This window comes from Podarcis cretensis (genome assembly GCF_951804945.1).
Source record: "Podarcis cretensis genome assembly, chromosome: 11".
Taxonomy (NCBI): Eukaryota; Metazoa; Chordata; class Lepidosauria; order Squamata; family Lacertidae; genus Podarcis; species Podarcis cretensis.
This window is the reverse complement of record NC_137180.1, coordinates 11,486,170-11,557,318: the sequence shown is the minus strand read 5'-3', so window position 1 is coordinate 11,557,318 and position 71,149 is coordinate 11,486,170.

The following is a 71,149-nucleotide window of genomic DNA, read 5'->3' as shown; positions in this document are numbered from 1 at the left end:
GGCACCATTTCTGAGTGAATTGGAGAACGTCAGATTTTTGATGAAATTGTGACCCCCGGGGCTTAGGGATTTTTTCAAAAAATTCGTTCTCGGCCGGTTAAGTTGTCGAGGCCTGATTTCTTTTCCTGAGATAAAAAGCCTTCTGTTTCGACTGCCAAACCTCTCAGGGGAGCATTTGCAACCGTATGGCAGCATTTTTGAGTGAATGGCCGAAAGTCAGATTTTTCATCAAATTTTGACCCCGGGGCTGAGGGATTTTTTCAAAAAAAATAATAATCTGCAGGTTTAGTTGTCGAGGGCTCATTTCTTTTCCTGAGATAAAAAGCCTTCTGTTTCGACCGCCAAACCTCTCAGGGGAGCATTTGCAACCGTTTGGAACCATTTTTGAGTGAATGGCCGAAAGTCAGGTTTTTGATGAAATTGTGACCCCGGGGCTTAGGGATTTTTTCAAAAAAATCTTTTTCTCCCGTTTAAGTTGTCGAGGGCTGATTTCTTTTCCAGAGATAAGAAGCCTTCTCTTTCGACCGCCAAACCTCTCAGGGGAGCATTTGCAACCGTTTGGCACCATTTTTGAGTGAATGGCCGAAAGTCAGATTTTTCATCAAATTGTGACCCCGGGGCTTAGGGATTTTTTCAGAAAAATATTTTTCTGCCGGTTAAGTTGTCGAGGGATGATTTCTTTTCCTGTGATAAAAGGCCTTCTGTTTCGACTGCCACCATGGCTTTAACTATACGGACCTTTGTTGGAAAGGTGACGTCTCTACTTCTCAAGATGCTGTCTAGGCCTGTCATTGCCCTTCTCCCAAGAAGCAGACGTCTTTTAATTTCGTGGCTGCTGTCACCATCTGCAGTGATCATGGAGCCCAAGAAAGTAAAATCTCTCACTGCCTCCATTTCTTCCCCTTCTATTTGCCAGGAGGTGATGGGACCAGTGGCCATGATCTTCGTTTTTTTGATGTTGAGCTTCAGACCATATTTTGCGCTCTCCTCTTTCACCCTCATTAAAAGGTTCTTTAATTCCTCCTCACTTTCTGCCATCAAGGTTGTGTCATCTGCATATCTGAGGTTGTTGATATTTCTTCCGGCAATCTTAATTCCAGCTTGGGATTCATCCAGCCCAGCCTCGATCAGATCAGATGTTTGATCGTTTTGTGACTGAGGGGCTTAGGGTTTTTTTTAAAAAACCCGGGGCTTAGGGATTTTTTCAAAAAAATCTTTTTCAGCCGCTTATGTTGTCGAGGGCTGATTTCTTTTCCTGAGATAAAAACCCTTCTGTTTCGACCGCCAAACCTCTCAGGGGAGCGTTTGCAACCGTTTGGCAAGTTTTTTGAGTGAATGGCCGAAATTCACATTTTTGATGAAATTGTGACTCCGGGGCTTAGGGATTTTTTTTTTAATTTTTTTTTCTGCCGGTTAAGTTGTCGAGGGCTGATTTCTTTTCCTGTGATAAAAAGCCTTCGGTTTCGACCGCCAAACCTCTCAGGGGAGCATTTGCAACCGTTTGGCAACATTTTTGAGTGAATGGCCGAAAGTCAGATTTTTGATGAAATTGTGACTCCGGGGTTTAGGGATTTTTTTTTTTAAAAAAAAATTCTTCAGGTTAAGTTGTCGAGGGCTCATTTCTTTTCCTGTGATAAAAAGCCTTCTGTTTCGACCGCCAAACCTCTCAGGGGAGCATTTGCAACCGTTTGGCAATATTTTTGAGTGAATGGCCGAAAGTCAGATTTTTGATGAAATTGTGACCCCGGGGCTTAGGGATTTTTTCAAAAAAATCATTTTATGCAGGTTAAGTTGTCGAGGGCTGATTTCTTTTCCAGAGATAAGAAGCCTTCTGTTTCGACCGCCAAACCTCTCAGGGGAGCATTTGCAACCGTATGGCAGCATTTTTGAGTGAATGGCCGAAAGTCAGATTTTTCATCAAATTGTGAACCCGGGGCTTAGGGATTTTTTCAAAACAATCTTTTTCTGCCGGTTAAGTTGTCGAGGGCTGATTTCTTTTCCTGAAATAAAAAGCCTTCTGTTTCGACCGCCACCATGGCTTTAACTATACGGACCTTTGTTGGCAAGGTGACGTCTCTACTTCTCAAGATGCTGTCTAGGCCTGTCATTGCCCTTCTCCCAAGAAGCAGACGTCTTTTAATTTCGTGGCTGCTGTCACCATCTGCAGTGATCATGGAGCCCAAGAAAGTAAAATCTCTCACTGCCTCCATTTCTTCCCCTTCTATTTGCCAGGAGGTGATGGGACCAGTGGCCATGATCTTCGTTTTTTTGATGTTGAGCTTCAGACCATATTTTGCGCTCTCCTCTTTCACCCTCATTAAAAGGTTCTTTAATTCCTCCTCACTTTCTGCCATCAAGGTTGTATCATCTGCATATCTGAGGTTGTTGATATTTCTTCCGGCAATCTTAATTCCAGCTTGGGATTCATCCAGCCCAGCCTTTCGCATGATGCATTCTGCATATAAGTTAAATAAGCAGGGAGACAAAATGCAGCCTTGTCGTACTCCTTTCCCAATTTTGAACCAGTCAGTTGTTCCATATCCAGTTCTAACTGTAGCTTCTTGTCCCACATAGAGATTTCTCTGGAGACAGATGAGGTGATCAGGCACTCCCATTTCTTTAAGAACTTGCCATAGTTTGCTGTGGTCGACACAGTCAAAGGCTTTTGCATAGTCAATGAAGCAGAAGTAGATGCGTTTTTGGAACTCTCTAGCTTTCTCCATAATTCAGCACATGTTTGCAATTTGGTCTCTGGTTCCTCTGCCTCTTCTAAATCCAGCTTGCACTTCTGGGAGTTCTCGATCCACATACTGCTTGAGCCTTCCCTGTAGAATTTTAAGCATAACCTTGCTAGCGTGTGAAATGAGTGCAATTGTGCGGTAGTTGGAGCATTCTTTGGCACTGCCCTTCTTTGGGATTGGGATGTAGACTGATCTTCTCCAATCTTCTGGCCACTGCTGAGTTTTCCAAATTTGCTGGCATATTGATTGTAGCACCTTAACAGCATCATCTTTTAAAATTTTAAATAGTTCAGCTGGAATACCATCACTTCCACTGGCCTTGTTATTTGCAGTGCTTTCTAAGGCCCATTTGACTTCACTTTCCAGGATGTCTGGCTCAAGGTCAGCAACCACACTACCTGGGGTGTACGAGACATCCATATCTTTCTGGTATAATTCCTCTGTGTATTCTTGCCACCTCTTCTTGATGTCTTCTGCTTCTGTTAGGTCCTTACCACTTTTGTCCTTTATTATGGTAATCTTTGTATGAAATGTTCCTTTCATATCTCCAATTTTCTTGAACAGATCTCTGGTTCTTCCCATTCTGTTGTTTTCCTCTATTGTTTGCATTGCTCGTTTAAGAAGGCTTTCTTGTCTCTCCTTGCTATTCTTTGGAAATCTGCATTCAATTTCCTGTATCTTTCACGATCTCCCTCACATTTTGCTTGCCTTCTCTCCTCCGCTATTTGTAAGGCCTCGTTGGACAGCCACTTTGCTTTCTTGCATTTTCTTTTCATTGGGATGGTTTTTGTTGTTGCCTCCTGTACAATGTTACGAGCCTCCATCCATAGTTCTTCAGGCACTCTGTCCACCAAATCTAAATCCTTAAACCTGTTCCTCACTTCCACTGTGTATTCATAAGGGATTTGACTTAGATTATATCTTACCGGCCCAGTGGTTTTTCCTACTTTCTTCAGTTTAAGCTTGAATTTTACTATAAGAAGCTGATGATCTGAGCCACAGTCAGCTCCAGGTCTTGTTTTTGCTGACTGTATAGAGCTTCTCCATCTTTGGCTGCAGAGAATATAATCAATCTGATTTCGATGCTGCCCATCTGGTGATGTCCATGTGTAGAGTCGTCTCTTGTGTTGTTGGAAAAGCGTGTTTGTGATGACCAGCTTGTTCTCTTGACAGAACTCTATTAGCCTTTGCCCTGCTTCGTTTTGATCTCCAAGGCCAAACTTGCCAGTTGTTCCTTTTATCTCTTGACTCCCTGCTTTAGCATTCCAATCCCCTATAATGAGAAGAACATCCTTCTTTGGTGTCACTTCTATAAGGTGTTGTAAGTCTTCATAGAATTGGTCAATTTCAGTTTCTTCAGCACCAGTAGTTGGTGCATAAACTTGGATTACTGTGACGTTAAAAGGTCTGCCTTGGATTCGTATCGAGATCATGCTATCATTCTATTCTATGTATAACTCCATACCATCCAACATTTCTCCCATGAACATAGGGACGTCCTAAGGAAAAGCAGGATAACATCAGAAACCAGGACAGCTTCAATAAATATGGGACTGTCCCGGGAAAATTAGGGACAACTGGAAGGTTTGCAAAAGTGGGGAAGTTAAGATCAAGGAACCAGAGAGAAGTCATGAGTGAAGGACAAGCCAAAGGAGAGGTTGAGGGAGGAGGCTTATTGGTTTGTTCTGGTTCTTGTTTTTATTGTCTATTGTGTGTTTTTTACCTTGCATTTTTAAGTTGTAAACCAACCTTAAATGTACGGATGAAGGGCAGTATATACAATTAATAAAATAGTAAGTATACTATTTCTTACTATAGACAGGCATGCCATTGTTCAGGAAAGTCTACTGTATAAATAGTAAAGGAGGATAAGTAATAAAGTAGCAGTAGTAAAGTGGAAGTAAAGTGGTAGTAAAGCAATAGTAAACCAGTAGTGAAGTAGCAGTTAAGCAATGGTAAAACAATAGTAAAGAAGTAGTAGTAATGCAGTAGTAAAATAGTAGTAAAATGGTAGTAAGGCAGTGGTGAAACAGCAGTAAGATAGTAGTAAAGTAGTAGTAAAGCGGTAGTAAAATGGTCCAATAGTAAAGCGGTGGAATAGTAGTAAAATAGCTTTAAAGTAGTAGTAAAGTTGTAGTAAAAGGATCGCAAGGTAGTAGTAAAATGATACCAAAGCAGTAGTAAGGTAGTAGTAAAATGGTAGTAAATTAGTAGTAAGTCGGTAGTAAAGTAGTAGCAAAGTAGTGGTGAAAGGGTAGTAAAGTAGTAGTAAAAGGATAGCAAGGCAGTAGTAAAATGATAGATAGCAAAACAGTAGTAAGGTAGTAGTAAATCGGTAGTTGTAAAACGGTAGTAAGTGAAGCGGTAGCAGCAAAGCAGTAGCAAAGCAGTAGTAAAGTAGTAGTAAAGTAGTAGTAAAGTGGTAGTAAAGTGGTTGTAAATCGGTAGTAAAGTAGTAGTAAAGTGGTTGTAAATCGGTAGTAAAGTATTAGTAAAGTGGTTGTAAATCGGTAGTAAAGTAGTAGTAAAGTGGTTGTAAATCGGTAGTAAAGTAGTAGTAAAGTGGTAGTAAAGCAGTAGTAAAGTAGTAGTAAAGTGGTAGTAAAGCAGTAGTAAAGTGGTAGTAAAGTAGTAGTAAGAATGACCTCCGAAGTGTTTGTTGTACAAAAAGGCGTCATGTTGGTAGCCTCAATCACAGAGGTTTTCCCAGTTGTTTCCATATAAAGTAGTGGGGCGGGGGGAATGGCTTCTCAGTGTTTGTATGTTGATCCCACTATTATGTTAAAAAGTACACCAGAATTTAGTGGCGTTGCATATTTTGGGTCCCAAAATGTCCCCGCCAGCAGTGGCTGCATAAAATCCTTTAGTCAGAACTGAGCGATGGGCCACACACTGTCGTGAGTCAGGAGCTGTGTGAGGAGCCAGTAGTCAAAATAAGGGATGTGACTTAGATTATATCTTACCGGCCCAGTGGTTTTTCCTACGTTCTTCAGTAGGCACCATTTCTGAGTGAATTGGAGAACATCAGATTTTTGATGAAATTGTGACCCCCGGGGCTTAGCGATGTTTTCAAAAAAATCGTTCTCGGCTGGTTAAGTTGTCGAGGGCTGATTTCTTTTCCTGAGATAAAAAGCCTTCTGTTTCGACCGCCAAACCTCTCAGCGGAGTATTTGCAACCGTTTGGCACCATTTTTGAGTGAATGGCCGAAAGTCAGATTTTTCATCGAATTGTGACTCCGGGGCTGAGGGATTTTTTCAAAGAAATCTTTTTCTTCCTGTTAAGTTGTCAAGGGCTAATTTCTTGTCCTGTGATAAAAGGCCTTCTGTTTCGACCACCAAACCTCTCAGCGGAGCATTTGCTACCGTTTGGCACCATTTCTGAGTGAATTGGAGAACGTCAGATTTTTGATGAAATTGTGACCCCCGGGGCTTAGCGATGTTTTCAAAAAAATCGTTCTCGGCTGGTTAAGTTGTCGAGGGCTGATTTCTTTTCCTGAGATAAAAAGCCTTCTGTTTCGACCGCCAAACCTCTCAGCGGAGTATTTGCAACCGTTTGGCAACATTTTTCAGTGAATGTCCGAAAGTCAGGTTTTTGATGAAATTGTGACTCCGGGGCTTAGGGATTTTTTCAAAAAAATCGTTCTCGGCCGGTTAAGTTGTTCGAGGGCTGATTTCTTTTCCTGAAATAAAAAGCCTTCTGTGCTGGTCCTGGGGGAAAGGTACCCTTACCGTAGTCCGAGTTCACAAGATGAGAGGCGAGGTCCGAAACTGGGAGCCGGGCGGGAACAGGAACGCTGGAAGGACAGAAGCAGGAGGCCGGGCAGGGAACAGGAACGCTGGAAGGACAGAAGCAGGAGGCCGGGCAGGGAACAGGAACACTGGAAGATCTGAAGCCAACAACGACGTTGCTCCCGCAACCTGGGACCGGGCTGACAGACCTTTATCTTCTTCTAAGGCCAGGGGCCGTCCCGGCCCCCAGGAGCCCCGCCTCCTCTGGCCTTAAGGCGAGCACTCCTCCTGGGAGCAACCAGTTCCCTTCGCCTCTCTGCCCTAAACCTCTGCAGTTCAGGAGAGGCCGAAGGGTTACTGGGCCCTGGAGGAGGCTCACCTGTAGCCACTGAATCCTCAAGCACCTCTGGGGCCAGAAGGGTTTCACCTGGTGCCTGCTCTTGAGGAACTGACACAGGTGCAGGCTCCTCAGAATCTAGGCCCTGCCCCAGTTCAGCCGGCCCTGGAGGCAGGGACTCCTGTGCAGGCTGGGATTCCTCTGGTTCAGCCTCTGAATCGGAATCCCAGGCCATCACACCTTCTGTTTCAACCGCCAAACCTCTCAGGGGAGCATTTGCAACCGTTTGCAACATTTTTGAGTGAATGGCCGAAAGTCAGATTTTTGATAAAATTGTGACCCCGGGGCTTAGGGATTTTTTGAAAAAAATCTTTTTCAGCCGGTTAAGTTGTCGAGCGCTGACTCCTTTTTCCTGAGATAAAAAGCCTTCTGTTTCGACCGCCAAACCTCTCAGGGGAGCATTTGCAACCGTTTGGCACCATTTTTGAGTGAATGGCCGAAAGTCAGATTTTTCATCAAATTGTGACCCCGGGGCTTAGGGATTTTTTCAGAAAAATATTTTTCTGCCGGTTAAGTTGTCGAGGGATGATTTCTTTTCCTGTGATAAAAAGCCTTCTGTTTCGACTGCCACCATGGCTTTAACTATACGGACCTTTGTTGGAAAGGTGACGTCTCTACTTCTCAAGATGCTGTCTAGGCCTGTCATTGCCCTTCTCCCAAGAAGCAGACGTCTTTTAATTTCGTGGCTGCTGTCACCATCTGCAGTGATCATGGAGCCCAAGAAAGTAAAATCTCTCACTGCCTCCATTTCTTCCCCTTCTATTTGCCAGGAGGTGATGGGACCAGCGGCCATGATCTTCGTTTTTTTGATGTTGAGCTTCAGACCATATTTTGCGCTCTCCTCTTTCACCCTCATTAAAAGGTTCTTTAATTCCTCCTCACTTTCTGCCATCAAGGTTGTGTCATCTGCATATCTGAGGTTGTTGATATTTCTTCCGGCAATCTTAATTCCGGCTAGGGATTCATCCAGCCCATCCTTTCGCATGATGCATTCTGCATATAAGTTAAATAAGCAGGGGGACAAAATGCAGCCTTGTCGTACTCCTTTCCCAATTTTGAACCAGTCAGTTGTTCCATATCCAGTTCTAAATGTAGCTTCTTGTCCCACATAGAGATTTCTCTGGAGACAGATGAGGTGATCAGGCACTCCCATTTCTTTAAGAACTTGCCATAGTTTGCTGTGGTCGACACAGTCAAAGGCTTTTGCATAGTCAATGAAGGTAGTAAGGCAGTGGTGAAACAGCAGTAAGATAGTAGTAAAGTAGTAGTAAAGCGGTAGTAAAATGGTCCAATAGTAAAGCGGTGGAATAGTAGTAAAATAGCTTTAAAGTAGTAGTAAAGTTGTAGTAAAAGGATCGCAAGGTAGTAGTAAAATGATACCAAAGCAGTAGTAAGGTTGTAGTAAAATGGTAGTAAATTAGTAGTAAGTCGGTAGTAAAGTAGTAGCAAAGTAGTGGTGAAAGGGTAGTAAAGTAGTAGTAAAAGGATAGCAAGGCAGTAGTAAAATGATAGCAAAGCAGTAGTAAGGTAAATCGGTAGTTGTAAAACGGTAGTAAGTGAAGCGGTAGCAGCAAAGCAGTAGCAAAGCAGTAGTAAAGTAGTAGCAAACTAGCAATGAAGCGGTAGTAAAGTAGTAGTAAAGTAGTAGTAAAGTGGTTGTAAAATGGTAGTAAAGTAGTAATAAAGTGGTTGTAAATCAGTAGTACAGTAGTAGTAAAGTGGTAGTAAAGCAGTAGTAAAGTGGTAGTAAAGTAGTAGTAAGAATGACCTCAGACGTGTTCGTTGTACAAAAAGGCGCTATGTTGGTAGCCTCAATCACAGAGGTTTTCCCAGTTGTTTCCATATAAAGTAGTGGGGCGGGGGGAATGGCTTCTCAGTGTTTGTATGTTGATCCCACTATTATGTTAAAAAGTACACCAGAATTTAGTGGCGTTGCATATTTTGGGTCCCAAAATGTCCCCGCCAGCAGTGGCTGCATAAAATCCTTTAGTCAGAACTGAGCGATGGGCAACACACTGTCGTGAGTCAGGAGCTGTGTGAGGAGCCAGTAGTCAAAATAAGGATTATATCTTAGATTATATCTTACCGGCCCAGTGGTTTTTCCTATGTTCTTCAGTAGGCACCATTTCTGAGTGAATTGGAGAACATCAGATTTTTGATGAAATTGTGACCCCCGGGGCTTAGCGATGTTTTCAAAAAAATCGTTCTCGGCTGGTTAAGTTGTCGAGGGCTGATTTCTTTTCCTGAGATAAAAAGCCTTCTGTTTCGACCGCCAAACCTCTCAGCGGAGTATTTGCAACCGTTTGGCAGCATTTTTGAGTGAATGGCCGAAAGTCAGATTTCTGATGAAATTGTGACCCCGGGGCTTAGGGATTTTTTCAGAAAAATCTTTTTCTCCCGGTTAAGTTGTCGAGGGCTGATTTCTTTTCCTGTGATAAAAGGCCTTCTGTTTCGACCGCCACCATGGCTTTAACTATACGGACCTTTGTTGGAAAGGTGACGTCTCTACTTCTCAAGATGCTGTCTAGGCCTGTCATTGCCCTTCTCCCAAGAAGCAGGCGTCTTTTAATTTCGTGGCTGCTGTCACCATCTGCAGTGATCATGGAGCCCAAGAAAGTAAAATCTCTCACTGCCTCCATTTCTTCCCCTTCTATTTGCCAGGAGGTGATGGGACCAGTGGCCATGATCTTCGTTTTTTTGATGTTGAGCTTCAGACCATATTTTGCGCTCTCCTCTTTCACCCTCATCAAAAGGTTCTTTAATTTCTCCTCACTTTCTGCCATTAAGGTTGTATCATCTGCATATCTGAGGTTGTTGATATTTCTTCCGGCAATCTTAATTCCAGCTTGGGATTCATCCAGCCCAGCCTTTCGCATGATGCATTCTGCATATAAGTTAAATAAGCAGGGGGACAAAATGCAGCCTTGTCGTACTCCTTTCCCAATTTTGAACCAGTCAGTTGTTCCATATCCAGTTCTAACTGTAGCTTCTTGTCCCACATAGAGATTTCTCTGGAGACAGATGAGGTGATCAGGCACTCCCATTTCTTTAAGAACTTGCCATAGTTTGCTGTGGTCGACACAGTCAAAGGCTTTTGCATAGTCAATGAAGCAGAAGTAGATGCGTTTTTGGAACTCTCTAGCTTTCTCCATAATTCAGCATATGTTTGCAATTTGGTCTCTGGTTCCTCTGCCTCTTCTAAATCCAGCTTGCACTTCTGGGAGTTCTCGATCCACATACTGCTTGAGCCTTCCCTGTAGAATTTTAAGCATAACCTTGCTAGCGTGTGAAATGAGTGCAATTGTGCGATAGTTGGAGCATTCTTTGGCACTGCTCTTCTTTGGGATTGGGATGTAGACTGATCTTCTCCAATCTTCTGGCCACTGCTGAGTTTTCCAAATTTGCTGGCATATTGAGTGTAGCACCTTAACAGCATCATCTTTTAAAATTTTAAATAGTTCAGCTGGAATACCATCACTTCCACTGGCCTTGTTATTTGCAGTGCTTTCTAAGGCCCATTTGACTTCACTTTCCAGGATGTCTGTCTCAAGGTCAGCAACCACACTACCTGGGGTGTCTCTCCTTGCTATTCTTTGGAAATCTGCATTCAATTTCCTGTATCTTTCACTATCTCCCTCGCATTTTGCTTACCTTCTCTCCTCCGCTATTTGTAAGGCCTCGTTGGACAGCCACTTTGCTTTCTTGCATTTCCTTTTCATTGGGATGGTTTTTGTTGTTGCCTCCTGTACAATGTTACGAGCCTCCATCCATAGTTCTTCAGGCACTCTGTCCACCAAATCTAAATCCTTAAACCTGTTCCTCACTTCCACTGTGTATTCATAAGGGATTTGACTTAGATTGTATCTTACCGGCCCAGTGGTTTTTCCTACTTTCTTCAGTTTAAGCTTGAATTTTGCTATAAGAAGCTGATGATCTGAGCCACAGTCAGCTCCAGGTCTTGTTTTTGCTGACTGTATAGAGCTTCTCCATCTTTGGCTGCAGAGAATATAATCAATCTGATTTCGATGCTGCCCATCTGGTGATGTCCATGTGTAGAGTCGTCTCTTGTGTTGTTGGAAAAGCGTGTTTGTGATGACCAGCTTGTTCTCTTGACAGAACTCTATTAGCCTTTGCCCTGCTTCGTTTTGATCTCCAAGGCCAAACTTGCCAGTTGTTCCTTTTATCTCTTGCCTCCCTACTTTAGCATTCCAATCCCCTATAATGAGAAGAACATCCTTCTTTGGTGTCACTTCTATAAGGTGTTGTAAGTCTTCATAGAATTGGTCAATTTCAGTCAATTTCAGTTTCTTCAGCACCAGTAGTTGGTGCATAAACTTGGATTACTGTGACGTTAAAAGGTCTGCCTTGGATTCGTATCGAGATCATTCTATCATTCTATTCTATGTATAACTCCATACCATCCAACATTTCTCCCATGAACATAGGGACGTCCTAAGGAAAAGCAGGATAACATCAGAAACCAGGACAGCTTCAATAAATATGGGACTGTCCCGGGAAAATTAGGGACAACTGGAAGGTTTGCAAAAGTGGGGAAGTTAAGATCAAGGAACAAGAGAGAAGTCATGAGTGAAGGACAAGCCAAAGGAGAGGTTGAGGGAGGAGGCTTATTGGTTTGTTCTGGTTCTTGTTTTTATTGTCTATTGTGTGTTTTTTACCTTGCATTTTTAAGTTGTAAACCAACCTTAAATCTACGGATGAAGGGCAGTATATACAATTAATAAAATAGTAAGAATACTATTTGTTACTATAGACAGGCATGCCATTGTTCAGGAAAGTCTACTGTATAAATAGTAAAGGAGGATAAGTAATAAAGTAGCAGTAGTAAAGTGGAAGTAAATCTACGGATGAAGGGCAGTATATACAATTAATAAAATAGTAAGAATACTATTTGTTACTATAGACAGGCATGCCATTGTTCAGGAAAGTCTACTGTATAAATAGTAAAGGAGGATAAGTAATAAAGTAGCAGTAGTAAAGTGGAAGTGAAGTGGTAGTAAAGCAATAGTAAACCAGTAGTGAAGTAGCAGTTAAGCAATGGTAAAACAATAGTAAAGTGGTGGAATAGTAGTAAAATAGCAGTAAAGTAGTAGTAGTAATGCAGTAGTAAAATAGTAGTAAAATGGTAGTAAGGCAGTGGTGAAACAGCAGTAAGATAGTAGTAAAGTAGTAGTAAAGCGGTAGTAAAATGGTCCAATAGTAAAGCGGTGGAATAGTAGTAAAATAGCTTTAAAGTAGTAGTAAAGTTGTAGTAAAAGGATAGCAAGGTAGTAGTAAAATGAAAGCAAAGCAGTAGTAAGGTAGTAGTAAAATGGTAGTAAATTAGTAGTAAGTCGGTAGTAAAGTAGTAGTAAAATGATAGCAAAGCAGTAGTAAGGTAGTAGTAAATCTGTAGTTGTAAAACGGTAGTAAGTGAAGCGGTAGCAGCGAAGCAGTAGCAAAGCAGTAGCAAAGCAGTAGTAAAGTAGTAAAGTAGTAGTAAAGTAGTAGTAAAGTAGTATTAAAGCGATAGTAAAGTAGTAGTAAAGTAGTAGTAAAGCGGTAGTAAAGCAGTAGTAAAGTGGTAGTAAAGTGGTAGTAAAGCAGTAGTAAAGTGGTATTAAGGTAGTAGTAAGAATGACCTCAGAAGTGTTCATTGTACAATAAGGCGCCATTTTTGTGTTTTTTTTAATAAATATTTATTGAGATTTTTTAAAATACAAAATGCAAAAATAATAAACAATATAACATGGATCATAACACATTTTTCAGAACTTCTTTGGACTCCCTCGCGTCTCCCACTCCCACTTACATCGTTATAATTTTTTTCCAGCAATTTATCATCTTGTTTATATTCTTAAATTTTGTTCAGTTGATTTAATCTATTCTCCACAAATTTTATGTTTCCCTCAATCTCACTTATCGTCAAGTTCAGATCTTATTCAATGGTAGGCAATTATTTATGATCTAGCATCCTTCTTAGCATTCAACCAAATTACAATACTTTTGTAGATAAATCTTGAATTTCTTCCATTCTTCTTCAACCCTCTCTTCTCCCAGGTCTCGAATTCTGCCAGTCATCTCGGCCAGTTGCATATAGTCCATCAGCTGCATCTGCCACTCTTCCAGTGTGGGTAGATCTTGAGTTTTCCAGCTCCTAGCGATAAGTATCCTTGCTGCCGTTGTTGCATACATAAAAAATGTTCGGTCCTTCTTTAACACCTTCTGGCCGACAATGCCCAGAAGGAAGGCCTCTGGTTTCTTAGTGAAGGTATACTTAAATACCTTTTTCAACTCATTATATATCATTTCCCAGAAGGCCTTCACTCTAGGGCAAGTCCACCAGAGGTGAAAGAATGTTCCTTCGTGTTCTTTACATTTCCAACATTTATTATCAGACAAATGGTATATTTTGGCAAGTTTAACTGGGGTCATGTACCATCTATATATCATTTTCATTACGTTTTCCTTCAAAGCGTTACATGCAGTGAAGTTCAGCCCAGTGGTCCACAACCTTTCCCAGTCCTCAAACATAATATTATGCCCAATATCCTGAGCCCACTTTATCATAACCGATTTAACCATTTCGTCTTGTGTATTCCATTTCAGCAGCAAGTTATACATTCTTGATAATACCTTAGTTTTTGGTTCTAACAATTCTGTTTCCAACTTCGATTTCTCCACCTGGAACCCTACCTTTTTGTCATTTTTAAAAACTTCTTTAATCTGAGCGTAATGTAACCAGTCTCGCACTTTATCCTTCATTTTCTCCAAACTCTGCAATTTCCAATTATCTTCATCTTTTTCTAAAATTTCCCAATATTTTGGCCATTTGGCCTCCATATTGGGTCTTTTTCGGGCCTTAGCTTCCAGAGGTGAAAGCCACCTCGGAGTTTTGTTTTCCAGTAAGTCTTTGTATTTTGTCCAGACATTAAAAACTGCTTTCCTGACAATATGGTTCTTGAAGACCTTATTGATCTTAACCTTATCGTACCATAGATATGCATGCCATCCAAAGGCGTTGTTAAACCCTTCCAAATCCAATACGTCAGTGTCTTCGAGAAGTAGCCAGTCTTTTAGCCAGCAAAAGGCTGCGGCTTCATAATACAACTTTAAGTCCGGCAGGGCAAAGCCCCCTCTTTCTTTCGCATCAGTTAGTATCTTAAACTTAATTCTGGGCTTTTTGCCCTGCCAGACAAATTTAGATATATCTCTCTGCCACTTCCGGAAGCACTCTGTTTTATCCACAATCTGCAATGTTTGAAACAAAAACAACATCCTTGGCAATACATTCATCTTAACAGCAGCAATTCGGCCTAACAAAGAAAGCTTCAATTTTGTCCAACTATCCAAATCTCTCTTAATTTCAAACCAACATTTTTCATAATTATCCTTAAATAGACTCAGATTTTTTGCTGTTATGTTTACCCCTAGGTACTTTACTTTTTTGACCACAGTTAGTTCTGTTTCTCTCTGAAACTGTTCCAACTCTACATCTGTCAGATTTTTCTCCAACACCTTAGTTTTCTGTTTATTTAGTTTAAATCCCGCCACCCGACCAAAATCTTGGATCAGTTGTAATACTCTTTTTGTACTAGATTCTGGCTCCTGCAGGGTCAGAACTAGGTCATCTGCAAAGGCTTTAAGTTTATATTGTTTCGCTCCGACCTGAATCCCTTCCACCAACCGGTCCCCTCTAATCATATTCAAGAGCACCTCCAGAACTGATATAAACAACAAAGGGGAAATCGGGCAGCCTTGTCGTGTTCCTTTTTCAATTTTAAACTCTTCAGTGACCACATTGTTTACTATCAATTTAGCCTTTTGTTCTGAATATATTGCATCAATCCCATTCTCAAAACCCCGACCCACTCCCATTTCTTTTAAATTTCCCTTCATGAATTTCCAAGAGATATTATCAAAGGCCTTCTCCGCATCTATAAAGATTAGCACTGCTTTTGTATTTATGTCAGTTTGCAAAAGCTCCAAAATGTCAATAATGTTCCTTGTATTGGCAAACATGTGTCTACCTGGGAGAAAGCCTGCCTGGTCTTTATGAATTACTTCGTTTAAAACTTTTTTAAGTCTACTTGCCAAAACGTCTGCAAATATTTTATAATCCACATTTAAAAGGGAGATGGGACGGTAGTTCTTAAGTTGTGTCTTTTCAGCTTCCGATTTTGGTATCAATGTGATGAAAGCTTCCTTCCACGATTCCGGCGCCCTCCTCCCCTCCATAATTTCATTGCTAACCTCCATCAATGGTTGTATCAAATGGTCTTTTAATATCTTATAGTACTTGGAGGTTAGCCCATCTGGCCCTGGAGATTTGCCCAGTTTCATGTTTTGAATGGCTTGTTCAATTTCTTGGCATGTTATTTTACTGTTCAGGAGAGATCTATTTTCTTGTGACAACTTTTTAAGTCCATTTTTCTCCAAAAATTGTTTAATCTCAACCTCATTCTGTGGCCCTTGGGTGTATAATTTTTTGAAGTATTTCCAAAAACACTTTCTAATCTCCATGGGGTTCTGAATATTTCTTCCTTCAATTTCCAAATTTGTAACTGTATTCAATTTTTGTCTCTTCTTCAACTGCCAAGCTAGCAGTTTCCCACATTTATTTGCCGATTCAAAAGTTTTTTGTTTCATTAATTTAATCTTCCACTCTATTTCCTGATTTATCAGTTTAGAATACTGTGCTTGATAGAGTTTGATTTCTCTCAAGATCGGCAGGGACTTCGGGTTTGATCTTAACTTCTTCTCTAATTCTTTTATTTTCTCCAAAATCTTATCTTTTCTGTCATTTTGTGTCCTCTTCCTTGCAGCATTCTGTTGTATCAAGAACCCCCTCATCACAGCTTTACTTGCATCCCAAATAATTCTTTTTTCCACCGTAGTGTTCATATTTATCTCAAAGTAATCCTTCAATGCTTTCTGGGCCTTCTTAATAATCTCCTGATCTCTGAACAAATTGTCATTCATCTTCCATCTAAAGGAGCCAGTTGGTAATAGTATCATATCCATTTTCAGTGCATTATGGTCGGAGCAGGTTTTTGGGCAGATTTCCACCTTTCTGACCTTCGGTGCCAGACCTCTAGTTATCCATATTTGGTCGATTCTTGTCCAAGTTAGCTGAGCTTCAGAGAAGAATGTTCCTTCTTTTCCCAAGGGGTTCTTCGTTCTCCAAATGTCAATCCAGTCCATATTGTCAGTCAGTTCAAAAAAGGTCTTTGGTAGTCTGCCATCTTTAGTGACATTCTGGCTTTGTGACTTATCCATGTTAGTTGATACGACCCCGTTCATATCTCCCATCATGATGATGTTGTCATAATCCAGATATTCCAGCATAGTCTCATGCAACTTCTTGAAAAATTCCGACTTCCCTTCATTTGGTGCATAAATTCCTAATATCAGAATCTTTTCTCCTTGATGTTGTATTTCGATTGCCAAAATTCTTCATTTTTGAATGAATTGCAGAACGTCAGATTTTTGCTGAAATTGTGACCGCTTAGGGATTTTTCCAAAAACAGTTGTTCAGAGGTTGAGGGCTAATTCTGTTTCCGATGATAAAAACGCATCTGTTTCCACCGAAAAACCTTTCAGGGGATCGTTTGCAATAGTTTGGCACCATTTTTGAGTGAATTGCAGAAAGTCAGAAATTTTGAAGAAATTTTGACCGCGTGGCTTAGGGATTTTTTAAAAAAAAAGTTGTTCAGACGTCGAGGCTGAATTCTGTTTCAAATGATAAAAACCCACCTGTTTCCACCGAAAAACCTTTCAGGGGATCGTTTACAACAGTTCAGAACCATTTTTGAATGAATTGCAGAAGGTCAGATTTTTGCTGAAATTGTGACCGCGCGGCTTAGCGATTTTTTCAAAAAAAAGTTGTTTGGACGTCGAGGCCTAATTCTGTTTCCGATGATAAAAACCTATCTGTTTCCACCGCAAAACCTTTCAGGGGATCGTTTGCAACAGTTCAGCACCATTTTTGATTGAATTGCATTTGATGTTGAGCTTCAGACCATATTTTGCGCTCTCCTCTTTCACCCTCATTAAAAGGTTTTTTTAATTCTTCCTCACTTTCTGCCATCAAGGTTGTATCATCTGCATATCTGAGGTTGTTGATATTTCTTCCGGCAATCTTAATTCCAGCTTGGGATTCATCCAGCCCAGCCTTTCGCATGATGCATTCTGCATATCAATTAAATAAGCAGGGAGACAAAATGCAGCCTTGTCGTACTCCTTTCCCAATTTTGAACCAGTCAGTTGTTCCATATCCAGTTCTAACTGTAGCTTCTTGTCCCACATAGAGATTTCTCAGGAGACAGATGAGGTGATCAGTCACTCCCATTTCTTTAAGAACTTGCCATAGTTTGCCATGGTCGACACAGTCAAAGGCTTTTGTATAGTCAATGAAGCAGAAGTAGATGTCTTTCTGGAACTCTCTAGCTTTCTCCATAATTCAGCACATGTTTGCAATTTGGTCTCTGGTTCCTCTGCCTCTTCTAAATCCAGCTTGCACTTCTGGGAGTTCTCGGTCCACATACTGCTTGAGCCTTCCCTGTAGAATTTTAAGCATAACCTTGCTAGCGTGTGAAATGAGTGCAATTGTGCGATAGTTGGAGCATTCTTTGGCACTGCCCTTCTTTGGGATTGGGATGTAGACTGATCTTCTCCAATCTTCTGGCCACTGCTGAGTTTTCCAAATTTGCTGGCATATTGAGTGTAGCACCTTAACAGCATCATCTTTTAAAATTTTAAATAGTTCAACTGGAATACCATCACTTCCACTGGCCTTGTTATTTGCAGTGCTTTCTAAGGCCCATTTGACTTCACTTTCCAGGATGTCTGGCTCAAGGTCAGCAACCACACTACCTGGGGTGTACGAGACATCCATATCTTTCTGGTATAATTCCTCTGTGTATTCTTGCCACCTCTTCTTGATGTCTTCTGCTTCTGTTAGGTCCTTACCACTTTTGTCCTTTATTATGGTAATCTTTGTATGAAATGTTCCTTTCATATCTCCAATTTTCTTGAACAGATCTCTGGTTCTTCCCATTCTGTTGTTTTCCTCTATTGTTTGCATTGCTCGTTTAAGAAGGCTTTCTTGTCTCTCCTTGCTATTCTTTGGAAATCTGCATTCAATTTCCTGTATCTTTCACGATCTCCCTCACATTTTGCTTGCCTTCTCTCCTCCGCTATTTGTAAGGCCTCGTTGGACAGCCACTTTGCTTTCTTGCATTTCCTTTTCATTGGGATGGTTTTCGTTGTTGCCTCCTGTACAATGTTACGAGCCTCCATCCATAGTTCTTCAGGCACTCTGTCCACCAAATCTAAATCCTTAAACCTGTTCCTCACTTCCACTGTGTATTCATAAGGGATTTGACTTAGATTGTATCTTACCGGCCCAGTGGTTTTTCCTACTTTCTTCAGTTTAAGCTTGAATTTTGCTCTAAGAAGCTGATGATCTGAGCCACAGTCAGCTCCAGGTCTTGTTTTTGCTGACTGTATAGAGCTTCTCCATCTTTGGCTGCAGAGAATATAATCAATCTGATTTCGATGCTGCCCATCTGGTGATGTCCATGTGTAGAGTCGTCTCTTGTGTTGTTGGAAAAGCGTGTTTGTGATGACCAGCTTGTTCTCTTGACAGAACTCTATTAGCCTTTGCCCTGCTTCGTTTTGATCTCCAAGGCCAAACTTGCCAGTTGTTCCTTTTATCTCTTGACTCCCTACTTTAGCATTCCAATCCCCTATAATGAGAAGAACATCCTTCTTTGGTGTCACTTCTATAAGGTGTTGTAAGTCTTCATAGAATTGGTCAATTTCAGTTTCTTCAGCACCAGTAGTTGGTGCATAAACTTGGATTACTGTGATGTTAAAAGGTCTGCCTTGGATTCGTATCGAGATCATTCTATCATTCTATTCTATGTATAACTCCATACCATCCAACATTTCTCCCATGAACATAGGGACGTCCTAAGGAAAAGCAGGATAACATCAGAAACCAGGACAGCTTCAATAAATATGGGACTGTCACGGGAAAATTAGGGACAACTGGAAGGTTTGCAAAAGTGGGGAAGTTAAGATCAAGGAACAAGAGAGAAGTCATGAGTGAAGGACAAGCCAAAGGAGAGGTTGAGGGAGGAGGCTTATTGGTTTGTTCTGGTTCTTTTTTTTATTGTCTATTGTGTGTTTTTTACCTTGCATTTTTAAGTTGTAAACCAACCTTAAATCTACGGATGAAGGGCAGTATATACAATTAATAAAATAGTAACAATACTATTTGTTACTATAGACAGGCATGCCATTGTTCAGGAAAGTCTACTGTATAAATAGTAAAGGAGGATAAGTAATAAAGTAGCAGTAGTACAGTGGAAGTAAAGTGGTAGTAAAGCAATAGTAAACCAGTAGTGAAGTAGCAGTTAAGCAATGGTAAAACAATAGTAAAGTGGTGGAATAGTAGTAAAATAGCAGTAAAGTAGTAGTAAAATAGCAGTAAAGTAGTAGTAATGCAGTAGTAAAATAGTAGTAAAATGGTAGTAAGGCAGTGGTGAAACAGCAGTAAGATAGTAGTAAAGTAGTAGTAAAGCGGTAGTAAAATGGTCCAATAGTAAAGCGGTGGAATAGTAGTAAAATAGCTTTAAAGTAGTAGTAAAGTTGTAGTAAAAGGACCGCAAGGTAGTAGTAAAATGATACCAAAGCAGTAGTAAGGTAGTAGTAAAATGGTAGTAAAGCAGTAGTAAGGTAGTAGTAAATCGGTAGTTGTAAAATGGTAGTAAGTGAAGCGGTAGCAGCAAAGCAGTAGCAAAGCAGTAGTAAAGTAGTAGTAAAGTAGCAATGAAGCGGTAGTAAAGTAGTAGTAAAGTGGTTGTAAATCGGTAGTAAAGTAGTAGTAAAGTGGTAGTAAAGCAGTAGTAAAGTGGTAGTAAAGTAGTAGTAAGAATGACTTCAGAAGTGTTCGTTGTACAAAAAGGCGCCATGTTGGTAGCCTCAATCACAGAGGTTTTCCCAGTTGTTTCCATATAAAGTAGTGGGGCGGGGGGAATGGCTTCTCAGTGTTTGTATGTTGATCCCACTATTATGTTAAAAAGGACACCAGAATTTAGTGGCGTTGCATATTTTGGGTCCCAAAATGTCCCCGCCAGCAGTGGCTGCATAAAAATCTTTAGTCAGAACTGAGCGATGGGCAACACACTGTCGTGAGTCAGGAGCTGTGTGAGGAGCCAGTAGTCAAAATAAGGGATGTGACTTAGATTATATCTTACCGGCCCAGTGGTTTTTCCTACGTTCTTCAGTAGGCACCATTTCTGAGTGAATTGGAGAACATCAGATTTTTGATGAAATTGTGACCCCCGGGGCTTAGCGATGTTTTCAAAAAAATCGTTCTCGGCTGGTTAAGTTGTCGAGGGCTGATTTCTTTTCCTGAGTGAATGGCCGAAAGTCAGATTTTTCATCGCATTGTGACTCCGGGGCTTAGGGATTTTTTCAAAAAAATCTTTTTCTGCCGGTTAAGTTGTCAAGGGCTAACTTCTTGTCCTGTGATAAAAGGCCTTCTGTTTCGACCACCAAACCTCTCAGGGGAGCATTTGCTACCGTTTGGCACCATTTCTGAGTGAATTGGAGAACGTCAGATTTTTGATGAAATTGTGACCCCGGGGCTTAGGGATTTTTTCAAAAAAATCGTTCTCGGCCGGTTAAGTTGTCGAGGCCTGATTTCTTTTCCTGAGATAAAAAGCCTTCGGTTTCAACCGCCAAACCTCTCAGGGGAGCATTTGCAACCGTTTGGCACCATTTTTGAGTGAATTGCCGAAAGTCAGATTTTTCATCAAATTGTGACCCCAGGGCTGAGGGATTTTTTCAAAAAAATCTTTTTCTGCCGGTTAAGTTGTCGAGGGCTGATTTCTTTTCCTGAGATAAAAAGCCTTTTGTTTCGACTGCCAAACCTCTCAGGGGAGCATTTGCAACCGTATGGCAGCATTTTTGAGTGAATGGCCGAAAGTCAGATTTTTCATCAAATTTTGACCAGCTTGTTCTCTTGACAGAACTCTATTAGCCTTTGCCCTGCTTCGTTTTGATCTCCAAGGCCAAACTTGCCAGTTGTTCCTTTTATCTCTTGACTCCCTGCTTTAGCATTCCAATCCCCTATAATGAGAAGAACATCCTTCTTTGGTGTCACTTCTATAAGGTGTTGTAAGTCTTCATAGAATTGGTCAATTTCAGTTTCTTCAGCACTAGTAGTTGGTGCATAAACTTGGATTACTGTGATGTTAAAAGGTCTGCCTTGGATTCGTATCGAGATCATTCTATCATTCTATTCTATGTATAACTCCATACCATCCAACATTTCTCCCATGAACATAGGGACGTCCTAAGGAAAAGCAGGATAACATCAGAAACCAGGACAGCTTCAATAAATCTGGGACTGTCCCGGGAAAATTAGGGACAACTGGAAGGTTTGCAAAAGTGGGGAAGTTAAGATCAAGGAACAAGAGAGAAGTCATGAGTGAAGGAGAAGCCAAAGGAGAGGTTGAGGGAGGAGGCTTATTGGTTTGTTCTGGTTCTTGTTTTTATTGTGTATTGTGTGTTTTTTACCTTGCATTTTTAAGTTGTAAACCATCCTTAAATCTACGGATGAAGGGCAGTATATACAATTAATAAAATAGTAAGAATACTATTTGTTACTATAGACAGGCATGCCATTGTTCAGGAAAGTCTACTGTATAAATAGTAAAGGAGGATAAGTAATAAAGTAGCAGTAGTAAAGTGGAAGTAAAGTGGTAGTAAAGCAATAGTAAACCAGTAGTGAAGTAGCAGTTAAGCAATGGTAAAACAATAGTAAAGTGGTGGAATAGTAGTAAAATAGCAGTAAAGTAGTAGTAGTAATGCAGTAGTAAAATAGTAGTAAAATGGTAGTAAGGCAGTGGTGAAACAGCAGTAAGATAGTAGTAAAGTAGTAGTAAAGCGGTAGTAAAATGGTCCAATAGTAAAGCGGTGGAATAGTAGTAAAATAGCTTTAAAGTAGTAGTAAAGTTGTAGTAAAAGGATAGCAAGGTAGTAGTAAAATGAAAGCAAAGCAGTAGTAAGGTAGTAGTAAAATGGTAGTAAATTAGTAGTACGTCGGTAGTAAAGTAGTAGCAAAGTAGTGGTGAAAGGGTAGTAAAGTAGTAGTAAAAGGATAGCAAGGCAGTAGTAAAATGATAGCAAAGCAGTAATAAGGTAGTAGTAAATCGGTAGTTGTAAAACGGTAGTAAGTGAAGCGGTAGCAGCAAAGCAGTAGCAAAGCAGTAGTAAAGTAGTAGTAAAGTAGCAATGAAGCGGTAGTAAAGTAGTAGTAAAGTGGTTGTAAATCGGTAGTAAAGTAGTAGTAAAGTGGTAGTAAAGCAATAGTAAAGTGGTAGTAAAGTAGTAGTAAGAATGACCTCAGAAGTGTGCGTTGTACAAAAAGGCGCCATGCTGGTAGCCTCAATCACAGAGGTTTTCCCAGTTGTTTCCATATAAAGTAGTGGAATGGCTTCTCAGTGTTTTATGTTGATCTCACTATTATGTTAAAAAGTACACCAGAATTTAGTGGCATTGCATATTTTGGGTCCCAAAATGTCCCCGCCAGCAGTGGCTGCATAAAATCCTTTAGTCAGAACTGAGCGATGGGCAACACACTGTCGTGAGTCAGGAGCTGTGTGAGGAGCCAGTAGTCAAAATAAGGGATGTGACTTAGATTATATCTTACCGGCCCAGTGGTTTTTCCTACGTTCTTCAGTAGGCACCATTTCTGAGTGAATTGGAGAACATCAGATTTTTGATGAAATTGTGACCCCCGGGGCTTAGCGATGTTTTCAAAAAAATCGTTCTCGGCTGGTTAAGTTGTCGAGGGCTGATTTCTTTTCCTGAGATAAAAAGCCTTCTGTTTCGACCCCCAAAACTCTCAGGGGAGCATTTGCAACCGTTTGGCACCATTTTTAAGTGAATTGCCGAAAGTCAGATTTTTGATGAAATTGTGACCCCGGGGCTTAGGGATTTTTTCAAAAAAATATTCTTTTGCCGGTTAAGTTGTCGAGGGCTATTTTCTTTTCCTGAGATAAAAAGCCTTCTGTTTCGACCGCCAAACCTCTCTGGGGAGCATTGGGAATAGTTTGGCACCATTTTTGAGTGAATGACCGAAAGTCAGGTTTTTGATGAAATTGTGACCCCGGGGCTTAGGGATTTTTTCAAAAAAATCTTTTTCTGCCGGTTAAGTTGTCGAGGGTTGATTTCTTTTCCTGAGATAAAAAGCCTTCTGTTTCGACCGCCAAACCTCTCAGCGGAGTATTTGCAACCGTTTGGCAACATTTTTCAGTGAATGTCCGAAAGTCAGATTTTTGATGAAATTGTGACTCCGGGGCTTAGGGATTTTTTCAAAAAAATCGTTCTCGGCCGGTTAAGTTGTTCGAGGGCTGATTTCTTTTCCTGAAATAAAAAGCCTTCTGTGCTGGTCCCGGGGGAAAGGTACCGTTACCGTAGTCCGAGTTCACAAGATGAGAGGCGAGGTCCGAAACAGGGAGCCGGGCGGGAACAGGAACACTGGAAGGACTGAAGCAGGAGGCCGGGCAGGGAACAGGAACACTGGAAGATCTGAAGCCAACAACGACGTTGCTCCCGCAACCTGGCACCGGGCTGACTGACCTTTATCTTCTTCTAAGGCCAGGGGCCGTCCCGGCCCCCTGGAGCCCTGCCTCCTCTGGCCTTAAGGTGAGCACTCCTCCTGGGAGCAACCAGTTCCCTTCGCCTCTCTGCCCTAAGCCTCTGCAGTTCAGGAGAGGCCGAAGGGTTACTGGGCCCCGGAGGAGGCTCACCTGTAGACACCTCTGGGGTCAGAATGGTTTCACCTGGTGCCTGCTCCTGAGGATCTGAGACAGGTGCAGGCTCCTCAGAATCTAGGCCTTGCCCCAGTTCAGCCGGCCCTGGAGGCGGGGACTCCTGTGCAGGCTGGGATTCCTCTGTTTCAGCCTCTGAATCGGAATCCCAGGCCATCACACCTTCTGTTTCGACCGCCAAACCTCTCAGGGGAGCATTTGCAACCGTTTGGCACCATTTTTGAGTGAATGGCCGAAAGTCAGATTTTTGATGAAACTGTGACCCCGGGGCTTAGGGATTTTTTCAAAAAAATCTTTTTCTCCCGGTTAAGTTGTCGAGCGGTGACTCCTTTTTCCTGAGATAAAAAGCCTTCTGTTTCGACCGCCAAACCTCTCAGGGGAGCATTTGCAACCGTTTGGCACCATTTTTGAGTGAATGACCGAAAGTCAGATTTTTGATGAAACTGTGACCCCGGGGCTTAGGGATTTTTTCAGAAAAATATTTTTCTGCCGGTTAAGTTGTCGAGGGATGATTTCTTTTCCTGTGATAAAAAGCCTTCTGTTTCGACCGCCACCATGGCTTTAACTATACGGACCTTTGTTGGAAAGGTGACGTCTCTACTTCTCAAGATGCTGTCTAGGCCTGTCATTGCCCTTCTCCCAAGAAGCAGACGTCTTTTAATTTCGTGGCTGCTGTCACCATCTGCAGTGATCATGGAGCCCAAGAAAGTAAAATCTCTCACTGCCTCCATTTTCTTCCCCTTCTATTTGCCAGGAGGTGATGGGACCAGTAGCCATGATCTTTGTTTTTTTGATGTTGAGCTTCAGACCATATTTTGCGCTCTCCTCTTTCACCCTCATTAAAAGGTTCTTTAATTCCTCCTCACTTTCTGCCATCAAGGTTGTGTCATCTGCATATCTGAGGTTGTTGATATTTCTTCCGGCAATCTTAATTCCAGCTTGGGATTCATCCAGCCCAGCCTCGATCAGATCAGATGTTTGATCGTTTTGTGACTGAGGGGCTTAGGGTTGTTTTTTTTAAAACCCGGGGCTTAGGGATTTTTTCAAAAAAATCTTTTTCAGCCGCTTATGTTGTCGAGGGCTGATTTCTTTTCCTGAGATAAAAACCCTTCTGTTTCGACCGCCAAACCTCTCAGGGGAGCGTTTGCAACCGTTTGGCAAGTTTTTTGAGTGAATGGCCGAAATTCACATTTTTGATGAAATTGTGACTCCGGGGCTTAGGGATTTTTTTAAAAAAATTTTTTTCTGCCGGTTAAGTTGTCGAGGGCTGATTTCTTTTCCTGTGATAAAAAGCCTACTGTTTCGACCGCCAAACCTCTCAGGGGAGCATTTGCAACCGTTTGGCAACATTTTTGAGTGAATGGCCGAAAGTCAGATTTTTGATGAAATTGTGACTCCGGGGTTTAGGGATTTTTTTTTTTTTAAAAAAATTCTTCAGGTTAACTTGTTGAGGGCTCATTTCTTTTCCTGTGATAAAAAGCCTTCTGTTTCGACCGCCAAACCTCTCAGGGGAGCATTTGCAACCGTTTGGCAATATTTTTGAGTGAATGGCCGAAAGTCAGATTTTTGATGAAATTGTGACCCCGGGGCTTAGGGATTTTTTCAAAAAAATCATTTTATGCAGGTTAAGTTGTCGAGGGCTGATTTCTTTTCCAGAGATAAGAAGCCTTCTGTTTCGACCGCCAAACCTCTCAGGGGAGCATTTGCAACCGTATGGCAGCATTTTTGAGTGAATGGCCGAAAGTCAGATTTTTCATCAAATTGTGAACCCGGGGCTTAGGGATTTTTTCAAAACAATCTTTTTCTGCCGGTTAAGTTGTCGAGGGCTGATTTCTTTTCCTGAAATAAAAAGCCTTCTGTTTCGACCGCCACCATGGCTTTAACTATACGGACCTTTGTTGGCAAGGTGACGTCTCTACTTCTCAAGATGCTGTCTAGGCCTGTCATTGCCCTTCTCCCAAGAAGCAGACGTCTTTTAATTTCGTGGCTGCTGTCACCATCTGCAGTGATCATGGAGCCCAAGAAAGTAAAATCTCTCACTGCCTCCATTTCTTCCCCTTCTATTTGCCAGGAGGTGATGGGACCAGTGGCCATGATCTTCGTTTTTTTGATGTTGAGCTTCAGACCATATTTTGCGCTCTCCTCTTTCACCCTCATTAAAAGGTTCTTTAATTCCTCCTCACTTTCTGCCATCAAGGTTGTATCATCTGCATATCTGAGGTTGTTGATATTTCTTCCGGCAATCTTAATTCCAGCTTGGGATTCATCCAGCCCAGCCTTTCGCATGATGCATTCTGCATATAAGTTAAATAAGCAGGGAGACAAAATGCAGCCTTGTCGTACTCCTTTCCCAATTTTGAACCAGTCAGTTGTTCCATATCCAGTTCTAACTGTAGCTTCTTGTCCCACATAGAGATTTCTCTGGAGACAGATGAGGTGATCAGGCACTCCCATTTCTTTAAGAACTTGCCATAGTTTGCTGTGGTCGACACAGTCAAAGGCTTTTGCATAGTCAATGAAGCAGAAGTAGATGCGTTTTTGGAACTCTCTAGCTTTCTCCATAATTCAGCACATGTTTGCAATTTGGTCTCTGGTTCCTCTGCCTCTTCTAAATCCAGCTTGCACTTCTGGGAGTTCTCGGTCCACATACTGCTTGAGCCTTCCCTGTAGAATTTTAAGCATAACCTTGCTAGCGTGTGAAATGAGTGCAATTGTGCGGTAGTTGGAGCATTCTTTGGCACTGCCCTTCTTTGGGATTGGGATGTAGACTGATCTTCTCCAATCTTCTGGCCACTGCTGAGTTTTCCAAATTTGCTGGCATATTGAGTGTAGCACCTTAACAGCATCATCTTTTAAAATTTTAAATAGTTCAGCTGGAATACCATCACTTCCACTGGCCTTGTTATTTGCAGTGCTTTCTAAGGCCCATTTGACTTCACTTTCCAGGATGTCTGGCTCAAGGTCAGCAACCACACTACCTGGGGTGTACGAGACATCCATATCTTTCTGGTATAATTCCTCTGTGTATTCTTGCCACCTCTTCTTGATGTCTTCTGCTTCTGTTAGGTCCTTACCACTTTTGTCCTTTATTATGGTAATCTTTGTATGAAATGTTCCTTTCATATCTTCAATTTTCTTGAACAGATCTCTGGTTCTTCCCATTCTGTTGTTTTCCTCTATTGTTTGCATTGCTCGTTTAAGAAGGCTTTCTTGTCTCTCCTTGCTATTCTTTGGAAATCTGCATTCAATTTCCTGTATCTTTCACGATCTCCCTCACATTTTGCTTGCCTTCTCTCCTCCGCTATTTGTAAGGCCTCGTTGGACAGCCACTTTGCTTTCTTGCATTTCCTTTTCATTGGGATGGTTTTCGTTGTTGCCTCCTGTACAATGTTACGAGCCTCCATCCATAGTTCTTCAGGCACTCTGTCCACCAAATCTAAATCCTTAAACCTGTTCCTCACTTCCACTGTGTATTCATAAGGGATTTGACTTAGATTGTATCTTACCGGCCCAGTGGTTTTTCCTACTTTCTTCAGTTTAAGCTTGAATTTTGCTCTAAGAAGCTGATGATCTGAGCCACAGTCAGCTCCAGGTCTTGTTTTTGCTGACTGTATAGAGCTTCTCCATCTTTGGCTGCAGAGAATATAATCAATCTGATTTCGATGCTGCCCATCTGGTGATGTCCATGTGTAGAGTCATCTCTTGTGTTGTTGGAAAAGCGTGTTTGTGATGACCAGCTTGTTCTCTTGACAGAACTCTATTAGCCTTTGCCCTGCTTCGTTTTGAACTCCAAGGCCAAACTTGCCAGTTGTTCCTTTTATCTCTTGACTCCCTACTTTAGCATTCCAATCCCCTATAATGAGAAGAACATCCTTCTTTGGTGTCACTTCTATAAGGTGTTGTAAGTCTTCATAGAATTGGTCAATTTCAGTTTCTTCAGCACCAGTAGTTGGTGCATAAACTTGGATTACTGTGATGTTAAAAGGTCTGCCTTGGATTCGTATCGAGATCATTCTATCATTCTATTCTATGTATAACTCCATACCATCCAACATTTCTCCCATGAACATAGGGACGTCCTAAGGAAAAGCAGGATAACATCAGAAACCAGGACAGCTTCAATAAATATGGGACTGTCACGGGAAAATTAGGGACAACTGGAAGGTTTGCAAAAGTGGGGAAGTTAAGATCAAGGAACAAGAGAGAAGTCATGAGTGAAGGACAAGCCAAAGGAGAGGTTGAGGGAGGAGGCTTATTGGTTTGTTCTGGTTCTTGTTTTTATTGTCTATTGTGTGTTTTTTACCTTGCATTTTTAAGTTGTAAACCAACCTTAAATCTACGGATGAAGGGCAGTATATACAATTAATAAAATAGTAAGAATACTATTTGTTACTATAGACAGGCATGCCATTGTTCAGGAAAGTCTACTGTATAAATAGTAAAGGAGGATAAGTAATAAAGTAGCAGTAGTAAAGTGGAAGTAAAGTGGTAGTAAAGCAATAGTAAACCAGTAGTGAAGTAGCAGTTAAGCAATGGTAAAACAATAGTAAAGTGGTGGAATAGTAGTAAAATATCAGTAAAGTAGTAGTAAAATAGCAGTAAAGTAGTAGTAGTAATGCAGTAGTAAAATAGTAGTAAAATGGTAGTAAGGCAGTGGTGAAACAGCAGTAAGATAGTAGTAAAGTAGTAGTAAAGCGGTAGTAAAATGGTCCAATAGTAAAGCGGTGGAATAGTAGTAAAATAGCTTTAAAGTAGTAGTAAAGTTGTAGTAAAAGGATCGCAAGGTAGTAGTAAAATGATACCAAAGCAGTAGTAAGGTAGTAGTAAAATGGTAGTAAATTAGTAGTAAGTCGGTAGTAAAGTAGTAGCAAAGAAGTGGTGAAAGGGTAGTAAAGTAGTAGTAAAAGGATAGCAAGGCAGTAGTAAAATGATAGATAGCAAAGCAGTAGTAAGGTAGTAGTAAACAGGTAGTTGTAAAACGGTAGTAAAGTAGTAGTAAAGTAGTAGTAAAATGGTTGTAAATCGGTAGTAAAGTAGTAGTAAAGTGGTAGTAAATCAGTAGTAAAGTGGTAGTAAAGTAGTAGTAAGAATGACCTCAGAAGTGTTCGTTGTACAAAAAGGCGCCATGTTGGTAGCCTCAATCACAGAGGTTTTCCCAGTTGTTTCCATATAAAGTAGTGGGGCGGAGGGAATGGCTTCTCAGTGCTTGTATGTTGATCCCTGTTTACACTATTATGTTAAAAAGTACACCAGAATTTAGTGGCGTTGGATATTCTGGGTCCCAAAATGTCCCCGCCAGCAGTGGCTGCATAAAATTCTTTAGTCAGAACTGAGCGATGGGCAACACACTGTCGTGAGTCAGGAGTTGTGTGAGGAGCCAGTAGTCAAAATAAGGGATGTGACTTAGATTATATCTTACCGGCCCAGTGGTTTTTCCTACGTTCTTCAGTAGGCACCATTTCTGAGTGAATTGGAGAACGTCAGATTTTTCATGAAATTGTGACTCAGGGGCTTAGGGATTTAAAAAAAAAAAAAAAAATCGGCAGGTTAAGTTGTCGAGGGCTGATTTCTTTTCCTGAGATAAAAAGCCTTCTGTTTCGACCGCCAAACCTCTCAGGGGAGCTTCTGCAACCGTTTGGCACCATTTTTGAGTGAATGGCCGAAAGTCAGATATTTCATCAAATTGTGACCCCGGGTCTTAGGGATTTTATAAAAAAAAAAAAATTCTGCCGGTTAAGTTGCTGAGAGCTGATTTCCTTTCCTGTGATCAAAACCCTTCTGTTTCTACCGCCAAACCTCTCAGGGGAGCATTTGCAACAGTTTGGCATCATTTTTGAGTGAATGGCCTAAAGTCAGATTTTTCATCGAATTGTGACCCCGGGGCTGAGCGTTTTTTTCAAAACAATCGTTCTTTTCCAGTTAAGTGCTGATTTCTTTTCCAGAGAATAATTGTTGAATAATTGGCGTGGCTAATTGGATTGGACCCCAATTAGGTGCAGCTACTTGAATGGAAGCGCGGCACACTTCCGTCTGGCGCCTCTCTCCCGGTCCTCCTCCGGCAGCCACAAATGCAGAGCGTTTCACGCAGCGTGTTGCTGCTCCCCGGTGTTAAGCAGATCAAACACACCTAGGCGTCAGTGTGTTTATAATTCAGTCTTTATTCAAGCAGTTAAACAATTACGGAGCTTTCCTGGACTCAGCTCACACATTTTGCTTCCGTCTCTTTTGGACGCAGAGACAAACAGGCAGTGAGTTAAAGCCACTCCCTCCTTCTGGTCACGCCTCAGGAATGGAGAGACGTCACTCAGAACTCCTTAACCCTGTGAGTTCTGAAACTAGTAACAGCCTTCTGTTTTGACCGCCAAACCTCTCAGGGGAGCAATCGCAACCGTTTGGCACCATTTTTGAGTGAATGGCAGAAAGTCAGATTTTTCATCAAATTGTGAACCCGGGGCTTAGGGTTTTTTTCAAAACAATCTTTTTCTGCCGCTTATGTTGTTGAGGGCTGATTTCTTTTCCTGAGATAAAAGTCGGTAGTAAAGTAGTAGCTAAGTAGTGGTGAAAGGGTAGTAAAGTAGTAGTAAAAGGATAGCAAGGCAGTAGTAAAATGATAGATAGCAAAGCAGTAGTAAGGTAGTAGTAAATAGGTAGTTGTAAAACGGTAGTAAGTGAAGCGGTAGCAGCAAAGCAGTAGCAAAGCAGTAGTAAAGTAGTAGCAAAGTAGCAATGAAGCGGTAGTAAAGTAGTACTAAAGTAGTAGTAAAGTAGTAGTAAATCGGTAGTAAAGTAGTAGTAAAGTGGTAGTAAAGCAGTAGTAAAGTAGTAGTAAAGCAGTAGTAAATCGGTAGTAAAGTAGTAGTAAAGTAGTAGTAAATCGGTAGTAAAGTAGTAGTAAAGTGGTAGTAAAGCAGTAGTAAAGTGGTAGTAAAGTAGTAGTAAGAATGACCTCAGAAGTGTTCGTTGTACAAAAAGGCGCCATGTTGGTAGCCTCAATCACAGAGGTTTTCCCAGTTGTTTCCATATAAAGTAGTGGGGCGGGGGGAATGGCTTCTCAGTGTTTGTATGTTGATCCCACTATTATGTTAAAAAGTACACCAGAATTTAGTGGCGTTGCATATTTTGGGTCCCAAAATGTCCCCGCCAGCAGTGGCTGCATAAAATCCTTTAGTCAGAACTGAGCGATGGGCAACACACTGTCGTGAGTCAGGAGTTGTGTGAGGAGCCAGTAGTCAAAATAAGGGATGTGATTTAGATTATATCTTACCGGCCCAGTGGTTTTTCCTACGTTCTTCAGTAGGCACCATTTCTGAGTGAATTGGAGAACATCAGATTTTTGATGAAATTGTGACCCCCGGGGCTTAGCGATGTTTTCAAAAAAATCGTTCTCGGCTGGTTAAGTTGTCGAGGGCTGATTTCTTTTCCTGAGATAAAAAGCCTTCTGTTTCGACCGCCAAACCTCTCAGCGGAGTATTTGCAACCGTTTGGCAACATTTTTGAGTGAATGTCCGAAAGTCAGATTTTTGATCGATTTGTGACTCCGGGGCTTAGGGATTTTTTCAAAAAAAAATTTTCTGCCGGTTAAGTTGTCAAGGGCTGATTTCTTTTCCTGAGATAAAAAGCCTTCTGTTTCAACCGCCAAACCTCTCAGGGGAGCATTTGCAAAAGTTTGGCACCATTTTTGAGTAAATGGCCGAAAGTCAGATTTTTCATCGAATTGTGACTCCGGGGCTTAGGGATTTTTTCAAAAAAATCTTTTTCTGCCGGTTAAGTTGTCGAGGGCTGATTTCTTTTCCTATGATAAAAAGCTTTCTGTTTCGACCGCCAAACCTCCCAGGGGAGCTTTTGCAACCGTATGGCAGCATTTTTGAGTGAATGGCCGAAGGTCAGATTTTTCATCAAATTGTGACCCCGGGGCTGAGGGATTTTTTCAAAAAAATCTTTTTCTTCCTGTTAAGTTGTCAAGGGCTAATTTCTTGTCCTGTGATAAAAGGCCTTCTGTTTCGACCACCAAACCTCTCAGGGGAGCATTTGCTACCGTTTGGCACCATTTCTGAGTGAATTGGAGAACGTCAGATTTTTGATGAAATTGTGACCCCCCGGGGCTTAGGGATTTTTTCAGAAAAATCGTTCTCGGCCGGTTAAGTTGTTGAGGCCTGATTTCTTTTCCTGAGATAAAAAGCCTTCTGTTTCGACTGCCAAACCTCTCAGGGGAGCATTTGCAACCGTATGGCAGCATTTTTGAGTGAATGGCCGAAAGTCAGATTTTTCATCAAATTTTGACCCCGGGGCTGAGGGATTTTTTCAAAAAAAATAATAATCTGCAGGTTTAGTTGTCGAGGGATGATTTCTTTTCCTGAGATAAAAAGCCTTCTGTTTCGACCGCCAAACCTCTCAGGGGAGCATTTGCAACCGTTTGGCACCATTTTTGAGTGAATGGCCGAAAGTCAGGTTTTTGATGAAATTGTGACCCCGGGGCTTAGGGATTTTTTCAAAAAAATCTTTTTCTGCCGGTTAAGTTGTCGAGGGCGATTTCTTTTCCTGAGATAAAAAGCCTTCTGTGCTGGTCCCGGGGGAAAGGTACCGTTACCGTAGTCCGAGTTCACAAGATGAGAGGCGAGGTCCGAAACTGGGAGCCGGGCGGGAACAGGAACGCTGGGAGGTCAGAAGCAGGAGGCCAGGCAGGGGACAGGAACGCTGGAAGATCTGAAGCCAACAATGACGTTGCTCCCGCAACCTGGGACCGGGCTGACTGACCTTTATCTTCTTCTAAGGCCAGGGGCCGTCCCGGCCCCCAGGAGCCCCGCCTCCTCTGGCCTTAAGGCGAGCACTCCTCCTGGGAGCAACCAGTTCCCTTCGCCTCTCTGCCCTAAGCCTCTGCAGTTCAGGAGAGGCCGAAGGGTTACTGGGCCCTGGAGGAGGCTCACCTGTAGACACCTCTGGGGCCAGAATGGTTTCACCTGGTGCCTGCTCCTGAGGATCTGACACAGGTGCAGGCTCCTCAGAATCTAGGCCTTGCCCCAGTTCAGCCGGCCCTGGAGGCGGGGACTCCTGTGCAGGCTGGGATTCCTCTGGTTCAGCCTCTGAATCGGAATCCCAGGCCATCACACCTTCTGTTTCGACCGCCAAACCTCTCAGGGGAGCATTTGCAACCGTTTGGCACCATTTTTGAGTGAATGACCGAAAGTCAGATTTTTGATGAAACTGTGACCCCGGGGCTTAGGGATTTTTTCAAAAAAATCTTTTTCTCACGGTTAAGTTGTCGAGCGCCGACTCCTTTTTCCTGAGATAAAAAGCCTTCTGTTTCGACCGCCAAACCTCTCAGGGGAGCATTTGCAACCGTTTGGCACCATTTTTGAGTGAATGACCGAAAGTCAGATTTTTGATGAAACTGTGACCCCGGGGCTTAGGGATTTTTTCAAAAAAATCTTTTTCTCCCGGTTAAGTTGTTGAGGGCTGATTTCTTTTCCAGAGATAAGAAGCCTTCTGTTTCGACCGTCAAACCTCTCAGGGGAGCATTTGCAACCGTTTGGCACCATTTTTGAGTGAATGGCCGAAAGTCAGATTTTTCATCAAATTGTGACCCCGGGGCTTAGGGATTTTTTCAGAAAAATATTTTTCAGCCGGTTAAGTTGTCGAGGGATGATTTCTTTTCCTGTGATAAAAAGCCTTCTGTTTCGACCGCCACCATGGCTTTAACTATACGGACCTTTGTTGGCAAGGTGACGTCTCTACTTCTCAAGATGCTGTCTAGGCCTGTCATTGCCCTTCTCCCAAGAAGCAGGCGTCTTTTAATTTCGTGGCTGCTGTCACCATCTGCAGTGATCATGGAGCCCAAGAAAGTAAAATCTCTCACTGCCTCCATTTCTTCCCCTTCTATTTGCCAGGAGGTGATGGGACCAGTGGCCATGATCTTCGTTTTTTTGATGTTGAGCTTCAGACCATATTTTGCGCTCTCCTCTTTCACCCTCATTAAAAGGTTCTTTAATTCCTCCTAACTTTCTGCCATCAAGGTTGTGTCATCTGCATATCTGAGGTTGTTGATATTTCTTCCGGCAATCTTAATTCCAGCTTGGGATTCATCCAGCCCAGCCTCGATCAGATCAGATGTTTGATCGTTTTGTGACTGAGGGGCTTAGGGTTTTTTTTTTAAAACCCGGGGCTTAGGGATTTTTTCAAAAAAATCTTTTTCAGCCGCTTATGTTGTCGAGGGCTGATTTCTTTTCCTGAGATAAAAACCCTTCTGTTTCGACCGCCAAACCTCTCAGGGGAGTGTTTGCAACCGTTAGGCAAGTTTTTTGAGTGAATGGCCGAAATTCACATTTTTGATGAAATTGTGACTCCGGGGCTTAGGGATTTTTTTAAAAAAATATTTTTCTGCCGGTTAAGTTGTCGAGGGCTGATTTCTTTTCCAGTGATAAAAAGCCTACTGTTTCGACCGCCAAACCTCTCAGGGGAGCATTTGCAACCGTTTGGCAACATTTTTGAGTGAATGGCCGAAAGTCAGATTTTTGATGAAATTGTGTCTCCGGGGTTTAGGGATTTTTTTATTTATTTTTTTAAATTCTTCCGGTTAAGTTGTCGAGGGCTCATTTCTTTTCGTGTGATAAAAAGCCTTCTGTTTCGACCGCCAAACCTCTCAGGGGAGCGTTTGGAACCGTTTGGCAATATTTTTGAGTGAATGGCCGAAAGTCAGATTTTTGATGAAATTGTGACCCCGGGGCTTAGGGATTTTTTCAAAAAAATCATATTATGCAGGTTAAGTTGTCGAGGGCTGATTTCTTTTCCAGAGATAAGAAGCCTTCTGTTTCGACCGCCAAACCTCTCAGGGGAGCATTTGCAACCGTATGGCAGCATTTTTGAGTGAATGGCCGAAAGTCAGATTTTTCATCAAATTGTGAAAGAGGGTAAAAAGCTTTGATGAGAAATATATAGCCAACCTCTATGAACTATCTGGTACCTCTCATTGTCTGTTTCTAGCTAGCTATTGAAATCCCTCAAAGAATAAAAAAGAACAAATAAAACACTTATAGGGATTTTTTCAAAACAATCTTTTTCTCCCGGTTAAGTTGTTGAGGGCTGATTTCTTTTCCAGAGATAAGAAGCCTTCTGTTTCGACCGTCAAACCTCTCAGGGGAGCATTTGCAACCGTTTGGCACCATTTTTGAGTGAATGGCCGAAAGTCAGATTTTTCATCAAATTGTGACCCCGGGGCTTAGGGATTTTTTCAGAAAAATATTTTTCAGCCGGTTAAGTTGTCGAGGGATGATTTCTTTTCCTGTGATAAAAAGCCTTCTGTTTCGACCGCCACCATGGCAGTAGTAAAATGATAGATAGCAAAGCAGTACTAAGGTAGTAGTAAATAGGTAGTTGTAAAACGGTAGTAAGTGAAGCGGTAGCAGCAAAGCAGTAGCAAAGCAGTAGTAAAGTAGTAGCAAAGTAGCAATGAAGCGGTAGTAAAGTAGTACTAAAGTAGTAGTAAAGTAGTAGTAAATCGGTAGTAAAGTAGTAGTAAAGTAGTAGTAAATCGGTAGTAAAGTGGTAGTAAAGCAGTAGTAAAGTGGTAGTATAGTAGTAGTAAGAATGACCTCAGAAGTGTTCGTTGTACAAAAAGGCGCCATGTTGGTAGCCTCAATCACAGAGGTTTTCCCAGTTGTTTCCATATAAAGTAGTGGGGCGGAGGGAATGGCTTCTCAGTGCTTGTATGTTGATCCCTGTTTACACTATTATGTTAAAAAGTACACCAGAATTTAGTGGCGTTGGATATTCTGGGTCCCAAAATGTCCCCGCCAGCAGTGGCTGCATAAAATTCTTTAGTCAGAACTGAGCGATGGGCAACACACTGTCGTGAGTCAGGAGTTGTGTGAGGAGCCAGTAGTCAAAATAAGGGATGTGACTTAGATTATATCTTACCGGCCCAGTGGTTTTTCCTACGTTCTTCAGTAGGCACCATTTCTGAGTGAATTGGAGAACGTCAGATTTTTCATGAAATTGTGACTCAGGGGCTTAGGGATTTAAAAAAAAAAAAAAAAATCGGCAGGTTAAGTTGTCGAGGGCTGATTTCTTTTCCTGAGATAAAAAGCCTTCTGTTTCGACCGCCAAACCTCTCAGGGGAGCTTCTGCAACCGTTTGGCACCATTTTTGAGTGAATGGCCGAAAGTCAGATATTTCATCAAATTGTGACCCCGGGTCTTAGGGATTTTATAAAAAAAAAAAAATTCTGCCGGTTAAGTTGCTGAGAGCTGATTTCCTTTCCTGTGATCAAAACCCTTCTGTTTCTACCGCCAAACCTCTCAGGGGAGCATTTGCAACAGTTTGGCATCATTTTTGAGTGAATGGCCTAAAGTCAGATTTTTCATCGAATTGTGACCCCGGGGCTGAGCGTTTTTTTCAAAACAATCGTTCTTTTCCAGTTAAAGCAGTAGTAAATCGGTAGTAAAGTAGTAGTAAAGCAGTAGTAAAGTGGTAGTAAAGTAGTAGTAAAGTGGTAGTAAAGCAGTAGTAAAGTGGTAGTATAGTAGTAGTAAGAATGACCTCAGAAGTGTTCGTTGTACAAAAAGGCGCCATGTTGGTAGCCTCAATCACAGAGGTTTTCCCAGTTGTTTCCATATAAAGTAGTGGGGCGGGGGGAATGGCTTCTCAGTGTTTGTATGTTGATCCCACTATTATGTTAAAAAGTACACCAGAATTTAGTGGCGTTGCATATTTTGGGTAGCAGTAAAGTAGTAGTAGTAATGCAGTAGTAAAATAGTAGTAAAATGGTAGTAAGGCAGTGGTGAAACAGCAGTAAGATAGTAGTAAAGTAGTAGTAAAGCGGTAGAAAAATGGTCCAATAGTAAAGCGGTGGAATAGTAGTAAAATAGCTTTAAAGTAGTAGTAAAGTTGTAGTAAAAGGATTGCAAGGTAGTAGTAAAATGATACCAAAGCAGTAGTAAGGTAGTAGTAAAATGGTAGTAAATTAGTAGTAAGTCTGTAGTAAAGTAGTAGCTAAGTAGTGGTGAAAGGGTAGTAAAATAGTAGTAAAAGGATAGCAAGGCAGTAGTAAAATGATAGATAACAAAGCAGTAGTAAGGTAGTAGTAAACAGGTAGTTGTAAAACGGTAGTAAAGTAGTAGTAAAGTAGTAGTAAAATGGTTGTAAATCGGTAGTAAAGTGGTAGTAAAGTGGTAGTAAATCAGTAGTAAAGTGGTAGTAAAGTAGTAGTAAGAATGACCTCAGAAGTGTTCGTTGTACAAAAAGGCGCCATGTTGGTAGCCTCAATCACAGAGGTTTTCCCAGTTGTTTCCATATAAAGTAGTGGGGCGGAGGGAATGGCTTCTCAGTGCTTGTATGTTGATCCCTGTTTACACTATTATGTTAAAAAGTACACCAGAATTTAGTGGCGTTGGATATTCTGGGTCCCAAAATGTCCCCGCCAGCAGTGGCTGCATAAAATTCTTTAGTCAGAACTGAGCGATGGGCAACACACTGTCGTGAGTCAGGAGTTGTGTGAGGAGCCAGTAGTCAAAATAAGGGATGTGACTTAGATTATATCTTACCGGCCCAGTGGTTTTTCCTACGTTCTTCAGTAGGCACCATTTCTGAGTGAATTGGAGAACGTCAGATTTTTCATGAAATTGTGACTCAGGGGCTTAGGGATTTAAAAAAAAAAAAAAAATCGGCAGGTTAAGTTGTCGAGGGCTGATTTCTTTTCCTGAGATAAAAAGCCTTCTGTTTCGACCGCCAAACCTCTCAGGGGAGCTTCTGCAACCGTTTGGCACCATTTTTGAGTGAATGGCCGAAAGTCAGATATTTCATCAAATTGTGACCCCGGGTCTTAGGGATTTTATCAAAAAAAAAAAATTCTGCCGGTTAAGTTGCTGAGAGCTGATTTCCTTTCCTGTGATCAAAACCCTTCTGTTTCTACCGCCAAACCTCTCAGGGGAGCATTTGCAACAGTTTGGCATCATTTTTGAGTGAATGGCCGAAAGTCAGATTTTTGATGAAATTGTGACCCCGGGGCTGAGCATTTTTTTCAAAACAATCGTTCTTTTCCAGTTAAGTGCTGATTTCTTTTCCAGAGAATAATTGTTGAATAATTGGCGTGGCTAATTGGATTGGACCCCAATTAGGTGCAGCTACTTGAATGGAAGCGCGGCACACTTCCGTCTGGCGCCTCTCTCCCGGTCCTCCTCCGGCAGCCACAAATGCAGAGCGTTTCACGCAGCGTGCTGTTGCTCCCTGGTGTTAAGCAGATCAAACACACCTAGGCGTCAGTGTGTTTATAATTCAGTCTTTATTCAAGCAGTTAAACAATTACGGAGCTTTCCTGGACTCAGCTCACACATTTTGCTTTCGTCTCTTTCGGACGCAGAGACAAACAGGCAGTGAGTTAAAGCCACTCCCTCCTTCTGGTCACGCCTCAGGAATGGAGAGACGTCACTCAGAACTCCTTAACCCTGTGAGTTCTGAAACTAGTAACAGCCTTCTGTTTTGACCGCCAAACCTCTCAGGGGAGCATTCGCAACCGTTTGGCACCATTTTTGAGTGAATGGCAGAAAGTCAGATTTTTCATCAAATTGTGAACCCGGGGCTTAGGGATTTTTTCAAAACAATCTTTTTCTGCCGCTTATGTTGTTGAGGGCTGATTTCTTTTCCTGAGATAAAAGTCGGTAGTAAAGTAGTAGCTAAGTAGTGGTGAAAGGGTAGTAAAGTAGTAGTAAAAGGATAGCAAGGCAGTAGTAAAATGATAGATAGCAAAGCAGTACTAAGGTAGTAGTAAATAGGTAGTTGTAAAACGGTAGTAAGTGAAGCGGTAGCAGCAAAGCAGTAGCAAAGCAGTAGTAAAGTAGTAGCAAAGTAGCAATGAAGCGGTAGTAAAGTAGTACTAAAGTAGTAGTAAAGTAGTAGTAAATCGGTAGTAAAGTAGTAGTAAAGTAGTAGTAAATCGGTAGTAAAGTGGTAGTAAAGCAGTAGTAAAGTGGTAGTATAGTAGTAGTAAGAATGACCTCAGAAGTGTTCGTTGTACAAAAAGGCGCCATGTTGGTAGCCTCAATCACAGAGGTTTTCCCAGTTGTTTCCATATAAAGTAGTGGGGCGGAGGGAATGGCTTCTCAGTGCTTGTATGTTGATCCCTGTTTACACTATTATGTTAAAAAGTACACCAGAATTTAGTGGCGTTGGATATTTTGGGTCCCAAAATGTCCCCGCCAGCAGTGGCTGCATAAAATCCTTTAGTCAGAACTGAGCGATGGGCAACACACTGTCGTGAGTCAGGAGTTGTGTGAGGAGCCAGTAGTCAAAATAAGGGATGTGACTTAGATTATATCTTACCGGCCCAGTGGTTTTTCCTACGTTCTTCAGTAGGCACCATTTCTGAGTGAATTGGAGAACATCAGATTTTTGATGAAATTGTGACCCCCGGGGCTTAGCGATGTTTTCAAAAAAATCGTTCTCGGCTGGTTAAGTTGTCGAGGGCTGATTTCTTTTCCTGAGATAAAAAGCCTTATGTTTTGACCGCCAAACCTCTCAGCGGAGTATTTGCAACCGTTTGGCAAAATTTTTGAGTGAATGTCCGAAAGTCAGATTTTTGATCGATTTGTGACTCCGGGGCTTAGGGATTTTTTCAAAAAAATCTTTTTCTGCCGGTTAAGTTGTCAAGGGCTGATTTCTTTTCCTGAGATAAAAAGCCTTCTGTTTCAACCGCCAAACCTCTCAGGGGAGCATTTGCAAAAGTTTGGCACCATTTTTGAGTGAATGGCCGAAAGTCAGATTTTTCATCGAATTGTGACTCCGGGGCTTAGGGATTTTTTCAAAAAAATCTTTTTCTGCCGGTTAAGTTGTCGAGGGCTGATTTCTTTTCCTATGATAAAAAGCTTTCTGTTTCGACCGCCAAACCTCCCAGGGGAGCTTTTGCAACCGTATGGCAGCATTTTTGAGTGAATGGCCGAAGGTCAGATTTTTCATCAAATTATGACCCCGGGGCTGAGGGATTTTTTCAAAAAAATCGTTCTCGGCCGGTTAAGTTGTCGAGGCCTGATTTCTTGTCCTGTGATAAAAGGCCTTCTGTTTCGACCACCAAACCTCTCAGGGGAGCATTTGCTACCGTTTGGCACCATTTCTGAGTGAATTGGAGAACGTCAGATTTTTGATGAAATTGTGACCCCGGGGCTGAGGGATTTTTTCAAAAAAAATAATAATCTGCAGGTTTAGTTGTCGAGGGCTGATTTCTTTTCCTGAGATAAAAAGCCTTCTGTTTCGACCGCCAAACCTCTCAGGGGAGCATTTGCAACCGTTTGGCACCATTTTTGAGTGAATGACCGAAAGTCAGGTTTTTGATGAAATTGTGACCCCGGGGCTTAGGGATTTTTTGAAAAAAATCTTTTTCTGCCGGTTAAGTTGTCGAGGGCTGATTTCTTTTCCTGAGATAAAAAGCCTTCTGTGCTGGTCCCGGGGGAAAGGTACCGTTACCGTAGTCCGAGTTCACAAGATGAGAGGCGAGGTCCGAAACTGGGAGCCGGGCGGGAACAGGAACGCTGGAAGATCTGAAGCCAACAATGACGTTGCTCCCGCAACCTGGGACCGGGCTGACTGACCTTTATCTTCTTCTAAGGCCAGGGGCCGTCCCGGCCCCCAGGAGCCCCGCCTCCTCTGGCCTTAAGGCGAGCACTCCTCCTGGGAGCAACCAGTTCCCTTCGCCTCTCTGCCCTAAGCCTCTGCAGTTCAGGAGAGGCCGAAGGGTTACTGGGCCCTGGAGGAGGCTCACCTGTAGACACCTCTGGGGCCAGAATGGTTTCACCTGGTGCCTGCTCCTGAGGATCTGACACAGGTGCAGGCTCCTCAGAATCTAGGCCTTGCCCCAGTTCAGCCGGCCCTGGAGGCGGGGACTCCTGTGCAGGCTGGGATTCCTCTGGTTCAGCCTCTGAATCGGAATCCCAGGGAAATCACACCTTCTGTTTTGACCGCCAAACCTCTCAGGGGAGCATTTGCAACCGTTTGGCACCATTTTTGAGTGAATGACCGAAAGTCAGATTTTTGATGAAACTGTGACCCCGGGGCTTAGGGATTTTTTCAAAAAAATCTTTTTCTCCCGGTTAAGTTGTCGAGGGCTGATTTCTTTTCCAGAGATAAGAAGCCTTCTGTTTCGACCGCCAAACCTCTCAGGGGAGCATTTGCAACCGTTTGGCACCATTTTTGAGTGAATGGCCGAAAGTCAGATTTTTCATCAAATTGTGACCCCGGGGCTTAGGGATTTTTTCAGAAAAATCTTTTTCTGCCGGTTAAGTTGTCGAGGGATGATTTCTTTTCCTGTGATAAAAAGCCTTCTGTTTCGACCGCCACCATGGCTTTAACTATACGGACCTTTGTTGGAAAGGTGACGTCTCTACTTCTCAAGATGCTGTCTAGGCCTGTCATTGCCCTTCTCCCAAGAAGCAGACGTCTTTTAATTTCGTGGCTGCTGTCACCATCTGCAGTGATCATGGAGCCCAAGAAAGTAAAATCTCTCACTGCCTCCATTTCTTCCCCTTCTATTTGCCAGGAGGTGATGGGACCAGTGGCCATGATCTTCGTTTTTTTGATGTTGAGCTTCAGACCATATTTTGCGCTCTCCTCTTTCACCCTCATTAAAAGGTTCTTTAATTCCTCCTAACTTTCTGCCATCAAGGTTGTGTCATCTGCATATCTGAGGTTGTTGATATTTCTTCCGGCAATCTTAATTCCAGCTTGGGATTCATCCAGCCCAGCCTCGATCAGATCAGATGTTTGATCGTTTTGTGACTGAGGGGCTTAGGGTTTTTTTTTTAAAACCCGGGGCTTAGGGATTTTTTCAAAAAAATCTTTTTCAGCCGCTTATGTTGTCGAGGGCTGATTTCTTTTCCTGAGATAAAAACCCTTCTGTTTCGACCGCCAAACCTCTCAGGGGAGTGTTTGCAACCGTTAGGCAAGTTTTTTGAGTGAATGGCCGAAATTCACATTTTTGATGAAATTGTGACTCCGGGGCTTAGGGATTTTTTTAAAAAAATATTTTTCTGCCGGTTAAGTTGTCGAGGGCTGATTTCTTTTCCAGTGATAAAAAGCCTACTGTTTCGATCGCCAAACCTCTCAGGGGAGCATTTGCAACCGTTTGGCAACATTTTTGAGTGAATGGCCGAAAGTCAGATTTTTGATGAAATTGTGACTCCGGGGTTTAGGGATTTTTTTTTTTAAAAAAAAATTCTTCAGGTTAAGTTGTCGAGGGCTCATTTCTTTTCCTGTGATAAAAAGCCTTCTGTTTCGACCGCCAAACCTCTCAGGGGAGCGTTTGGAACCGTTTGGCAATATTTTTGAGTGAATGGCCGAAAGTCAGATTTTTGATGAAATTGTGACCCCGGGGCTTAGGGATTTTTTCAAAAAAATCATATTATGCAGGTTAAGTTGTCGAGGGCTGATTTCTTTTCCAGAGATAAGAAGCCTTCTGTTTCGACCGCCAAACCTCTCAGGGGAGCATTTGCAACCGTATGGCAGCATTTTTGAGTGAATGGCCGAAAGTCAGATTTTTCATCAAATTGTGAAAGAGGGTAAAAAGCTTTGATGAGAAATATATAGCCAACCTCTATGAACTATCTGGTACCTCTCATTGTCTGTTTCTAGCTAGCTATTGAAATCCCTCAAAGAATAAAAAAGAACAAATAAAACACTTATAGGGATTTTTTCAAAACAATCTTTTTCTGCCGGTTAAGTTGTCGAGGGCTGATTTCTTTTCCTGAAATAAAAAGCCTTCTGTTTCGACCCCCACCATGGCTTTAACTATACGGACCTTTGTTGGAAAGGTGACGTCTCTACTTCTCAAGATGCTGTCTAGGCCTGTCATTGCCCTTCTCCCAAGAAGCAGGCGTCTTTTAATTTCGTGGCTGCTGTCACCATCTGCAGTGATCATGGAGCCCAAGAAAGTAAAATCTCTCACTGCCTCCATTTCTTCCCCTTCTATTTGCCAGGAGGTGATGGGACCAGTGGCCATGATCTTCATTTTTTTGATGTTGAGCTTCAGACCATATTTTGCGCTCTCCTCTTTCACCCTCATTAAAAGGTTCTTTAATTCCTCCTCACTTTCTGCCATCAAGGTTGTATCATCTGCATATCTGAGGTTGTTGATATTTCTTCCGGCAATCTTAATTCCAGCTTGGGATTCATCCAGCCCAGCCTTTCGCATGATGCATTCTGCATATAAGTTAAATAAGCAGGGAGACAAAATGCAGCCTTGTCGTACTCCTTTCCCAATTTTGAACCAGTCAGTTGTTCCATATCCAGTTCTAACTGTAGCTTCTTGTCCCACATAGAGATTTCTCTGGAGACAGATGAGGTGATCAGGCACTCCCATTTCTTTAAGAACTTGCCATAGTTTGCTGTGGTCGACACAGTCAAAGGCTTTTGCATAGTCAATGAAGCAGAAGCAGATGCGTTTTTGGAACTCTCTAGCTTTCTCCATAATTCAGCACATGTTTGCAATTTGGTCTCTGGTTCCTCTGCCTCTTCTAAATCCAGCTTGCACTTCTGGGAGTTCTCGGTCCACATACTGCTTGAGCCTTCCCTGTAGAATTTTAAGCATAACCTTGCTAGCGTGTGAAATGAGTGCAATTGTGCGGTAGTTGGAGCATTCTTTGGCACTGCCCTTCTTTGGGATTGGGATGTAGACTGATCTTCTCCAATCTTCTGGCCACTGCTGAGTTTTCCAAATTTGCTGGCATATTGAGTGTAGCACCTTAACAGCATCATCTTTTAAAATTTTAAATAGTTCAGCTGGAATACCATCACTTCCACTGGCCTTGTTATTTGCAGTGCTTTCTAAGGCCCATTTGACTTCACTTTCCAGGATGTCTGGCTCAAGGTCAGCAACCACACTACCTGGGGTGTACGAGACATCCATATCTTTCTGGTATAATTCCTCTGTGTATTCTTGCCACCTCTTCTTGATGTCTTCTGCTTCTGTTAGGTCCTTACCACTTTTGTCCTTTATTATGGTAATCTTTGTATGAAATGTTCCTTTCATATCTTCAATTTTCTTGAACAGATCTCTGGTTCTTCCCATTCTGTTGTTTTCCTCTATTGTTTGCATTGCTCGTTTAAGAAGGCTTTCTTGTCTCTCCTTGCTATTCTTTGGAAATCTGCATTCAATTTCCTGTATCTTTCACGATCTCCCTCACATTTTGCTTGCCTTCTCTCCTCCGCTATTTGTAAGGCCTCGTTGGACAGCCACTTTGCTTTCTTGCATTTCCTTTTCATTGGGATGGTTTTCGTTGTTGCCTCCTGTACAATGTTACGAGCCTCCATCCATAGTTCTTCAGGCACTCTGTCCACCAAATCTAAATCCTTAAACCTGTTCCTCACTTCCACTGTGTATTCATAAGGGATTTGACTTAGATTGTATCTTACCGGCCCAGTGGTTTTTCCTACTTTCTTCAGTTTAAGCTTGAATTTTGCTATAAGAAGCTGATGATCTGAGCCACAGTCAGCTCCAGGTCTTGTTTTTGCTGACTGTATAGAGCTTCTCCATCTTTGGCTGCAGAGAATATAATCAATCTGATTTCGATGCTGCCCATCTGGTGATGTCCATGTGTAGAGTCGTCTCTTGTGTTGTTGGAAAAGCTTGTTTGTGATGACCAGCTTGTTCTCTTGACAGAACTCTATTAGCCTTTGCCCTGCTTCGTTTTGAACTCCAAGGCCAAACTTGCCAGTTGTTCCTTTTATCTCTTGACTCCCTACTTTAGCATTCCAATCCCCTATAATGAGAAGAACATCCTTCTTTGGTGTCACTTCTATAAGGTGTTGTAAGTCTTCATAGAATTGGTCAATTTCAGTTTCTTCAGCACCAGTAGTTGGTGCATAAACTTGGATTACTGTGATGTTAAAAGGTCTGCCTTGGATTCGTATCGAGATCATTCTATCATTCTATTCTATGTATAACTCCATACCATCCAACATTTCTCCCATGAACATAGGGACGTCCTAAGGAAAAGCAGGATAACATCAGAAACCAGGACAGCTTCAATAAATCTGGGACTGTCCCGGGAAAATTAGGGACAACTGGAAGGTTTGCAAAAGTGGGGAAGTTAAGATCAAGGAACAAGAGAGAAGTCATGAGTGAAGGACAAGCCAAAGGAGAGGTTGAGGGAGGAGGCTTATTGGTTTGTCCTGGTTCTTGTTTTTATTGTGTATTGTGTGTTTTTTACCTTGCATTTTTAAGTTGTAAACCAACCTTAAATCTACGGATGAAGGGCAGTATATGCAATTAATAAAATAGTAAGAATACTATTTGTTACTATAGACAGGCATGCCATTGTTCAGAAAAGTCTACTGTATAAATAGTAAAGGAGGATAAGTAATAAAGTAGCAGTAGTACAGTGGAAGTAAAGTGGTAGTAAAGCAATAGTAAACCAGTAGTGAAGTAGCAGTTAAGCAATGGTAAAACAATAGTAAAGTGGTGGAATAGTAGTAAAATAGCAGTAAAGTAGTAGTAAAATAGCAGTAAAGTAGTAGTAGTAATGCAGTAGTAAAATAGTAGTAAAATGGTAGTAAGGCAGTGGTGAAACAGCAGTAAGATAGTAGTAAAGTAGTAGTAAAGCGGTAGTAAAATGGTCCAATAGTAAAGCGGTGGAATAGTAGTAAAATAGCTTTAAAGTAGTAGTAAAGTTGTAGTAAAAGGATTGCAAGGTAGTAGTAAAATGATACCAAAGCAGTAGTAAGGTAGTAGTAAAATGGTAGTAAATTAGTAGTAAGTCTGTAGTAAAGTAGTAGCTAAGTAGTGGTGAAAGGGTAGTAAAATAGTAGTAAAAGGATAGCAAAGCAGTAGTAAAATGATAGATAGCAAAGCAGTAGTTAGGTAGTAGTAAACAGGTAGTTGTAAAACGGTAGTAAAGTAGTAGTAAAGTAGTAAAATGGTTGTAAATCGGTAGTAAAGTAGTAGTAAAGTGGTAGTAAATCAGTAGTAAAGTGGTAGTAAAGTAGTAGTAAGAATGACCTCAGAAGTGTTCGTTGTACAAAAAGGCGCCATGTTGGTAGCCTCAATCACAGAGGTTTTCCCAGTTGTTTCCATATAAAGTAGTGGGGCGGAGGGAATGGCTTCTCAGTGCTTGTATGTTGATCCCTGTTTACACTATTATGTTAAAAAGTACACCAGAATTTAGTGGCGTTGGATATTCTGGGTCCCAAAATGTCCCCGCCAGCAGTGGCTGCATAAAATTCTTTAGTCAGAACTGAGCGATGGGCAACACACTGTCGTGAGTCAGGAGTTGTGTGAGGAGCCAGTAGTCAAAATAAGGGATGTGACTTAGATTATATCTTACCGGCCCAGTGGTTTTTCCTACGTTCTTCAGTAGGCACCATTTCTGAGTGAATTGGAGAACGTCAGATTTTTCATGAAATTGTGACTCAGGGGCTTAGGGATTTAAAAAAAAATAAAAAAATCGGCAGGTTAAGTTGTCGAGGGCTGATTTCTTTTCCTGAGATAAAAAGCCTTCTGTTTCGACCGCCAAACCTCTCAGGGGAGCTTCTGCAACCGTTTGACACCATTTTTGAGTGAATGGCCGAAAGTCAGATATTTCATCAAATTGTGACCCCGGGTCTTAGGGATTTTATCAAAAAAAAAAAAAAAATTCTGCCGGTTAAGTTGCTGAGAGCTGATTTCCTTTCCTGTGATCAAAACCCTTCTGTTTCTACCGCCAAACCTCTCAGGGGAGCATTTGCAACAGTTTGGCATCATTTTTGAGTGAATGGCCGAAAGTCAGATTTTTCATCGAATTGTGACCCCGGGGCTGAGCGTTTTTTTTCAAAACAATCGTTCTTTTCCAGTTAAGTGCTGATTTCTTTTCCAGAGAATAATTGTTGAATAATTGGCGTGGCTAATTGGATTGGACCCCAATTAGGTGCAGCTACTTGAATGGAAGCGCGGCACACTTCCGTCTGGCGCCTCTCTCCCGGTCCTCCTCCGGCAGCCACAAATGCAGAGCGTTTCACGCAGCGTGTTGCTGCTCCCCGGTGTTAAGCAGATCAAACACACCTAGGCGTCAGTGTGTTTATAATTCAGTCTTTATTCAAGCAGTTAAACAATTACGGAGCTTTCCTGGACTCAGCTCACACATTTTGCTTTCGTCTCTTTCGGACGCAGAGACAAACAGGCAGTGAGTTAAAGCCACTCCCTCCTTCTGGTCACGCCTCAGGAATGGAGAGACGTCACTCAGAACTCCTTAACCCTGTGAGTTCTGAAACTAGTAACAGCCTTCTGTTTTGACCGCCAAACCTCTCAGGGGAGCATTCGCAACCGTTTGGCACCATTTTTGAGTGAATGGCAGAAAGTCAGATTTTTCATCAAATTGTGAACCCGGGGCTTAGGGATTTTTTCAAAACAATCTTTTTCTGCCGCTTATGTTGTTGAGGGCTGATTTCTTTTCCTGAGATAAAAGTCGGTAGTAAAGTAGTAGCTAAGTAGTGGTGAAAGGGTAGTAAAGTAGTAGTAAAAGGATAGCAAGGCAGTAGTAAAATGATAGATAGCAAAGCAGTACTAAGGTAGTAGTAAATAGGTAGTTGTAAAACGGTAGTAAGTGAAGCGGTAGCAGCAAAGCAGTAGCAAAGCAGTAGTAAAGTAGTAGCAAAGTAGCAATGAAGCGGTAGTAAAGTAGTACTAAAGTAGTAGTAAAGTAGTAGTAAATCGGTAGTAAAGTAGTAGTAAAGTAGTAGTAAATCGGTAGTAAAGTAGTAGTAAAGTGGTAGTAAAGCAGTAGTAAATCGGTAGTAAAGTAGTAGAAAGCAGTAGTAAAGTGGTAGTAAAGTAGTAGTAAAGTGGTAGTAAAGCAGTAGTAAAGTGGTAGTATAGTAGTAGTAAGAATGACCTCAGAAGTGTTCGTTGTACAAAAAGGCGCCATGTTGGTAGCCTCAATCACAGAGGTTTTCCCAGTTGTTTCCATATAAAGTAGTGGGGCGGGGGGAATGGCTTCTCAGTGTTTGTATGTTGATCCCACTATTATGTTAAAAAGTACACCAGAATTTAGTGGCGTTGCATATTTTGGGTCCCAAAATGTCCCCGCCAGCAGTGGCTGCATAAAATCCTTTAGTCAGAACTGAGCGATGGGCAACACACTGTCGTGAGTCAGGAGTTGTGTGAGGAGCCAGTAGTCAAAATAAGGGATGTGACTTAGATTATATCTTACCGGCCCAGTGGTTTTTCCTACGTTCTTCAGTAGGCACCATTTCTGAGTGAATTGGAGAACATCAGATTTTTGATGAAATTGTGACCCCCGGGGCTTAGCGATGTTTTCAAAAAAATCGTTCTCGGCTGGTTAAGTTGTCGAGGGCTGATTTCTTTTCCTGAGATAAAAAGCCTTATGTTTTGACCGCCAAACCTCTCAGCGGAGTATTTGCAACCGTTTGGCAACATTTTTGAGTGAATGTCCGAAAGTCAGATTTTTGATCGATTTGTGACTCCGGGGCTTAGGGATTTTTTCAAAAAAATCTTTTTCTGCCGGTTAAGTTGTCAAGGGCTGATTTCTTTTCCTGAGATAAAAAGCCTTCTGTTTCAACCGCCAAACCTCTCAGGGGAGCATTTGCAAAAGTTTGGCACCATTTTTGAGTGAATGGCCGAAAGTCAGATTTTTCATCGAATTGTGACTCCGGGGCTTAGGGATTTTTTCAAAAAAATCTTTTTCTGCCGGTTAAGTTGTCGAGGGCTGATTTCTTTTCCTATGATAAAAAGCTTTCTGTTTCGACCGCCAAACCTCCCAGGGGAGCTTTTGCAACCGTATGGCAGCATTTTTGAGTGAATGGCCGAAGGTCAGATTTTTCATCAAATTGTGACCCCGGGGCTGAGGGATTTTTTCAAAAAAATCTTTTTCTTCCTGTTAAGTTGTCAAGGGCTAATTTCTTGTCCTGTGATAAAAGGCCTTCTGTTTCGACCACCAAACCTCTCAGGGGAGCACTTGCTACCGTTTGGCACCATTTCTGAGTGAATTGGAGAACGTCAGATTTTTGATGAAATTGTGACCCCCGGGGCTTAGGGATTTTTTCAAAAAAATCGTTCTCGGCCGGTTAAGTTGTCGAGGCCTGATTTCTTTTCCTGAGATAAAAAGCCTTCTGTTTCGACTGCCAAACCTCTCAGGGGAGCATTTGCAACCGTATGGCAGCATTTTTGAGTGAATGGCCGAAAGTCAGATTTTTCATCAAATTTTGACCCCGGGGCTGAGGGATTTTTTCAAAAAAAATAATAATCTGCAGGTTTAGTTGTCGAGGGCTGATTTCTTTTCCTGAGATAAAAAGCCTTCTGTTTCGACCGCCAAACCTCTCAGGGGAGCATTTGCAACCGTTTGGCACCATTTTTGAGTGAATGACCGAAAGTCAGGTTTTTGATGAAATTGTGACCCCGGGGCTTAGGGATTTTTTGAAAAAAATCTTTTTCTGCCGGTTAAGTTGTCGAGGGCTGATTTCTTTTCCTGAGATAAAAAGCCTTCTGTGCTGGTCCCGGGGGAAAGGTACCGTTACCGTAGTCCGAGTTCACAAGATGAGAGGCGAGGTCCGAAACTGGGAGCCGGGCGGGAACAGGAACGCTGGGAGGTCAGAAGTAGGAGGCCGGGCAGGGAACAGGAACGCTGGAAGATCTGAAGCCAACAATGACGTTGCTCCCGCAACCTGGGACCGGGCTGACTGACCTTTATCTTCTTCTAAGGCCAGGGGCCGTCCCGGCCCCCTGGAGCCCCGCCTCCTCTGGCCTTAAGGCGAGCACTCCTCCTGGGAGCAACCAGTTCCCTTCGCCTCTCTGCCCTAAGCCTCTGCAGTTCAGGAGAGGCCGAAGGGTTACTGGGCCCTGGAGGAGGCTCACCTGTAGACACCTCTGGGGCCAGAATGGTTTCACCTGGTGCCTGCTCCTGAGGATCTGACACAGGTGCAGGCTCCTCAGAATCTAGGCCTTGCCCCAGTTCAGCCGGCCCTGGAGGCGGGGACTCCTGTGCAGGCTGGGATTCCTCTGGTTCAGCCTCTGAATCGGAATCCCAGGGAAATCACACCTTCTGTTTTGACCGCCAAACCTCTCAGGGGAGCATTTGCAACCGTTTGGCACCATTTTTGAGTGAATGACCGAAAGTCAGATTTTTGATGAAACTGTGACCCCGGGGCTTAGGGATTTTTTCAAAAAAATCTTTTTCTCCCGGTTAAGTTGTCGAGCGCTGACTCCTTTTTCCTGAGATAAAAAGCCTTCTGTTTCGACCGCCAAACCTCTCAGGGGAGCATTTGCAACCGTTTGGCACCATTTTTGAGTGAATGGCCGAAAGTCAGATTTTTCATCAAATTGTGACCCCGGGGCTTAGGGATTTTTTCAGAAAAATATTTTTCTGCCGGTTAAGTTGTCGAGGGATGATTTCTTTTCCTGTGATAAAAAGCCTTCTGTTTCGACCGCCACCATGGCTTTAACTATACGGACCTTTGTTGGAAAGGTGACGTCTCTACTTCTCAAGATGCTGTCTAGGCCTGTCATTGCCCTTCTCCCAAGAAGCAGACGTCTTTTAATTTCGTGGCTGCTGTCACCATCTGCAGTGATCATGGAGCCCAAGAAAGTAAAATCTCTCACTGCCTCCATTTCTTCCCCTTCTATTTGCCAGGAGGTGATGGGACCAGTGGCCATGATCTTCGTTTTTTTGATGTTGAGCTTCAGACCATATTTTGCGCTCTCCTCTTTCACCCTCATTAAAAGGTTCTTTAATTCCTCCTCACTTTCTACCATCAAGGTTGTGTCATCTGCATATCTGAGGTTGTTGATATTTCTTCCGGCAATCTTAATTCCAGCTTGGGATTCATCCAGCCCAGCCTCGATCAGATCAGATGTTTGATCGTTTTGTGACTGAGGGGCTTAGGGTTTTTTTTAAAAAACCCGGGGCTTAGGGATTTTTTCAAAAAAATCTTTTTCAGCCGCTTATGTTGTCGAGGGCTGATTTCTTTTCCTGAGATAAAAACCCTTCTGTTTCGACCGCCAAACCTTTCAGGGGAGCGTTTGCAACCGTTTGGCAAGTTTTTTGAGTGAATGGCCGAAATTCACATTTTTGATGAAATTGTGACTCCGGGGCTTAGGGATTTTTTTAAAAAAAATTTTTTCTGCCGGTTAAGTTGTCGAGGGCTGATTTCTTTTCCTGTGATAAAAAGCCTACTGTTTCGACCGCCAAACCTCTCAGGGGAGCATTTGCAACCGTTTGGCAACATTTTTGAGTGAATGGCCGAAAGTCAGATTTTTGATGAAATTGTGACTCCGGGGTTTAGGGATTTTTTTTAAAAAAAAAAATTCTTCAGGTTAAGTTGTCGAGGGCTCATTTCTTTTCCTGTGATAAAAAGCCTTCTGTTTCGACCGCCAAACCTCTCAGGGGAGCATTTGCAACCGTTTGGCAATATTTTTGAGTGAATGGCCGAAAGTCAGATTTTTGATTAAATTGTGACCCCGGGGCTTAGGGATTTTTTCAAAAAAATCATTTTATGCAGGTTAAGTTGTCGAGGGCTGATTTCTTTTCCAGAGATAAGAAGCCTTCTGTTTCGACCGCCAAACCTCTCAGGGGAGCATTTGCAACCGTATGGCAGCATTTTTGAGTGAATGGCCGAAAGTCAGATTTTTCATCAAATTGTGAACCCGGGGCTTAGGGATTTTTTCAAAACAATCTTTTTCTGCCGGTTAAGTTGTCGAGGGCTGATTTCTTTTCCTGAAATAAAAAGCCTTCTGTTTCGACCGCCACCATGGCTTTAACTATACGGACCTTTGTTGGCAAGGTGACGTCTCTACTTCTCAAGATGCTGTCTAGGCCTGTCATTGCCCTTCTCCCAAGAAGCAGACGTCTTTTAATTTCGTGGCTGCTGTCACCATCTGCAGTGATCATGGAGCCCAAGAAAGTAAAATCTCTCACTGCCTCCATTTCTTCCCCTTCTATTTGCCAGGAGGTGATGGGACCAGTGGCCATGATCTTCGTTTTTTTGATGTTGAGCTTCAGACCATATTTTGCGCTCTCCTCTTTCACCCTCATTAAAAGGTTCTTTAATTCCTCCTCACTTTCTGCCATCAAGGTTGTATCATCTGCATATCTGAGGTTGTTGATATTTCTTCCGGCAATCTTAATTCCAGCTTGGGATTCATCCAGCCCAGCCTTTCGCATGATGCATTCTGCATATAAGTTAAATAAGCAGGGAGACAAAATGCAGCCTTGTCGTACTCCTTTCCCAATTTTGAACCAGTCAGTTGTTCCATATCCAGTTCTAACTGTAGCTTCTTGTCCCACATAGAGATTTCTCTGGAGACAGATGAGGTGATCAGGCACTCCCATTTCTTTAAGAACTTGCCATAGTTTGCTGTGGTCGACACAGTCAAAGGCTTTTGCATAGTCAATGAAGCAGAAGTAGATGCGTTTTTGAAACTCTCTAGCTTTCTCCATAATTCAGCACATGTTTGCAATTTGGTCTCTGGTTCCTCTGCCTCTTCTAAATCCAGCTTGCACTTCTGGGAGTTCTCGATCCACATACTGCTTGAGCCTTCCTTGTAGAATTTTAAGCATAACCTTGCTAGCGTGTGAAATGAGTGCAATTGTGTGGTAGTTGGAGCATTCTTTGGCACTGCCCTTCTTTGGGATTGGGATGTAGACTGATCTTCTCCAATCTTCTGGCCACTGCTGAGTTTTCCAAATTTGCTGGCATATTGAGTGTAGCACCTTAACAGCATCATCTTTTAAAATTTTAAATAGTTCAACTGGAATACCATCACTTCCACTGGCCTTGTTATTTGCAGTGCTTTCTAAGGCCCATTTGACTTCACTTTCCAGGATGTCTGGCTCAAGGTCAGCAACCACACTACCTGGGGTGTACGAGACATCCATATCTTTCTGGTATAATTCCTCTGTGTATTCTTGCCACCTCTTCTTGATGTCTTCTGCTTCTGTTAGGTCCTTACCACTTTTGTCCTTTATTATGGTAATCTTTGTATGAAATGTTCCTTTCATATCTCCAATTTTCTTGAACAGATCTCTGGTTCTTCCCATTCTGTTGTTTTCCTCTATTGTTTGCATTGCTCGTTTAAGAAGGCCTTCTTGTCTCTCCTTGCTATTCTTTGGAAATCTGCATTCAATTTCCTGTATCTTTCACTATCTCCCTCGCATTTTGCTTGCCTTCTCTCCTCCGCTATTTGTAAGGCCTCGTTGGACAGCCACTTTGCTTTCTTGCATTTCCTTTTCAATGGGATGGTTTTCGTTGTTGCCTCCTGTACAATGTTACGAGCCTCCATCCATAGTTCTTCAGGCACTCTGTCCACCAAATCTAAATCCTTAAACCTGTTCGTCACTTCCACTGTGTATTCATAAGGGATTTGACTTAGATTATATCTTACCGGCCCAGTGGTTTTTCCTACTTTCTTCAGTTTAAGCTTGAATTTTGCTATAAGAAGCTGATGATCTGAGCCACAGTCAGCTCCAGGTCTTGTTTTTGCTGACTGTATAGAGCTTCTCCATCTTTGGCTGCAGAGAATATAATCAATCTGATTTCGATGCTGCCCATCTGGTGATGTCCATGTGTAGAGTCGTCTCTTGTGTTGTTGGAAAAGCGTGTTTGTGATGACCAGCTTGTTCTCTTGACAGAACTCTATTAGCCTTTGCCCTGCTTCGTTTTGATCTCCAAGGCCAAACTTGCCAGTTGTTCCTTTTATCTCTTGACTCCCTGCTTTAGCATTCCAATCCCCTATAATGAGAAGAACATCCTTCTTTGGTGTCACTTCTATAAGGTGTTGTAAGTCTTCATAGAACTGGTCAATTTCAGTTTCTTCACCACCAGTAGTTGGTGCATAAACTTGGATTACTGTGATGTTAAAAGGTCTGCCTTGGATTCGTATCGAGATCATTCTATCATTCTATTCTATGTATAACTCCATACCATCCAACATTTCTCCCATGAACATAGGGACGTCCTAAGGAAAAGCAGGATAACATCAGAAACCAGGACAGCTTCAATAAATCTGGGACTGTCCCGGGAAAATTAGGGACAACTGGAAGGTTTGCAAAAGTGGGGAAGTTAAGATCAAGGAACAAGAGAGAAGTCATGAGTGAAGGACAAGCCAAAGGAGAGGTTGAGGGAGGAGGCTTATTGGTTTGTTCTGGTTCTTGTTTTTATTGTCTATTGTGTGTTTTTTACCTTGCATTTTTAAGTTGTAAACCAACCTTAAATCTACGGATGAAGGGCAGTATATACAATTAATAAAATAGTAAGAATACTATTTGTTACTATAGACAGGCATGCCATTGTTCAGGAAAGTCTACTGTATAAATAGTAAAGGAGGATAAGTAATAAAGTAGCAGTAGTAAAATGGAAGTAAAGTGGTAGTAAAGCAATAGTAAACCAGTAGTGAAGTAGCAGTTAAGCAATGGTAAAACAATAGTAAAGTGGTGGAATAGTAGTAAAATAGCAGTAAAGTAGTAGTAAAATAGCAGTAAAGTAGTAGTAGTAATGCAGTAGTAAAATAGTAGTAAAATGGTAGTAAGGCAGTGGTGAAACAGCAGTAAGATAGTAGTAAAGTAGTAGTAAAGCGGTAGTAAAATGGTCCAATAGTAAAGCGGTGGAATAGTAGTAAAATAGCTTTAAAGTAGTAGTAAAGTTGTAGTAAAAGGATCGCAAGGTAGTAGTAAAATGATACCAAAGCAGTAGTAAGGTAGTAGTAAAATGGTAGTAAATTAGTAGTAAGTCGGTAGTAAAGTAGTAGCAAAGTAGTGGTGAAAGGGTAGTAAAGTAGTAGTAAAAGGATAGCAAGGCAGTAGTAAAATGATAGCAAAGCAGTAGTAAGGTAGTAGTAAATCGGTAGTTGTAAAACGGTAGTAAGTGAAGCGGTAGCAGCAAAGCAGTAGCAAAGCAGTAGTAAAGTAGTAGTAAAGTAGCAATGAAGCGGTAGTAAAGCAGCAGTAAAGTAGTAGTAAAGTGGTTGTAAATCGGTTGTAAAGCAGTAGTAAAGTAGTAGTAAAGTGGTTGTAAATCGGTTGTAAAGCAGTAGTAAAGTGGTTGTAAATCGGTAGTAAAGCAGTAGTAAAGTGGTATTAAAGTAGTAGTAAGAATGACCTCAGAAGTGTTCGTTGTACAAAAAGGCGCCATGTTGGTAGCCTCAATCACAGAGGTTTTCCCAGTTGTTTCCATATAAAGTAGTGGGGCGGGGGGAATGGCTTCTCAGTGTTTGTATGTTGATCCCACTATTATGTTAAAAAGTACACCAGAATTTAGTGGCGTTGCATATTTTGGGTCCCAAAATGTCCCCGCCAGCAGTGGCTGCATAAAATCCTTTAGTCAGAACTGAGCGATGGGCAAACACACTGTCGTGAGTCAGGAGCTGTGTGAGGAGCCAGTAGTCAAAATAAGGGATGTGACTTAGATTATATCTTACCGGCCCAGTTGTTTTTCCTACGTTCTTCAGTAGGCACCATTTCTGAGTGAATTGGAGAACATCAGATTTTTGATGAAATTGTAACCCCCGGTGCTTAGCGATGTTTTCAAAAAAATCGTTCTCGGCTGGTTAAGTTGTCGAGGGCTGATTTCTTTTCCTGAGATAAAAAGCCTTCTGTTTCGACCGCCAAAACTCTCAGGGGAGCATTTGCAACCGTTTGGTACCATTTTTAAGTGAATTGCCGAAAGTCAGATTTTTGATGAAATTGTGACCCCGGGGCTTAGGGATTTTTTCAAAAAAATATTCTTCTGCCGGTTAAGTTGTCGAGGGCTATTTTCTTTTCCTGAGATAAAAAGCCTTCTGTTTCGACCGCCAAACCTCTCAGCGGAGTATTTGCAACCGTTTGGCAACATTTTTCAGTGAATGTCCGAAAGTCAGATTTTTGATGAAATTGTGACCCCGGGGCTTAGGGACTTTTTCAAAAAAATCGTTTTCTGCCGGTTAAGTTGTCGAGGGCTGATTTCTTTTCCTATGATAAAAAGCTTTCTGTTTCGACCGCCAAACCTCTCAGGGGAGCATTTGCAACCGTATGGCAGCATTTTTGAGTGAATGGCCGAAAGTCAGATTTTTGATGAAATTGTGACTCCGGGGCTTAGGGATTTTTTCAAAAAATAATTTTCTTCTGCTTAAGTTGTCGAGGGCTGATTTCTTTTCCTGAAATAAAAAGCCTTCTGTGCTGGTCCCGGGGGAAAGGTACCGTTACCGTAGTCCGAGTTCACAAGATGAGAGGCGAGGTCCGAAACTGGGAGCCGGGCGGGAACAGGAACGCTGGAAGGACGGAAGCAGGAGGCCGGACAGGGACAGGAACGCTGGAAGATCTGAAGCCAACAATGACGTTGCTCCCGCAACCTGGGACCGGGCTGACTGACCTTTATCTTCTTCTCCAAACCTCTCAGGGGAGCATTTGCTACCGTTTGGCACCATTTCTGAGTGAATTGGAGAACGTCAGATTTTTGATGAAATTGTGACCCCCGGGGCTTAGGGATTTTTTCAAAAAAATCGTTCTCGGCCGGTCAAGTTGTCGAGGCCTGATTTCTTTTCCTGAGATAAAAAGCCTTCGGTTTCGACCGCCAAACCTCTCAGGGGAGCATTTGCAACCGTTTGGCACCATTTTTGAGTGAATGGCCGAAAGTCAGATTTTTCATCAAATTGTGACCCCGGGGCTTAGGGATATTTTCAAAAAAATATTTTTCTGCAGGTTAAGTTGTCGAGGGCTGACTCCTTTTTCCTGAGATAAAAAGCCTTCTGTTTCGACCGCCAAACCTCTCAGGGGAGCATTTGCAACCGTTTGGCACCATTTTTGAGTGAATGGCCGAAAGTCAGATTTTTGATGAAACTGTGACCCCGGGGCTTAGGGATTTTTTCAGAAAAATCTTTTTCTCCCGGTTAAGTTGTCGAGGGCTGATTTCTTTTCCTGAAATAAAAAGCCTTCTGTTTCGACCGCCACCATGGCTTTAACTATACGGACCTTTGTTGGAAAGGTGACGTCTCTACTTCTCAAGATGCTGTCTAGGCCTGTCATTGCCCTTCTCCCAAGAAGCAGGCGTCTTTTAATTTCGTGGCTGCTGTCACCATCTGCAGTGATCATGGAGCCCAAGAAAGTAAAATCTCTCACTGCCTCCATTTCTTCCCCTTCTATTTGCCAGGAGGTGATGGGACCAGTAGCCATGATCTTCGTTTTTTTGATGTTGAGCTTCAGACCATATTTTGCGCTCTCCTCTTTCACCCTCAATAAAAGGTTCTTTAATTCCTCCTCACTTTCTGCCATCAAGGTTGTAACATCTGCATATCTGAGGTTGTTGATATTTCTTCCGGCAATCTTAATTCCAGCTTGGGATTCATCCAGCCCAGCCTTTCGCATGATGCATTCTGCATATAAGTTAAATAAGCAGGGGGACAAAATGCAGCCTTGTCGTACTCCTTTCCCAATTTTGAACCAGTCAATTGTTCCATATCCAGTTCTAACTGTAGCTTCTTGTCCCACATAGAGATTTCTCTGGAGACAGATGTGGTGATCAGGCACTCCCATTTCTTTAAGAACTTGCCATAGTTTGCTGTGGTCGACACAGTCAAAGGCTTTTGCATAGTCAATGAAGCAGAAGTAGATGCGTTTTTGGAACTCTCTAGCTTTCTCCATAATTCAGCATATGTTTGCAATTTGGTCTCTGGTTCCTCTGCCTCTTCTAAATCCAGCTTGCACTTCTGGGAGTTCTCGATCCACATACTGCTTGAGCCTTCCCTGTAGAATTTTAAGCATAACCTTGCTAGCGTGTGAAATGAGTGCAATTGTGTGGTAGTTGGAGCATTCTTTGGCACTGCCCTTCTTTGGGATTGGGATGTAGACTGATCTTCTCCAATCTTCTGGCCACTGCTGAGTTTTCCAAATTTGCTGGCATATTGAGTGTAGCACCTTAACAGCATCATCTTTTAAAATTTTAAATAGTTCAACTGGAATACCATCACTTCCACTGGCCTTGTTATTTGCAGTGCTTTCTAAGGCCCATTTGACTTCACTTTCCAGGATGTCTGGCTCAAGGTCAGCAACCACACTACCTGGGGTGTACGAGACATCCATATCTTTCTGGTATAATTCCTCTGTGTATTCTTGCCACCTCTTCTTGATGTCTTCTGCTTCTGTTAGGTCCTTACCACTTTTGTCCTTTATTATGGTAATCTTTGTATGAAATGTTCCTTTCATATCTCCAATTTTCTTGAACAGATCTCTGGTTCTTCCCATTCTGTTGTTTTCCTCTATTGTTTGCATTGCTCGTTTAAGAAGGCCTTCTTGTCTCTCCTTGCTATTCTTTGGAAATCTGCATTCAATTTCCTGTATCTTTCACTATCTCCCTCGCATTTTGCTTGCCTTCTCTCCCCCGCTATTTGTAAGGCCTCGTTGGACAGCCACTTTGCTTTCTTGCATTTCCTTTTCATTGGGATGGTTTTCGTTGTTGCCTCCTGTACAATGTTACGAGCCTCCATCCATAGTTCTTCAGGCACTCTGTCCACCAAATCTAAATCCTTAAACCTGTTCGTCACTTCCACTGTGTATTCATAAGGGATTTGACTTAGATTGTATCTTACCAGCCCAGTGGTTTTTCCTACTTTCTTCAGTTTAAGCTTGAATTTTGCTATAAGAAGCTGATGATCTGAGCCACAGTCAGCTCCAGGTCTTGTTTTTGCTGACTGTATAGAGCTTCTCCATCTTTGGCTGCAGAGAATATAATCAATCTGATTTCGATGCTGCCCATCTGGTGATGTCCATGTGTAGAGTCGTCTCTTGTGTTGTTGGAAAAGCGTGTTTGTGATGACCAGCTTGTTCTCTTGACAGAACTCTATTAGCCTTTGCCCTGCTTCGTTTTGATCTCCAAGGCCAAACTTGCCAGTTGTTCCTTTTATCTCTTGACTCCCTGCTTTAGCATTCCAATCCCCTATAATGAGAAGAACATCCTTCTTTGGTGTCACTTCTATAAGGTGTTGTAAGTCTTCATAGAATTGGTCAATTTCAGTTTCTTCACCACCAGTAGTTGGTGCATAAACTTGGATTACTGTGATGTTAAAAGTTCTGCCTTGGATTCGTATCGAGATCATTCTATCATTCTATTCTATGTATAACTCCATACCATCCAACATTTCTCCCGTGAACATAGGGACGTCCTAAGGAAAAGCAGGATAACATCAGAAACCAGGACAGCTTCAATAAATATGGGACTGTCCCGGGAAAATTAGGGACAACTGGAAGGTTTGCAAAAGTGGGGAAGTTAAGATCAAGGAACAAGAGAGAAGTCATGAGTGAAGGACAAGCCAAAGGAGAGGTTGAGGGAGGAGGCTTATTGGTTTGTTCTGGTTCTTGTTTTTATTGTCTATTGTGTGTTTTTTACCTTGCATTTTTAAGTTGTAAACCATCCTTAAATCTACGGATGAAGGGCAGTATATACAATTAATAAAATAGTAAGAATACTATTTGTTACTATAGACAGGCATGCCATTGTTCAGGAAAGTCTACTGTATAAATAGTAAAGGAGGATAAGTAATAAAGTAGCAGTAGTAAAATGGAAGTAAAGTGGTAGTAAAGCAATAGTAAACCAGTAGTGAAGTAGCAGTTAAGCAATGGTAAAACAATTATGTTAAAAAGTACACCAGAATTTAGTGGCATTGCATATTTTGGGTCCCAAAATGTCCCCGCCAGCAGTGGCTGCATAAAATCCTTTAGTCAGAACTGAGCGATGGGCCACACACTGTCGTGAGTCAGGAGCTGTGTGAGGAGCCAGTAGTCAAAATAAGGGATGTGACTTAGATTATATCTTACCGGCCCAGTGGTTTTTCCTACGTTCTTCAGTAGGCACCATTTCTGAGTGAATTGGAGAACATCAGATTTTTGATGAAATTGTGACCCCCGGGGCTTCGCGATGTTTTCAAAAAAATCGTTCTCAGCTGGTTAAGTTGTTGAGGGCTGATTTCTTTTCCTGAGAAAAAAAGCCTTCTGTTTCGACCGCCAAAACTCTCAGGGGAGCATTTGCAACCGTTTGGCACCATTTTTAAGTGAATTGCCGAAAGTCAGATTTTTGATGAAATTGTGACCCCGGGGCTTAGGGATTTTTTCAAAAAAATATTCTTCTGCCGGTTAAGTTGTCGAGGGCTATTTTCTTTTCCTGAGATAAAAAGCCTTCTGTTTCGACCGCCAAACCTCTCTGGGGAGCATTGGGAATAGTTTGGCACCATTTTTGAGTGAATGACCGAAAGTCAGGTTTTTGATGAAATTGTGACCCCGGGGCTTAGGGATTTTTTCAAAAAAATCTTTTTCTGCCGGTTAAGTTGTCGAGGGTTGATTTCTTTTCCTGAGATAAAAAGCCTTCTGTTTCGACCGCCAAACCTCTCAGCGGAGTATTTGCAACCGTTTGGCAACATTTTTCAGTGAATGTCCGAAAGTCAGATTTTTGATGAAATTGTGACTCCGGGGCTTAGGGATTTTTTCAAAAAAATCGTTCTCGGCCGGTTAAGTTGTTCGAGGGCTGATTTCTTTTCCTGAAATAAAAAGCCTTCTGTGCTGGTCCCGGGGGAAAGGTACCATTACCGTAGTCCGAGTTCACAAGATGAGAGGCGAGGTCCGAAACTGGGAGCCGGGCGGGAACAGGAACGCTGGAAGGACAGAAGCAGGAGGCCGGGCAGGAAACAGGAACGCTGGAAGGACAGAAGCAGGAGGCCGGGCAGGGAACAGGAACACTGGAAGATCTGAAGCCAACAACGACGTTGCTCCCGCAACCTGGGACCGGGCTGACTGACCTTTATCTTCTTCTAAGGCCAGGGGCGGTCCCGGCCCCCAGGAGCCCCGCCTCCTCTGGCCTTAAGGCGAGCACTCCTCCTGGGAGCAACCAGTTCCCTTCGCCTCTCTGCCCTAAGCCTCTGCAGTTCAGGAGAGGCCGAAGGGTTACTGGGCCCCGGAGGAGGCTCACCTGTAGACACCTCTGGGGCCAGAATGGTTTCACCTGGTGCCTGCTCCTGAGGATCTGACACAGGTGCAGGCTCCTCAGAATCTAGGCCTTGCCCCAGTTCAGCCGGCCCTGGAGGCGGGGACTCCTGTGCAGGCTGGGATTCCTCTGGTTCAGCCTCTGAATTGAAATCCCAGGCCATCACACCTTCTGTTTCGACCGCCAAACCTCTCAGGGGAGCATTTGCAACCGTTTGCAACATTTTTGAGTGAATGGCCGAAAGTCAGATTTTTGATAAAATTGTGACCCCGGGGCTTAGGGATTTTTTGAAAAAAATCTTTTTCTGCCGGTTAAGTTGTCGAGCGCTGACTCCTTTTTCCTGAGATAAAAAGCCTTCTGTTTCGACCGCCAAACGTCTCAGGGGAGCATTTGCAACCGTTTGGCACCATTTTTGAGTGAATGGCCGAAAGTCAGATTTTTCATCAAATTGTGACCCCGGGGGGCTTAGGGATTTTTTCAGAAAAATATTTTTCTGCCACTTAAGTTGTCGAGGGATGATTTCTTTTCCTGTGATAAAAAGCCTTCTGTTTCGACCGCCACCATGGCTTTAACTATACGGACCTTTGTTGGCAAGGTGACGTCTCTACTTCTCAAGATGCTGTCTAGGCCTGTCATTGCCCTTCTCCCAAGAAGCAGACGTCTTTTAATTTCGTGGCTGCTGTCACCATCTGCAGTGATCATGGAGCCCAAGAAAGTAAAATCTCTCACTGCCTCCATTTCTTCCCCTTCTATTTGCCAGGAGGTGATGGGACCAGTGGCCATGATCTTCGTTTTTTTGATGTTGAGCTTCAGACCATATTTTGCGCTCTCCTCTTTCACCCTCATTAAAAGGTTCTTTAATTCCTCCTCACTTTCTGCCATCAAGGTCGTGTCATCTGCATATCTGAGGTTGTTGATATTTCTTCCGGCAATCTTAATTCCAGCTTGGGATTCATCCAGCCCAGCCTCGATCAGATCAGATGTTTGATCGTTTTGTGACTGAGGGGCTTAGGGTTTTTTTTTTAAAAAAACCGGGGCTTAGGGATTTTTTCAAAAAAATCTTTTTCAGCCGCTTATGTTGTCGAGGGCTGATTTCTTTTCCTGAGATAAAAACCCTTCTGTTTCGACCGCCAAACCTCTCAGGGGAGCGTTTGCAACCGTTTGGCAAGTTTTTTGAGTGAATGGCCGAAATTCACATTTTTGATGAAATTGTGACTCCGGGGCTTAGGGATTTTTTTAAAAAAATTCGGAATGCAAAGGGACGGATCGGACGGTATATCTGCACGTCAAGATGATTGATGAGGTATTTGCTACTGCTCCGGGCAGCCTGCCAGCATCTAATTAATGGCTATATGGCTGGACTTTGAACTTTTATGTCCGTTTGCCGGGAACAGGCAGTGGCTATGGCTATGCTGGGGAAATCGAAAGTAACTTTTGCTGCTTTTGGGCTGAAGCAGCTGCAGATAACAGTGACGCAGCATGATTTAGGGCAGCAGAGAGAAAGCACTTTTGAACTTGCCTTTGGAATGAGGCTTGAAGCAGCACAGACGCAGCTTGTATAAAGCAGCTTGTTTAAAGCAGCAGAGATGATGCAGAAGGCTAATGCCAGAGTCATGATGGCCCTTCAGGATGCTTGTGGGATTCCCAAGCTCAATAAGAAGAACTATGTGGACTGGGTTATCTATGCAGAGGCTATTCTGCGGAAAGAGGGTCTGTTTGAAGTTATTACAGACACCCCCCCAGCTCCAATTACAGATGCATGGAAAGCTAAAGATTCCAAAGCAAGGGGAACTCTTACATTGATAGTATCCCCAGAAGAGCTCTGTCTATTGCGTGATAAGACCTCAGCCAGAGAAATTTGGCACGCTTTGAGAGAGGCTTACATGAGGACAGAAGCTGGATCTACTATGTTTTATTTTAACAAGCTGCATAAGATGGCTAGCTGCAGAAGGCTGGCTGATGCACGTGGGGAATCTGATGCCAATCAGCCACATGCTCAGCTCAGACTAGCCTGTGATACTGCCGTGATTCAGAATGAAGCAGATTGCTAGGGTGATAGCTGCATGGGAAAGGGGGAGTCTTCACAGACGTCATCCCATAGTGCAGTGGAACCACCAGATGGCGCCAAAGCTTTGAAGGCAGTGAAATGCTACTCGTGTGGACGTCTAGGCCATATGAAGAGGGAATGCAAATATCCCAGGGCCAAGACAGAGCAGCGCAGCGAAAGCTCATCGCGTGGAAAAGGCCGAGGCAAAGGCAAAGTGCAAGGCATGCGCAGCAAACAAGATGAAAATGGCTGCGAAAGGTAAGGTGCCTAGTAGGCAAGCTACAGAACCATACCAAATTGTTCATGCTGATTTGGTTGGACCACTAGCGCCCTCTTTGGGAGGAAATAGGTACTTCATGGTTCTCATTGATGCATTTTCCAGGTATATTTATGTGTACAATCTCAAGCAGAAATCAGAGGCTTTTCCTAGGTTCAAGGAATTCTGTGCTTGGTTGGAAAATGTGCATGGTAAGAAGGTAAAGACTCTTTTCAGTGATCGCAGAGGAGAATTCACTTCTCAGCAGTTTGAAGCTTTTCTGTCTGAGAAAGGAATTCAACACGATTTGTCCAGTCCTCGCTCGCCATGGCAGAATGGACTTTGCGAACGGGCAAATCAAACATTGCTTCAAGGGTTAAAAACCTTGCTACATGATGCAAATCTTCCAGAGAGTTATTGGGCCGAAGCTCTCTCATGTTTCACTTACAGTTATAATCGCAGGTTATCTTCAGCGATTGGTTGTACCCCCTATGAGAAGATGTTTGGCAAGAAGCCATACATCAAACACATGAGAATTTTTGGTTCTGACATGTGGGTTCACTCACCACAAAACTCCAAGTTAGACAAGCGTGGTTTGCATGGTATCTTTCTAGGTTATGAGAAAGGTTCTTACAGAATAAGGATGACTGACTCTAAGACAATTAAGCTCACAAGAAGTGTTGAGTACAATGCCAAGTGGGGGGAGAATGTGGGAATTTTCCAATGTTATCCTGATGACAGTGATGAGACTGAGGATAGTCAAAAGCAACCACAGCAACCCACACCCACTGATGAAAGTTCTGATTCTGAGTCTGAAACTGAATCAGGTGATTCAGAGGATTTCAAGAGTGCGAAAGCCTCTATGCGACCCTCTGAAAGTTCTGATCAAGAATTGGAGGAACCATTGTTCACAATAGGTCGCTTTTCTCCCAAGAAGGAAGAGGAGAGTGTTGAAGACCTAAGGCTAATTCGCAGGTCACAGAGAGCCACAAAAGGCAGACCTCCAAAGAGATTTGCTGATGAGTTTGCTAAGATAGCAGTAACAGCTGTTAAAAGCTCCAAGAAGGTATTTGAACCTTCAAGTTTCCAAGAAATCCAGGATTTGGATTCAAAGGAAGCTGAGCCATGGTTAAATGCCATGAAGGCTGAGCTTGATTCCTTGGAAAGGAACAAAACATGGGAACTTGTTCCAGTAGTTCCAGGAATGAAACTGCTTGGAAGCAAATGGGTCTTCAAAGCGAAGACTGATCAAAATGGCAAGATAGTCAGACACAAAGCCAGATTGGTAGCCAGAGGTTTTGCACAGGTACCAGGTGAAGACTATCACGAGACCTACTCACCCACAGTGAGGTATGAGAGCATTAGGCTTATGCTCAAGCTAGCTGCAGAGGAGAATCTACACATTAGTCACCACGATGTGAATACAGCTTTTCTGTACAGATCTCTAAATGAATCACTTTATATGCTTCCACCTGATGGCGTACAGGTAAAACAGGGATTTGTTTGTGCTCTGAAAAAGTCCCTTTATGGTCTCAAACAAAGTGCACGGTGTTGGCACACAAAACTCACTGAAGTATTGTTTTCTCTAGGTTTTAAGCAAGGGAAAGCTGATCCATGTGTATTTGTCAAAGAGGAGGGGCAAAAGAAACTGTATTGTTTGTTTTATGTTGATGATTTATTATTCTTTTGGGATGATGTCACAATGTACAATAACGCCCTAGCTCAACTGAAAGAGCACTTTGACATGAAAGATCTTGGTGAGGTAAACAACTACCTATCTCTGGAAATAGAGAGAGATCAAGATGGTAACATTCTAGTACACCAGTCACGGAAAATTGCTGATGTGTTAAACAAACTAAACCTGATGGATGCTAACCCTGTAGACACACCGATGATAACAGGTTATCAGGTAGATGACACTGAAGAAGCATTTTCTGACACTACACTGTACAGAAGTGTGCTAGGCAAGCTAAACTTCATTGCCAGATGTTCAAGACCAGATATTGCTGTTAGCTGTAATTTGCTAAGCAGACAAGTCAACAATCCTACTGTTAAGGATTGGAAAGCTCTGAAACGCATAGCGCGGTATTTGAAAGGCACTATGCATTACAGACTGAGATTTAACAATCAGAAGTCTGGTGGTCTTGAGATATTTGCAGATGCAAGTTTTGGAAGTGACACTACAGACAGGAAAAGTACGTCTGGAGTTTGCTACATGTACAATCAGGCTCTATTTGATTGGTCATGCAAGAAGCAAACAACAGTTAGCTTAAGTACTTGTGAAGCTGAACTGAATGCACTGTCTTATTCACTTAAAGATTGTGAATGGTTGTTACAATTGTGCAAAGACATGAAAATTCCTGTCAAATGTCCAATCCAGGTTTACCAGGACAACAAAGCATGTTTGGCTTTGCTGAATTCTGAAGGTTGTAAGCAAAGCTCGAAGCACTTGCAATTGAAGTTGCAACATGCTAGGGAACGTATTCAGAAGGGACTCGTAACGGTGTCCTATATGCCAGGTAATGAAATTCCTGCGGATGTATTGTCTAAGATTGTATCAAGGGATCAACACTGTACCTATGTGCAGAAGTTGGGTTTGTACTGATATTGTACGAACACGCTGCCCAGTGGTGTTCACAGAAAGGGGGAGGATGTTGGTTTCTGCTCTCTTCACTGTGCAGCGAAAGGCTTGTCACAAGACAATGTTTACATTCCACAGAGTTACTGTTGGAGTTTTCCCACGGGAAAGGGAGACTGGATGTGACGTATACTGGTTTCCTGTTTTTCACTGTTCTTTGCAGTTCAGTGTGATTCTCTCTGTGCTTCAGAGGAGAGAGGATGCCTTTTCTGCTCCGGCAGAGTCAAGATGTTTTTCTGTAATCTACCAGCTTTGAAATGTAAATAAAGCAATATAGAGTATGTGCACGTATTCCTCATCATTCCGCTGTGCACGGACACTGCTACAACTCAACAATACGGACCTTTGTTGGCAAGGTGACGTCTCTACTTCTCAAGATGCTGTCTAGGCCTGTCATTGCCCTTCTCCCAAGAATCAGACGTCTTTTAATTTCGTGGCTGCTGTCACCATCTGCAGTGATCATGGAGCCCAAGAAAGTAAAATCTCTCACTGCCTCCATTTCTTCCCCTTTATTTCCCAGGAGGTGATGGGACCAGTGGCCATGATCTTCGTTTTTTTGATGTTGAGCTTCAGACCATATTTTGCGCTCTCCTCTTTCACCCTCATTAAAAGGTTCTTTAATTCCTCCTCACTTTCTGCCATCAAGGTCGTGTCATCTGCATATCTGAGGTTGTTGATATTTCTTCCGGCAATCTTAATTTCAGCTTGGGATTCATCCAGCCCAGCCTTGATCAGATCAGATGTTTGATCGTTTTGTGACTGAGGGGCTTAGGGTTTTTTTTTTTAAACCCGGGGCTTAGGGATTTTTTCAAAAAAATCTTTTTCAGCCGCTTATGTTGTCGAGGGCTGATTTCTTTTCCTGAGATAAAAACCCTTCTGTTTCGACCGCCAAACCTCTCAGGGGAGCGTTTGCAACCGTTTGGCAAGTTTTTTGAGTGAATGGCCGAAATTCACATTTTTGATGAAATTGTGACTCCGGGGCTTAGGGATTTTTTTAAAAAAATTTTTTTCTGCCGGTTAAGTTGTCGAGGGCTGATTTCTTTTCCTGTGATAAGAAGCCTTCTGTTTCGACCGCCAAACCTCTCAGGGGAGCATTTGCAACCGTTTGGCAACATTTTTGAGTGAATGGCCGAAAGTCAGATTTTTGATGAAACTGTGACCCCGGGGCTTAGGGATTTTTTCAGAAAAATCTTTTTCTCCCGGTTAAGTTGTCGAGGGCTGATTTCTTTTCCTGAAATAAAAAGCCTTCTGTTTCGACCGCCACCATGGCTTTAACTATACGGACCTTTGTTGGAAAGGTGACGTCTCTACTTCTCAAGATGCTGTCTAGGCCTGTCATTGCCCTTCTCCCAAGAAGCAGGCGTCTTTTAATTTCGTGGCTGCTGTCACCATCTGCAGTGATCATGGAGCCCAAGAAAGTAAAATCTCTCACTGCCTCCATTTCTTCCCCTTCTATTTGCCAGGAGGTGATGGGACCAGTGGCCATGATCTTCGTTTTTTTGATGTTGAGCTTCAGACCATATTTTGCGCTCTCCTCTTTCACCCTCAATAAAAGGTTCTTTAATTCCTCCTCACTTTCTGCCATCAAGGTTGTATCATCTGCATATCTGAGGTTGTTGATATTTCTTCCGGCAATCTTAATTCCAGCTTGGGATTCATCCAGCCCAGCCTTTCGCATGATGCATTCTGCATATAAGTTAAATAAGCAGGGAGACAAAATGCAGCCTTGTCGTACTCCTTTCCCAATTTTGAACCAGTCAGTTGTTCCATATCCAGTTCTAACTGTAGCTTCTTGTCCCACATAGAGATTTCTCTGGAGACAGATGAGGTGATCAGGCACTCCCATTTCTTTAAGAACTTGCCATAGTTTGCTGTGGTCGACACAGTCAAAGGCTTTTGCATAGTCAATGAAGGTAGTAAGGCAGTGGTGAAACAGCAGTAAGATAGTAGTAAAGTAGTAGTAAAGCGGTAGTAAAATGGTCCAATAGTAAAGCGGTGGAATAGTAGTAAAATAGCTTTAAAGTAGTAGTAAAGTTGTAGTAAAAGGATCACAAGGTAGTAGTAAAATGATACCAAAGCAGTAGTAAGGTAGTAGTAAAATGGTAGTAAATTAGTAGTAAGTCGGTAGTAAAGTAGTAGCAAAGTAGTGGTGAAAGGGTAGTAAAGTAGTAGTAAAAGGATAGCAAGGCAGTAGTAAAATGATAGCAAAGCAGTAGTAAGGTAGTAGTAAATCGGTAGTTGTAAAACGGTAGTAAGTGAAGTGGTAGCAGCAAAGCAGTAGCAAAGCAGTAGTAAAGTAGTAGTAAAGTAGTAGTAAAGTGGTTGTAAATCGGTAGTAAAGTAGTAGTAAAGTGGTTGTAAATCGGTAGTAAAGTAGTAGTAAAGTGGTTGTAAATCGGTAGTAAAGTGGTAGTAAAGTGGTAGTAAAGCAGTAGTAAAGTGGTAGTAAAGTGGTAGTAAAGCAGTAGTAAAGTAGTAGTAAGAATGACTTCAGAAGTGTGCGTTGTACAAAAAGGCGCCATGTTGGTAGCCTCAATCACAGAGGTTTTTACCAGTTGTTTCCATATAAAGTAGTGGGGCGGGGGGAATGGCTTCTCAGTGTTTGTATGTTGATCCCACTATTATGTTAAAAAGTACACCAGAATTTAGTGGCGTTGCATATTTTGGGTCCCAAAATGTCCCGCCAGCAGTGGCTGCATAAAATCCTTTAGTCAGAACTGAGCGATGGGCCACACACTGTCGTGAGTCAGGAGCTGTGTGAGGAGCCAGTAGTCAAAATAAGGGATGTGACTTAGATTATATCTTACCGGCCCAGTGGTTTTTCCTACGTTCTTCAGTAGGCACCATTTCTGAGTGAATTGGAGAACATCAGATTTTTGATGAAATTGTGACCCCCGGGGCTTAGCGATGTTTTCAAAAAAATCGTTCTCGGCTGGTTAAGTTGTCGAGGGCTGATTTCTTTTCCTGAGATAAAAAGCCTTCTGTTTTGACCGCCAAAACTCTCAGGGTAGCATTTGCAACCGTTTGGCACCATTTTTAAGTGAATTGTCGAAAGTCAGATTTTTGATGAAATTGTGACCCCGGGGCTTAGGGATTTTTTCAAAAAAATATTCTTCTGCCGGTTAAGTTGTCGAGGGCTATTTTCTTTTCCTGAGATAAAAAGCCTTCTGTTTCGACCGCCAATCCTCTCAGGGGAGCATTTGCAACCGTTTGGCACCATTTTTGAGTGAATTGCCGAAAGTCAGGTTTTTGATGAAATTGTGACCCCGGGGCTTAGGGATTTTTTCAAAAAAATCTTTTTCTGCCGGTTAAGTTGTCGAGGGTTGATTTCTTTTCCTGAGATAAAAAGCCTTCTGTTTCGACCGCCAAACCTCTCAGCGGAGTATTTGCAACCGTTTGGCAACATTTTTCAGTGAATGTCCGAAAGTCAGATTTTTGATGAAATTGTGACTCCGGGGCTTAGGGATTTTTTCAAAAAAATCGTTCTCGGCCGGTTAAGTTGTTCGAGGGCTGATTTCTTTTCCTGAAATAAAAAGCCTTCTGTGCTGGTCCCGGGGGAAAGGTACCGTTACCGTAGTCCGAGTTCACAAGATGAGAGGCGAGGTCCGAAACAGGGAGCCGGGCGGGAACAGGAACGCTGGGAGGTCAGAAGCAGGAGGCCGGGCAGGGGACAGGAACGCTGGAAGGACAGAAGCAGGAGGCCGGGCAGGGAACAGGAACACTTGAAGATCTGAAGCCAACAACGACGTTGCTCCCGCAACCTGGGACCGGGCTGACTGACCTTTATCTTCTTCTAAGGCCAGGGGCCGTCCCGGCCCCCTGGAGCCCCGCCTCCTCTGGCCTTAAGGCGAGCACTCCTTCTGGGAGCAACCAGTTCCCTTCGCCTCTCTGCCCTAAGCCTCTGCAGTTCAGGAGAGGCCGAAGGGTTACTGGGCCCCGGAGGAGGCTCACCTGTAGACACCTCTGGGGCCAGAATGGTTTCACCTGGTGCCTGCTCCCGAGGATCTGACACAGGTGCAGGCTCCTCAGAATCTAGGCCTTGCCCCAGTTCAGCCGGCCCTGGAGGCGGGGACTCCTGTGCAGGCTGGGATTCCTCTGGTTCAGCCTCTGAATCGAAATCCCAGGCCATCACACCTTCTGTTTCGACCGCCAAACCTCTCAGGGGAGCATTTGCAACCGTTTGGCACCATTTTTGAGTGAATGGCCGAAAGTCAGATTTTTCATCAAATTGTGACCTCGGGGCTTAGGGATTTTTTCAGAAAAATATTTTTCTGCCGGTTAAGTTGTCGAGGGATGATTTCTTTTCCTGTGATAAAAGGCCTTCTGTTTCGACTGCCACCATGGCTTTAACTATACGGACCTTTGTTGGCAAGGTGACGTCTCTACTTCTCAAGATGCTGTCTAGGCCTGTCATTGCCCTTCTCCCAAGAACCAGACGTCTTTTAATTTCGTGGCTGCTGTCACCATCTGCAGTGATCATGGAGCCCAAGAAAGTAAAATCTCTCACTGCCTCCATTTCTTCCCCTTCTATTTGCCAGGAGGTTATGGGACCAGCGGCCATGATCTTCGTTTTTTTGATGTTGAGCTTCAGACCATATTTTGCGCTCTCCTCTTTCACCCTCAATAAAAGGTTCTTTAATTCCTCCTCACTTTCTGCCATCAAGGTTGTATCATCTGCATATCTGAGGTTGTTGATATTTCTTCCGGCAATCTTAATTCCAGCTTGGGATTCATCCAGCCCAGCCTTTCGCATGATGCATTCTGCATATAAGTTAAATAAGCAGGGAGACAAAATGCAGCCTTGTCGTACTCCTTTCCCAATTTTGAACCAGTCAGTTCCATATCCAGTTCTAACTGTAGCTTCTTGTCCCACATAGAGATTTCTCTGGAGACAGATGAGGTGATCAGGCACTCCCATTTCTTTAAGAACTTGCCATAGTTTGCTGTGGTCGACACAGTCAAAGGCTTTTGCATAGTCAATGAAGGTAGTAAGGCAGTGGTGAAACAGCAGTAAGATAGTAGTAAAGTAGTAGTAAAGTGGTAGTAAAATGGTCCAATAGTAAAGCGGTGGAATAGTAGTAAAATAGCTTTAAAGTAGTAGTAAAGTTGTAGTAAAAGGATCGCAAGGTAGTAGTAAAATGATACCAAAGCAGTAGTAAGGTAGTAGTAAAATGGTAGTAAATTAGTAGTAAGTCGGTAGTAAAGTAGTAGCAAAGTAGTGGTGAAAGGGTAGTAAAGTAGTAGTAAAAGGATAGCAAGGCAGTAGTAAAATGATAGCAAAGCAGTAGTAAGGTAGTAGTAAATCGGTAGTTGTAAAACGGTAGTAAGTGAAGCGGTAGCAGCAAAGCAGTAGCAAAGCAGTAGTAAAGTAGTAGTAAAGTAGTAGTAAAGTGGTTGTAAATCGGTAGTAAAGTAGTAGTAAAGTGGTTGTAAATCGGTAGTAAAGTAGTAGTAAAGTGGTTGTAAATCGGTAGTAAAGTAGTAGTAAAGTGGTAGTAAAGCAGTAGTAAAGTGGTAGTAAAGTAGTAGTAAGAATGACTTCAGAAGTGTTCGTTGTACAAAAAGGCGCCATGTTGGTAGCCTCAATCACAGAGGTT